This window comes from Ambystoma mexicanum, chromosome 13 (assembly GCF_040938575.1).
Source record: "Ambystoma mexicanum isolate Mex_15411 chromosome 13, UKY_AmexF1_1, whole genome shotgun sequence".
NCBI lineage: Eukaryota > Metazoa > Chordata > Amphibia > Caudata > Ambystomatidae > Ambystoma > Ambystoma mexicanum.
In genome coordinates this window covers 694199287-694271375 of record NC_090938.1, presented here as the reverse complement: position 1 = coordinate 694271375, position 72089 = coordinate 694199287, and positions in this window count along the sequence as shown.

The following is a 72089-nucleotide window of genomic DNA, read 5'->3' as shown; positions in this document are numbered from 1 at the left end:
GACTTGTCTAGAAACCTCATCTGGGGAGAACAGGGGAAAGGCAGAGAAGGAGGGGGAGACGTGGCCGAAGACGGGCGGGAGGAAGAGCAGGGAGTAGAGGGAGGAAGAGAGAGAGAGAGAGGGGACAGGGTGTCCTCAGTTTTAGAGATGAAATGAGAAGCCAGAACCATGCAGAGGGCCTGGAGGGGACGTGAGAGGTAGAGACTGCAGTAGGATTGGCCAGTTCCTTGCAGATTTTAAAGAGTTCATCCGAGTTATTACATACCGCAGAGACGGAGGCTTGGATGTGAGCTCTCTACCTGGTGCGGACAAAGAGTCAGTATTGCCGTTGGAGCAGGTGGCGGGCCAGTTTGTCAGAGGATGTACCAGAAGCACGCCATTTCCTCTCAGCCACCCTGCACCTGCGTTTGAGGGTGACGAGGTCTGAGTCGTACCACGAGTTGCACTTGGCTTTGGGCTTCAAGTGGATCCTCATGATGGGGGCAAGAACAGCTATCGCATGCCTCCTGATCTAAAGAAGACCAGGATTTTTTCTCCGTCTTTATAGTTCAGGATCTTTGCGATCATCGGTCTCCGGGCTGCTCCAGGTGGAGGCCTTCAGGCAAGGGATCTTGTGTGCTCGTTCAGTTGTGAACTCCTGCGTCCGGTTCCTTTGGTCTATTTCTTACAGTAACTTGTTTTCTATGTAATTTGATGAGTTCGCTCCTTCTCCATCCGGAAGGCCCACAATCCTAATATTGTTCCTTCGAGCTCTCTCCTCCGCATCTTCCACTCTCCCTTCCAAGTTCTTTATTTGCTGTTGCATTATTGATGTTGTTTCCATGGTGGCTTGGAGCCTGGTTTTATTCGAGTCTACTTGTTTCTCCAGTGACTCCGTCCTATCCGAGAGCACCCGTACATCCTGGTGCAAGAGGTTGACATCCAGGCTTATTTTGTCCATTTTGTATTCTAAAGAGGACTTCAGGTCTGCGATGGCTGCCAAGACCGGCTGATCATTCACTGCTTGTTCCATATTGTCAGACTGCAGGCGTGCGTCAGTGGAGGTTTGTATCTTGACGCCCCCTGTCTTGGCAAAATTATCCAGCATAGGCTGCTTGGACTTCTGCCTTACTACTTTGGATGGCATGTGCAGGGCCTTCAGGAGCCCCTGGGTCTGCGCGAGGAACTATGTAGCTTTGCTCCTGATGGTATGTCTGTAGGCCCCCACTCTTGGATATGCAGTAGGCAAACTACTGTGGGTCTTGTGGCACTGGACCCCTTAGTTCCTTTTATCTGGTGTGCTGACTGGTGCTTATTGACAACATCAACCTGCCCACCCCTCGTTCCTTGCCTCAATCCGGCTGGTCGCCTCAATTGGCGTGCCTACTTGCTGCCTGGGCTACTTGGGCATATGTGGTTCTCTTCCCAGTCCCCACACCCCACATAATGACTCCTCTGAGCACACAGTGACTTGAAATGTTTGTATGGGTGGGCGCCGTGCTGCCATGCCGTCCTGCGCTGTGACCGGCTGTGCTCCAGGGGGCACTTTCCATCCAAATGTCCCAGGGGCAGAGCGTGGTGCCTTAGTTGTGGGGCATGGGGAACTTGCACACTGCAATTGGCTTTTCAACCAGAACTGAGACACTTATATATGCTTCCGCATACCTTTGCTAGATCCACATGTTCTATTCTATGCCTCCAATGACCAACATCGGGCAACTCACATACTCAGATAAATCTGTATTTTTTCATGTATTCATGTTTATAATGTATGTATTTTATATAATATTTTTTGTATTGTATTCATGTATATAATGTATGTATTTTATCTACGTCTGTATGTAACCCTTGCACAAGTAACATGTATATAATGTATGTATACATATAACTCTGTATGTAACCCCTGCATAAGTAGCACCCTGATGCCTCCGGGCCGGATGGTGCGCGTTATAAATAAACAAAATACAAATACCTAGATTTAATTTAGTATAATCTGGTGGTAGCAGCTTCACAGTTAAGGCTTCTCAAACCTGGAACTCACTCCCTCTTGCACTGAGAGTAGAATAAACCTACTTCAGCTTCAGGCGCAAAACTGCAAATTGGCTGAAAACTAAGGATACTTAATCGCATTAGCCCCTACTTTTGCATACAGTATTCATATCCTAGATACTAACCTCACCACTTTAACACTATTTTCTGTATATGTATGTTCCTTGCATTTTGTACTCTCTACTTGTAACCTAAGCCTAAAGTTTTCTTGTACCTCATGCGCCCAGTTACCTTTGGGTTTGGTGCACCATACAAATAAATAAATAAAATAAATAAATCAGGCACTCTATTGTGGTCTTGTGACCTCCATGCGCACTGCTGCGCCACTCACAGTCAGTATGTACGTCTCGGCCCTGTTCCGAGTTAAATATGAGTTCTGAATTAAGTGGCAGGGAGGGGGAGTGGGGCCGCACCAACCTGTCTTGGCTTTTCTTCCTCTCTTAATTCTGTGTTTTGCGTTCCGAACACGAGCGTCTATTAATCCGGCTCCATTTCTCTTTGCTTGGTGCAGGACGGAGAGCCGCTCCTCACTAACTCGGCATGCCCTGGACACCTGTTTCTCTTGCATCAACCCCCTTGTGGGGCTCTTTTGGGCAAGGGGAGCCTTGCCGGTTCCTCCGCTCTGTGGATGTAGGCTCCGCTTCCTGCAGCATCTATCTCCTGGCCACTAGTCCAAGGACCGGCGCGTGTTCCCCCCTCTGCTCTGCCTCCCGTTGGGGACGAGATCTTGCAGTTGATCGCACCGCACGTTCATGGGTCCTGCCAAAACGCAGATGCTGGCCTGGGCAGTACTGCTCCCGCGTCTTGCAGCCCTTCAACCCGCTTTAGTACACAGCCTGTTGTTGCTCACCAGCTGGCGGCCATCTTCATTACTGGCACGGTTCCCGTGCCCCGTTTCCAGCGCATAACTCCTCAGATCGCGCTGTTCCACTCTCGCAATGGCAGCGGGGTACCGCTTTACAGTGATCCGCTTGCATCTTGCTTCTGTTTTGGACGTCCGCACCCACGATAATATACCTCTACGGCCCGGATCAGTACGGATCTGTGCGGGAGCCGTTAGGAATCCGTCCTCACTGCATGGCAGTTGGCCACGCCCACATTTTTTTTCTGTATATTTTGGCACGGTCTCACCCAGTTACTCAACACTTTGCAAGTGCTATTACATCACAATTCATTAATGATGACAAAGTATTGTCTGGCGGTTGCAAAATCACTCTTAATAGCTGAAAACGTTGCCAATCAATGTGTACCTGTATGGAGATTAAACCCAATTCATGGTGAATTGCCACTAATGGTGTACTCAGAGGGAGACCCAACACACTCTCCCCAATTCTTAATTCTGATTTTACCCAATCCCAACCTTCCTCCATTGTCTACGCGTCATGTATCAACCTTGGTATAATGTTCTAGGTATACATGGTGACCACTGAAGCCAAAGAAAAGCACCCATAGCGTTTGTCAAGTAATCGCAATTGAGGTGCAGCACTTGCCATATTGACTTTGTTATAGGCTAGACATGCTTGTTGGGAATCTTTATTACCAAATTTAACGCCCAGATATTTAAACGGTTTGGGGTTGTTTGTTTGTCTGATAATTGATCACAGTGAACTGTCAGAAAAAGAAACTGCCCTCATGCAATCAATTAGAGGAACAAAATGCAACCTAAATGCGCCTGCTCCAACCCACGCCCCTATCCCCTCCCCTACTTACCTGCTTGCTCGCCGCCAGGTCCCCCTCACACCTGTGTCAGATCCGTCCCTCTAACGCAGGTCCGATCCAATGCCGCAGGGTCCTTTTTTCTTTTTTCTGTCTTTTTTTTCATTTATTTTTTCGGTCCCACTCCTCCCATGTTTAGGAAGCGGGGGACACCCATGCAACCCACCAAGGTTTATACATACCAAACATGTGGAGCAGGGGACAACCTCCCAACCTCTGCTCCACATGTTCGTATGCATTAGCCTAATTGTTTGTTTTTAATCGTTCGAATGGTACTGGCCGAATTAGGTCAAATGTACCATTTGATCAATTAAAAACAAACAAGTAGGCTAATTCCATGTATAATGCTGCACAACACCCAATTTCTGATTAGCGTGTGGATGAAATGCGAGAAAAGGCAGACTTGTGAATAAACTTTAAAGTTAAAGACAATTGTGGAATCAGCGATACTGGTAATGGAGTGGTCTGGCGAAAGGAAGTAGCCCACTCGAAAGTCTCAGTGAAAGGTGCATTGCTTGTAAGGATAAAACAAATGAAGTGACACAGCCAAGTAAGCAAAATGTTCTCCTAAAGAAGGGGAGAGTGGAAGTTGAAATCTTGAACTTTTAGTCAAAGTGGTCCTACGGAGGTCTGTAAAGAAAGCCACGCAAATTCGAAAGTCTTTGTATTTGCATTTTATTGAATTTATATAGCACTTTAATCCAAAGTGCTTTACATGAGAACAAGAAGAAATACAACAAGCATAAAATGGTAATTGAATCACAACTTGAAAACAGTATAAGGAACAATTTACATTATTGCTAAGGTGAGGAGGGAGTGGAGAGGAACAAAGGAATAAGAGGGAGTGGGAGGGATGAGCGGAGATGTTAGCGGAAGTAAGAAGGGAGGCAAGAGGGTGTGAGGAAGAAGAGAGGGAAGAATAAGACTAAGTAAGAGCAGGAGGTAGGATAAAAGGGGAGTAGAGAGGAAGGAGAGGGTATAGAGGTAAGGGAGTAAGAGGTGAGGCATGGGCAGCGGGAGCAGTAGGAGAGGAAGTGAGAGGTGTTGGGGGAATGGAAAAGATAAGATTTTAGAGAAGAGCAAAAGGAAGGGTAGGAGGGAGAAGAGTGGATGCGTAGGGGGAGGCGGTTCCAGTGGAACGGAGCAAGGAGTTGGAAAGAGCGGAAGCGGGAGGAGGCGCAGGGAGGTGTAGGAGGAGAGAGTAGGAAAAGATCAGCGAAGAGAACGAGAGGGGGAATAGAGAGTAAGAAGGGAGGAAAGGTAGGGGGGCAAGACTATGGAGGGATTTGAAGACAAGACGGAGGAACTTGAATTTAAGCTGGGAGTGAAAAGAAAGCCAGCCTAGGGAGGTGAGAGAAGAGGAGATGGAGTCAAAAGGTGAGAGAAGGAAGAGGGAGCGGATGGCGGAATGGTAGATAGATTTCAGTGGGGAGAGGTGAGAGGAGGGGAGTCCGAAGAAAAGGGAGGAACAGTAGAAAAGTCTGGAGAAAATGAGACAGGTGATTAAGAGTTTAGTAGAATGAAAGGTTAGGAGGGGTCGAATTTTACGAATGTTGTAAAGGTGAAAGCGACAAGATTTGGCAGTGATAGAAATGTGGTGAGATAGGGAGAGGTAAGGGTCAATATGAAGACCAAGGTTACGGCATGGGGAGAGAAGGAGGGTTGGGAGGGGGAAAAGAGAATGAAAGGGGGATGGGAGGGAGAAGGAAGAGTGTTGGCAAGGAAGAAAAGGAGTTCAGTTTTGACGCCCGATAGTGGTCTGAGCCCGGCTGAGGGAGATCCAAAGTGAGATAAACCTGGGCAAGGGAGCCCCTTTGAAAGTGTGGTTGATTTTTATACTAAAGAGGTCTGAGCCCGACAGAGGGGGACCTACGTGAACTTTGTGTTGAAACATTATTTGGAGGTCTGAACGAGAGACTTTAACAATTTTGGAATTGTTTAGTATACTGAAAGTCCGAGCCAGACTGTGTCATCCTGCCTACAAGGACCGCCTTACTCCGTGTGGTCTCACATGGGGAGGAGAGCTGATTTAGCTACCTTTATTATTTGGAACACTGATTTTCCTTTGCATACATTTCCCTTTTATACACTTGTTTGTACAAGAAATAGGGCAGGCATTAGGTTTTGTTAGCACTGGCCATTTTGATTTGACTGACTCTACTAGGACTATTTTGTTTATAGTTTGATGGTCGAGACTACTCCCATCCTAGTTATAGGGCAAAGTAGCATTTTTTACAACTCCAGAATCTTCAATAAAGAAAGGTTTTTCAAATTGTACCCATTGTGTCAGTGTCATACTTGTGATACCATGCCAACCCTACATTAGTCGATAACCAATTGAATGATTTCCTCCTTAACTTGTTTTTCAGGGGATTCATAACCAAGACTTTAGACTTGGGTATGTTAACTTCAAGATCTAAGCCTGTGAAAAAAAGGTTAATAGCCTACATGGAGTGTTAAAGTACAATTGGCGTATAGTCCACTAACACCAAATCCTCTGCGTATAAGAGATAATCAAGCTTGTACCTTCCCAATCTCTTGAGGGATCGCCCCCACATTCTTAAGGCAATCCCCTATTTTAGAAATGTACACATTAAAAATAAACTGGGCCACTACACATAGCTGGCGCAGACCTTGCTTCCTAAAAACCCAATTGGATAGGTTTCCCTGCTGATCCAGCTTGATCTGAAGCGTTGTATCCAAATGGAGTTCATGACGCATGGCCGACGAAAAGGAAGGGCAACCCTGTAGTTGCAGAATTTCCCAGGATTTAGCTCTGACAGTCAAAAGCCTTACTTATATCCAAGAAGGCAAAATATAGATGTTGATTGGCCCCCCTAGCCTGATTGGTCAAAAGGCACAGAACAAGACAATTTAGGGAGAACTTGGCTCCTTTTTTAAAGCCAGATTGTTTATTATCTAAACATTTAGATTGCTTTATCCAGGTATTAAGATTAAGGCCTCGCAAAATTAATGTAGAAAAGATTTTGTAGGACGCATCCAGGAGCAAAATCGGATGATAGACGGATCAACCAATCGGCCAATTTAAAAATCACCACCACTGTTGCATCCATCCATGAACTCGGAAAAGTAAGATGGCTCAAGATATTGTTATACAAATCAAGCAGGACCCAGGACCTTTGCACAGAGCAATGGATCTGATTTAAACGTCATATCAGAAAGACCATCAGGGCCAAGGCCATTTGAGGTTTTTGCTTTTAATATTGCACAGCGGATATCTAATAAGTCGCTATCAAGGCTGTACCAAGAAGGTGTCTCGCTGTACATTTGAGTGACTAACCAATCCTCATCAAAGTTCTTAGAGGTATGGTAAAGGGTCCTAAAATGTTCCTCCCACCCAAAACCACTCGCAGCCACTGAAGCCGTTCGGCCCGCTTTCGTATCGTCTTAATATTCCTCGAGACACTCGCTGTTTAGATCCCCCAGCAATATAAACCCCACACCCAGCTCTGGTATGTATTTCTCCAAAATATCCGAAATATTCTTTAGAAAATATCCCAGGGTAATCATTGCATGGCTAAAATACAATTTTAAAAGGATGCATTTGCTCAACGTACTCCCCTTAGGATCACACCACTTAAGTCTAACACCCAAGATATTACTACTTGGTATAATCCAGATTTGTAAATACAATGCCACTTGAACGACGCACAGCACATACCAGCCCCCCATAAGGGCGCCCTCTGGCACCCCAGCATTCTGGGATGACAGATCGAAAACCTGTCCAAAACCATAATATCAGTGATCCATGTCTCTTGTAAACAAATGATATCCATAGTTGACCAAACATCATACACTGAAGCCAAATATTATAACCCTGTGTATTCCATAAAACCAGGGCTCTTTGTTCATATCAACTTTTAATGCAGTGCACTCAAAACATGAGCCCAGTCATAAGAGACTGTTGATTCCCTGATGTACAATTTTTACCCTCAATCTGCATAATGCAGCCAAGCTCATGCACTGCCAGGATCATGCCTCCCCAGACACTCCTCTCAGCTTTGCCCATTAGTCCTTTTTCATCCACCGAGGCCGTATGTGACAGTTTACGTTTAGAGGGTAAGGTTGGTGTATGGAGGAAAGTGCAGTATGGAGTTAGTACAGAAATCACTACAGTGTGCAACTTTATCTTACTCGTATGCACCATATGTTAGGGAGATTTATAATTTTTATGCTTCATCCCCTCTCCTAATGAGACCCCCAGCACTTGTTGCTGGACTTCTGGACCTTTTTCTTTCTATCCTGAATTAGTGGAGTCTTTTTCCACTCATTCTTATTTGCTCCGACTTTTGGAACTCTGTTCTCTGTGTTTTACCTTTACTATGGAGTCTGCTTTCCTCCATACCTCTTTAAAGGCATCTGTGTTTAACTTTTGCAGCACACAGCACCTTATGGGCAGTGTTGTTGGGAACCCTTTTGTAAAAGTAGATGTATCCTGCATTATAATGGCCTAAGCACATACACATTGAACCGCGCCATCGCGGTTCCCGAAAATGCTATCTTGGCTGCTTTGCTCTTATTTTTGAGTTTTAATTCTGAACGTGGTGAAGACTCACAAAGTCACCGCCTCGGAAGTTTCCCTAAAACATACCCCACACAGGAATGCTAAAATGACTGAGCATGCTGAACTCTGCAACAGAGAACCTTGAAACACGGCACGATCATAGCTAATCTGTAAATTAGGTGCCTTTCTGTCTTCCTTGACTGTCTTGTTTTTGGCAGCTAATTGTGAACGTGCAATCCAGATAATTAAATCGAAGCACGATTCACTGCATATTCTGTTTCTAAGATGAACAAACTACTGAGTAGACATACAGACTGACCTTTTAGCTTAGCACAAACATAGATAGTAGCACAAGGAATGTTACCTTGTACTGAAGAACACAATATCCTCCTACATCCTTTCTGCTTTGTTTTCCAGACAGTAAATAGTCTGCAGGGTGACATGGAGTGTTCGACCACATGTTACCCTGGTGAATTCCCCTCGTTCATGGGTCTTTAGGTCACAAGTCATTATCACATGTTGAGCTAGCCCGTATTCGTCATGGTATTGCAAAATTGCATAAAAAACCCTCATGTCCACAAGTTTGGGCTAATTTTTCCTATGCTTGTAATCCTTGCATTTGTAAAAGTCGGTCCGCACTCGAGTGTGAATAAACTGTTTATACCTTTGTTCCTCGTGACTGGTGTGTCTTCATTGTTTTACAGTATCCTCCAATTTTCGGACTAACACTTTGGGTTCTCCTTTGGGATTCTTTCTTTACCCTCAAGTAACTACAGTACTTGAGGATCCCTCCTAAAACCTTATACTATGCTAGATTAGCACGCACCACCTTATGTGGAGTGCTAAGGGGATACCTCGCATCCCCCCTTTTCTCTGCTCCTGTGACTTTTTAGTCACATAGACAACTCTATAGTTATGGCTGGTGGCAGTGGACGTGTTCTACCAACTATTGTGCTATTTTCTTTACCACAGACTTTACTCACAGGCCAGGCCCGGTGGTGCATAATACGGTAACCTATGTTCTAACATGGTGGCTCCTTTATTTTTTCGCCATTTTTATTGTGGTTGTTTTTTGTTAGCCGTGTGTGTGTGTCTGTGTGTCTGTGTGTCTGTCTCCGTGGATCCTTTCACAGGATCCCTTGGATGGTCTGGGTAGGCAGGAAGTGGGGGAGGAGATTTTCACTCCCCTGCCCTTTGCCTAAATGGATCAGTGCCCAATAGGGGGCTGGCTGTCCTGATCGGACGGACAGCCACCCACCCCTTTCTGTAAAATGCTGAGAGAAATTGCTGAAACTGAATAAATGGTGAGGTTCCTGAGGTGAAATGCAAGTCGACCACTGGAACTGAAGTAACCGAAGAAGATGACGACCAGAGACGCCTGCAGACCCTTTGCATCACAGTGAAGCGAGCACTGCTGTCCTGACCCTGATTTCTACTTGACAGGGGAGCTCCAAAGAGGACGGCTCCTTCCCTTTGACTGGTGGGACCAACCAGCCCTGAGATGAACTACAATCTGGGCCATCTCCCGATGTGCTGTGCTTCTCCAGAGCTGCAGACCGTAAATACCAGGAGACCTCCAACCCATTTGCAGTGCATCATCTTTGACCGGTCAAATCCATCCAAGTCTTTGCTGAGTTTCAGGTGAACCTCCAGAGACACGATTTGACTCATCCAAGCCCCCTCAGCAGAGTGCAGGAATCAAAGAAGATTGACCGGGTGAATAATGTCCTTTGTTGGTGCTGAGAAAAAGGCTCTAAAACTGCAGACTGACCAAAGAAGCTGAAGATATCTGTGCCAAGGGTACTCTCTTGAGACTGATGCTGAGACTGCACCAGAAGAGACCGTTCTCTCGTCGCCAGACCAAGGAATCTGGAGACTGGTTCAGTTGCTACTACAGAGAGGAGAATCTTGCTACAAACATTTTTTCTAATCTAAGGTACTGTGGGGGTGAAAAGGTATTGCTTGCCTTTAACCAACAAGTCGCTCCATAGTGTTGGAGTGCAGGAAGAGGTGTCCAGGGTGTCCACTCTTACCTCTGACCCAAGCTGCTGGCTTGTGTCCCTTTTGAGAGTCCTGTAACAGGGTCTCCATTGTTAACTATTCTAGCATCTTGTCCTAGAGCTGAAAGTATCCACAGGAACTTTTGCTGTTCTGCTGCTTGCCCTCTCCGAACTGACTTTTACATAGAGCTAGAGATCAGACTTTAAAAACTTTAGTTTGCCAAGAAAACGCCCCTAGAACCTTAAGCTCTGCTACTGTATGACTAACCAACCTTTTTCCTTCCTAAAAGACTTTGTGATTTTGCTAACAAAATACAATTGCCGTATATCTTTGTCTTGACGCGAGTGCGCGGCCATACCGATAATACGGTACAGCGGTCATTAGTATCAAACTCTGTAACAATTGTAGAGCAAGCAATTACCAACTAAGCAGTGGCATTTGGAAAGTATTTATAAGTAATCCTATGTGTGTTGGTTAAGTGATCTAAGTATTTTAAGACCTTCCTTGTGTAAATATAATAAATATATTTTAATATAACTTTATTGGTGTGTTTCTTTGGACTACTGTCCTAACTAGGTTCAGTGTACTTACCTGCAGCTCACATCTTCCTCCTATGATAAGCCTGCCTGCTTTGCCACTCCACCAAGGTTCCTTGAGTAGTACAAGTTTATCCTAAGAGTTGGGGACCTGTATACCATAGGGATAGTTTTATGAAGTGTTACCTCAAGTGGACTTTAGGAAAACTCCCCTAACACCGTTCTCTTCCCGCCATACTATTGGGTGATTCACAAGTAGAGGCGATGGATAATTTAGCTGAAAATGTTCTTTAGCATAGCCTGACCAAATGAATCCTCAGTAACCAGTCCTGAAACTGCCATACAAGTAATGCTTGCAAAAGGCAGGTAGGGAGGTCCAAGTAACATGCTACTGGAAAGTCACTGAGGCTGCATTTGCATGCTCTGTGCGAACGTGAAGGCCCTTGGGTGAGAAATGTAATTTTACCAAATAGCTTTCTACAGTGCAGGGAATGATACAACGCACTGTTGTGGCCGAAGGTGTCTGCCTTCAGATGGTCTGCCAAAGGTAACAAACAGATTTGGTGAAAAACAAAAATCCTACATTGTATCAACTTAGACCTTAAGGGCTCCACGTACCTGCAAGGAGTTCAGAGTTCTCTCTCCCTTCACTCCTCATCAAACATCTAAAAGTATGAAACAATATTTCTGGTTTAACTGAAAGTGCAAGGAAATCTTTGACAAAAGGAGGGTGTGTCCCTCTGAAAATCCATAACAGGTTTGTCTGCAAGTAAACGATTTTCTGGGCGGGAATGTGGATGATTGTTTGGAATTCACTGAGAACCCTAACAATTTCCATGTTGCCTGTGTCCCATCTTTTGTTACGTGATGGGACTGCTCTGATGGAGCTCAAATTAACCACTCGTCTAAGTAGGGGTAGACCTTTCCTTCTTAGATGAGCACCCACCGGTGCCAGGCATTTTGTGAATATCCTTGGGGCAGACTTGAGGCCAGAGAGGAGAACTTTGAACTAATAATGTTGACCTCCCGCCAAAAACAGAAATATTCTGAGGTTGTGGTGCATTGGATATGAAGGTAGGCCTCTTCCAGGTGAAGGGAGTGAGAAAATGGCTGCCCTGAAGCTCTGCTAGACCATTCTGCAGTGTGAGCAATTGAAAGAATTGAGACCTGAAAAACGTTTTTCCAAACTTGTGACCCATAATGAGTCTACGGCCCCCCGCCTCACCCCTTTTGACATTTTTGTATCTGGATTTCACACCTTGGTTGTTCTGTAGGTGTGGCGGGTTCTGATCCTCCTTTCAGCATGAGCATTCCAACTTCCTGGAGAATATTGAGGTGGCCTTCTCATGTGCACCAGTGGAGTTATTGGTGGTGTATGCAGAAATTCTACCATGTGGCTGAATCTGATCCAATGTTAATTTTACCCATTGTGGAATATAATCCGACAAGTGTCCTCCATGCCCCCAGTGGGCTGCTGAAATGCAGGGGTGGCTGGAGAAGAGTGTCATGATTGCTTGGGTGTCTGTCTTTTGGACTGACGGGAGCACCTTCACCTGTGACTTGGATGGTATGCGTAAGAACATGCTTTGTAATGGCCTCCCTTTGTGTTTGTCGACCGTCTGTATGAGTGGGAATGATTTGTCCAGCTGATCTTGAATATTGCCCTCTAGAGCGAAACGAGTGTTATGGATGTCGTTATTGCAGATGGCTCAAAGAACAGACCGTCTTTATCCGTTTTTACAGCCAAAACTGTGCCACCCACTTTTTTTGCTGAATAGATCTTCCCCGTCGAACGCCATAGCTACCACTTTTTCCACCGCATCTTGCCTAAGGTTGGTTGCTTTGACCTACCCCTGCTTTCAGAGTACGGCATGATTTTCCAACAGGCAAAAAACAGCATCAGCAATGTCTACCACCACTGATGTGGAATGGTCTAATGCAAAGTCCCCTTCATGCTGCAAAAGTCTCCAATGTAGGGGGCCATCTTATACCATATCGCGTGGTCATGGCCTGCATGGATGGCCAGGGAGTTTGCAGCCGTTACCATAGTTCCTGCTGTGGTGATCTTACTTTTTCCAAAGGCATCCACCTGTTTCCCTTCCTTGTACAGATGGAGTACATGTTTACGAGGGGTTTTCCCACCTATTTCTGGCCACTGCTGTCGCAAACATTCTGTATCAATCTTATGCTTCAGTATGCACTCAAAGGCACTTTAGAAGGGTCAATAAGAGTAGACGAGACATAAGGCTTCAACAATAGCACTCCCTGCTTCGGTCGCCTGCTGGAATGCCGTGAATGACTTTTTATTCTTAATTGGCTTTCATTTGTCTTGTTCAATGACAAGTGGCACGTGGATGCCTTCGACGAGTGGCTTGTTGATGGTGGTTGCTGGACCGTGTTTCAGAGGGTGGCTCGATAGACCAGGCTTCTCAATGGCATGAAGAGAACTTTGGTGGTCGGGAGGGGTGGAGGAAACCTTTGAAGCGCAGGCCAGGCAATAAACAGTGTCCTTCTCTCCCTGGACAGTTCATTGCTTGAAATGTCTCAAGATCAGCCAGATGCAGAGGTTCCCACAGGAGCTGAATTCAAAGCCACTGTCTGCTTATCCAGTCAAGCTACCAGGCATATGTGACTTCCATGAAGAGTCTTGATAGAAAAAAAATGGCAAATCTCACAAGCTTGCTCTGGGTTAAGATAATATAGGCCCTACTCATGCTTGTCCTCCACAAAAATGTTTTGAAGAGACACTTTTTCGTTTTGTTTCCTGCCATGTGAGGTTTTGGATGTTAAACCCATAGAAGATCTACCATGATGGGTGGATAGTTGTGACACTCCCCATTTCCCACGGAGCACCCAGAGAGCACTCAGTGGATGGAATGGTCCTATAAGCCTCCATTATTACAGTTGTTTACCTATTTTGATGCAGAAATGTCTTCTTCAGAGTTCTAGAAGTACAGTTTTGGAAAATGTCAACCTAAAGTAAAACTTCTAAGAGAACTCTCAATCACTCAACGTGTGGTAAAGAATCTGGATGTGGCCTCCAGAGGGGGAAACAAAGGGGAGCTTCAACCTATCGGCCAAGAACCAAATGGCCCAAAATGAAGTTAACAGACTACTAAAGTAAATTCATGTTTTTGTTTATGTACATATAAACTGGCCTGTTGGAAGGAAATATTCAATGTCATGTGAAAACATGGAAAGCTCCAATGTGTGGAGAAGGGCAAGCAAACAGCCAAAGCCTTGCGCATGGGCATTACGGTTTGCGTCCAGCACCACACTGCGAACAGAGTGGAGCGGCGTAGAAAACTTCCCTCAAGGCCAATCAGTGATGGGTAAAAAAGGAAGTTTGGAATGTTGGAGCTTGTTCGTTGGGACAGAGGATCTCGTATCACAGCAAAAGATGCTTTGGGTGAAGGCAGCTATTGTAAATGTTGACAAGTACCGTTGTTTATTTTTATCACTGTTGGAATCACAGTTAAAGCAACAATGAACAGATGGGCGAGTTTTTGTTCCTAGATCTCTGGGAACATATGAAAAATCAGAGTCAGATAACAACAAAACCGGCCCATCCATTGTTCAAGAAATCTGCCCAAACTTAACTGGCCATAGTGTCTACATTCAAGAGTATACCGCCTTGGCCTTTTGTGGGAACGTGGGCCGAGGGAAGGCTATACTCTTAAGAGGGGTGTGGATGAGAATCAGTAGTGACCGAAAACGCAAAGTATCACAGCTCAAAATAAAGGGAGTGTCCATTCAAGGTTCTATCAAATATATATACTTTAATTAAACACGCCATCTGCAAGAAAACTGAATAGAAAAACTGTTCAAAAACCCAACCTCGTGGAAAGAACAGATAATATGCCGAAAATAGAGATTTCATTACTCTGTCTGAGAATACACCAGTGGAAAGGCAATTTCAATTACCACATTGTTCTTTGTAAAAGGATATGTCTGGGGGGTGGGAGGGGAAGCAACACAAGTGAACTAACCAGTCTCTAGGGTCCAAAATAGACCAAGGGGGCAGTTTTGTGCCAATAGTACCTTCTTGGCAATTTCATTATGGTAAACCAGGCTATTCAGTGCTGTTCATGCGGTTCAAGGCTGTTCAAGTGTGGCTGTAGCAGTGTCGTAGGTGGGAAGTGGTTTTGAGTACAGGTGGAACAGAGCTTGTTGTGGTTCAGAGGCAATGCATTGGGACGAGTGGATCATGAGGGCCACCAGAGTCTGCTCGATGGTCAGTTCGAGGAGGCTGGCGTTGGTGCGCTTAGCAGGATCGATTTGATGAAGCGCTTAAGGGAGCAGTGGATCATGAGGAGTACCAGGGTCAGCTCGACTGTCGCGAAGACTGGGAAGACGCTGGCGACTGGATGTGTAGGTTCGGTTTCAACAGTTTGATGCAGTGTCCGAAGATCAGAGCTTGAGGATTCACCAGGCTCGGTTCGACTGATGATGACAGCTTGCAGTTCGAACTGAGGCAATGACAAGCTCAGCACGGTGTGTCGGCACAACAGGTTTGAACGTGCAGTTTGAATTTCGAAGAGCTTGGTGAGTGATAAAGACAGGTCTGGAGGGTCCTGCTAGTTTGAGATGTGGTGAACCAATTCGGTTTGATGCAATGAAACACAGAACTCTTGGCTGGCTTGTTGTGAATCCTACTCTGGGTTATTAGGGACAAGTTTAGTCCTTATCCTCTGGCTCCTAGCAAGGAAGGCTTGTGCACACCATTAGGAGTGCTTCTCCATTTGAGGTCCTGGCAGCAGTGTGACTGGCAAAGATGCAGGTTTTGTTTCAGCAGCAGGTTCACTCCCAATGTGCCCAGGGGATGGTTAGGGAACAGAGCTCGCTTCTGCCTTGGCCACTCAGTCTTCACCTCACTGGTGGAGGTCTCTGGAAAGTCAACTCTCCCAACAGAGGTCCATTACAATTCTTCTTAGGTGTTTGTTCCAAAGTGAATCTTAGACATGGTGGAAGACCCATTCTTTTAATGTCTAATGCCCCCAGGTGATTTGACTAAAGCTAGCCTGCTTTAGGGGTCCAATCCCTGTCTTTAAAACCAGTGGACTTTGCCTTCTGACATCACACCCAAAGTGCTTTGTACTACAGGAAGTGGGTGGGGAATGTAGAGGCAGAGAGAAACAAGATGGCAGAACCTTTCTCCAGTTGTCAAGAGCTCCCTCTGTCCACACTTACCCCACCCCTTCCCTTCTCAATAGAATCGAAGAACGTTAGATGTGTAGCACCCTGATGTGAGGCAACTCCTCTGTGAAGGATGTGCTCCTTTGATTCCTGTTCCCAGGCCAGATTCCTGTGGAGTGGTTATCATCTGGGGAGGGTGTTAGCGGCCCTCACAAAAGGAACAAAGTGAGGCAATGCCACAAGGCTGAAGTCTTGCTAGCGGTAGCAGTGGCAGCCTTGTCTGGGGAGAATACACAATCATTTCACGGCTGGGCTCACTGGCATGACACATAGGCGATATTAAACTGTTTTAGCTGTAATAATTATGTGAGTTTCCATCTATCATACCATAACTCAGATATGGCTTATATTTAAAGATGTATCTGCCAACAGAATACTAACTCATAATTATAGGGTGTTGGTACAGAGATGCAAGTCTTAAATACCACCCCCTGCACTGCAGTTACTTGGCTGTCACTGCAGCTGTCACAGGGGCATCTGTGCCCTCTGAAACTGCTATGTGCCACTGAAGAGCAGGCACTGCAGATCAGGCTACTAATGCTGCGGGCACAAGTGTACACTATGCTTTTGGCATGGGGCTGATTATCAAAGGGCAATCTGATTGGCAGATTACCCTTTCAGAGATGGAATTCTACACTCTTGACAGATGGCAATTCCTCACGCCCCAAGCCAAAAAGGTTGAGGCTTACTTTTCTAAGGGTCTGGCTCATCCTCCTGGCGAAAATTCCTACTAAGGCCATCTGCATTGGTGGGCTGCGACCCAGGCTTGTGTTGGATGTCCATGTCCAATCCCTGTAGGGATATAGCCCAATGTAATATTTTGGGATTCTCTCCCTGCATTGCCATATGCCCCCATAGGGGCCTGTGGTCTGGACAATGAAGGGAGACCAAAAGATGTAGGGTTTCAAGGTTGTTCTACCCCCCTCAAGGTACAGCTGTGCTAACACTGCACCAATTCCAAATTCACAGGCGTCTGTATTATGAATTCTTGCCCATAATAATGGATTGCGAGAATTGGGGCCTTACACGGGTCATCCTTGAAGCTCTGGAAGGGTGCCTGACAGCCAGGGTCCAAAAGGAAAATTTCAAATTGACAAATAAGAAATAATACAAACACTGGAATGTAGCAAATATACATGAGATGGTATACATTAGGAAATAGGATGAAAATATTAATGTTGGTCATCGAAATGCTCCCACGAAACACCACTGAATTATGACCAGCAGGAATACAGACTTGCTGGAACTCATCACCCGTGATAAATAGGGAAACGCTGTAGGCAGCATAACCAACTTGGTTCTGCAGAATCCGAAACACTTCGGTCGAGAGCGGGCTACACGTTTATAATGGTACACACGACAGACTCGTACGGAAATGGAGGGTGCCCCTATACACTGTAAGAGGTGACGGGCACTACGGATGATAGAAAGTGCATAACAATGTTGCATAGGTAGTAGACACAGTGCTGTAACATGAGTAGGATGGAAAAAGGTAAAAACTATAGATATGGTATTTGGAATAAGAACAACAGCACAGAACATTTGGTGTATAAAACTGCATGAATTCAAATGGATTGAAGGATTTAACAAGTACACACTTCATAAGCATATGGCGTATACCGTTAACGAGGCATAGTCATCAACGGAGTAAAAAGTCACAAAAATATATGACTTTTCTCAAATGCCGCTCTACATGGGGTAACTGTAGACCTTTGGTTTTAGGTTAAATCATGAAATGAGAAGAGGAAACAACCATGAGAACTGACATATGATAAATGTAACCTCATGCAGATGAAGTAAGTATTTAAAATGAAATGCAAACGTAATCGAGATGAAAATCCCAAATAAAAATGTCCTATTAGTAGTCTTTTCTAATGTCCTTAGATATGAGAGGAATGAGAAGGAAAGTAAAAAACTCCAACAGGATGGTGCCCATTCGCCCAATGAACTGGGAAAGAAAGAAAAGAAAGGTACGAAGGTTTCATACACAAAAATGATATATTATGTATAACACATTAGAATTGTACAGAAACTCTGTGTGGCTAATAAGAACCCTTAGAAATATACTCAGATAGACATTTTACTATTTATATTAACACCCTTGTGGGAGAGCCAGCTAATTGGGAGGCATGGAATGCTGGCTGAAACTGCTTATCTAAGCCTGAGTTCCAAGCTACCTGATGGCTGGTTCCCCAGTCCGCCATCTTTCACCCCACCAACCCACCAATGATTTTTTCCCACACATCCCAATCCCCACTTACCTGATTGCTCCCGCAGCTTCAGTCTTTGCTCTGTTTGGCTGCCATGGAAATGCAAAAGGGGCTCCACATGGAGACCCGCCTTCCTATTTCACGGCGGCCATGTTTGTATAGTAATTTCTTTCCATGAACAGGATGCCACGAGGTGACCCATTCACAGAAGGAAAATACTTTCCAGTTCGCCCTGTCCTAGCTTATGGAACAGGCTGGAATGGGTGTTAACGTCCCAGGGCCCTCGTTAAACTCCCTCGCTTCACACAGGCTTTAAGTCGGACACTAGGCTGTTAACACCCGTTCCAGCCCTTGGAACGGGTGCTTAACTCTTAAATATAGACATTTCCACATCTTTTTTATAGGTCCCACGACACAGTAACACACTTATGGGAGACATCCAATTGATAGTGTCCTGATGAAGGCTGATAAACTAAGGAAAGGAGCTCGTGACTAAAAGCTCAAAGAGAGGCCGAAACAGTGTTGACAATGTTTCCCACAATAATAGCCCCAGATAAGTGGCTAACTATCGTATAGACTGTGCAAAAACCAATTGAATTTAATCGATGAAGGAAGACAAGTAAACTAAAGAAATCCCTAAAAATACTTGCTAACAGTTGGATCCAAGAGAGACCATTATTGTCTTGTTTCCTGCGTTATTGTGCCATGTGTGTGATTTTGATTGAAGCAATATCTCAAAGAAACTGTATATGTGTCACTTTGGTGACGCATCATTGTCAATACTGTGAGTTGTTTTAGCTGTATTAGTGTCTTTACAAGTGTTAAAAGATTAGTTTGGGTCATGTTCACATTTGTTGTTGAGTATATTTCTTGAATAGGTATTTTTAATTAGCAAGATTAATAAAACATTGGTTTTACACTACATGGTGAGAGTCAATAACAGTAACTAGAAAATGTGTCTATCCGAACTGTTCCACAGTAAACTCGGTCATAGAGGCCTTCTGGTCATCCCGGTGCTTCATGAGCACCTGGATAGCCTTCAGGTTCTGGGTGCTCTGTTCCCTGTACTTAGTCATCCGTGGCCAGAGACCAAGGACATAGTCTACTATGTCATGGGAAGGAGTTCAGGGACTGGCCTCCCATCATTCCTGCACCAGACTTAGCAGACCCGTGACACTGTGCCCAAACAGGTGCTCGAAGGGACTGAACCGAACTCCGCTTTGGGGGACATCCCCCTAGCAGAACTGCAGACATGGCAGGAGAATATCCCACTTTCTCCTCAGGTTCTCTTCCAATCCATCAATCATGCCATTCGGGGTCTTTTTAAATCAATCAACTAGCCCGTTTGTTTGTGGGTGAAAGGCTGTGGAGAACTTGTAGGTAACTTCGAATGGCCATCAGATGTGCAGATATGAAGTTCAATCCCCTGCTGGAATTACTTCTTTAGAGAGTTTTTATGGTGTCCTGAGCAATTCTTTCTTGGGGTCTGTGTCTTTCTTGACTGGTGCATGGGTTGCCAGGGCCTTGTGTCCATCTTCCAACCTAGACTGTGCTACCAGGTGCCACCACTGGTAGCACAAATCTATTTCTTGCAAAGACTATTCTCGCAGAATGTGGGGTCATACGTGTCTAGACTGTCTTTGTATGCTGAACAGTGCAGGTGAAAGTGTCTCTAATGTTCTACTCCTAATTCACATTGTTGACCGATTCTATCTTCCCTGAGCTGCTCGGCTGATCTGTGTCAGCCAGTCGCTATTTACAGATTGTAGTCACTCAGTCTGTGAGCGTTTGCCTGTGCTTTTAGTGTTTTCACAAAAATTAGGCAAGCTGCAAATTAAAAGTTTTGCCCTAATGGCATTCTCGCTTGTTGTGCTGTCCTACCTCTGCTCTACAGTACATTGTGGGCATGTTAGAAGTCATCTACCAATTTCTCCTCCTGTCTTTTATTTCCTATGCTTTCAAACTATGAAGCAATGCTGTAGTAATTCGGTAATATACTGATCAAGGGATTGTTTCAAGAGTTTTGCTATTTGGTCTTACAGTGCTTGGTAGTGCAGAGAGTTTGGTTGGGATCAGGGTTGAAAGCCCGAGATGAAAATGTTTGAGGGAGAAAAGACTGAAGATAATTTTTCCGAAATAACCTTCCGTCTTTTCTCCCCTGAACATTTCTGACTTGGCCGCCACCCACACACCCCTACTTACCTTGCTGCCGACGTGCTGTGTCCCTGCAACGCCTGTTCCCTTTCACTTCCATGATCGGGGACCGGCACCGCAGAGTCCTTTTGGTTTTTTTGGGGGGGGTTCAGGATCAGCTGCGGCAGACACCCTCGCAACCTCCACTCACAATATAGTCCCCATCACCGTATAGGGGGATTTGGTCGAGCTTTTCGGCTGTTCGGTATTTTCGAACGCCCGAAATTCGGCCAAATCTCCTATTCAGACTTTTGAACCTGGTCTTTTTGGCCGATTTTGTTTGAGTTGATACTCTTGATATGGCTTCAGAATTTAAAAATGTGCTTTGGGATATTGAGCAGCAGGCAGACGCTCCCTGGTTCTGCTTTGCACTCATGGTTTGGACAGTAAAGTACCTGCCTACAGAGCTGGAGGTGAACAGTTTACTTTAGAGATTTGTCTCACTCTGCATGTTTTAGTATTTTTTTATTTTAGTAGTGTTAGACCCCCATATCTCGCTCCCGTAAAGTATGATAGGGTTATTGGTGCTGTCAAAAAGCTTTGGCATTCATTTTCCATGTGAATTGAAGTATGAAAGTTGCTTCTTGATGGCCTAGAATGCATGGCAGGCTTTTATTATTTGAAGTGTTTTTATTGCCATTGTATAACTTGCAAATGCTCTTATGTTGATACATAGGTAGGTGTAATGTAACATGCTGGACATCTGTGCCATTAAGGAATAGTGTGAACGTCTTGCTGTGCTTTGCTTTATTCAGGAATACCACGCTGTTGGTCTTTTTTTAGGTGTACCTCTAGGGTCGAGGGCTTGCAGTGTTCTTCGAGGTGTTTTAAGGTTTTATTGGGGTCTTTCCTTAGTGGATGCCAATATGGTCAGATCAATGATTAAATGTTTTTATTTTATCGCCGTCGAACATTATACATAAGTATTTAAAACAGTACAAACAAAATAAATTTAACATAAAATCTGGCAAACTTAATATGTCAACTATATACATACAATGGTATTAGCGAAAAGTACGAAGAAAGAGAGAAAGAAAGAAAGAAAGGGAGGAGGAGAACAACAAATAAATTAATATTAATGTGGTCATATCACTTTCAGATAGCTGGCATTTTATTTCTGAGCCATTCCGCCTCAGACCTGGGTTCCCTCTAGTAACATAGGGCGGCCAGTGACCTAGAGATTGGACAGGGCTGGGCTGGGGTTGCATCCTCGTCTTACTGCTCATTCCTATCTTAAGGACCCAGTGTGCACGTTGTGAATCGTCACTCTGTAGCTGATTGAGTTGTGAATGGATTTCATTGTCCCAAGTCTATCCCCCTGTTCCGACCAGCAGTTATTTATGGTTTACTCCTGGGTGCCAGTTCCAATCAATTTCTTTTGGAAAATCTATAAAGCATGCACATTTTACCCCCCTGTTTTTGTGCTTCACATAGTTGCTGATCGGGGACTGCAAGGCGATGGGGGTGGTCTGTGGTTCGTCGTTTGGGTAGAGATGCTCTTTGTAAAATGTCACCGTTGATTAGGATGTTCAGTATTTTCTGGTTCATGAGGCTAAAAAGTAGATTGCACAGGTTACTGTTTACATGCATTCCCCTGCAGTTGCTTGGGTCCAGGGTTTCACCATCTTTATGAATAGGAGTGATGAGCCCTTCGGATCAAATGCCTGGGAAAGGATCTGCGTGAAAAGACCGAATTAAAAAGTCCCAAAAGCCCGACTTATTATTACTTTTTTTTAAATTTCCCATTTGTTTGCATAAATATATGTGGGGGGAGACCCCACACACCCCCCCACCTTACCCCTATACATTTGTATTAACTTTAACCCCCCCCTTCCAAATATATATATGCAAACAAATAGGGGTCGGACTTTTGGGACTCTGACTTTTTGCCCTTGGTCATTTTGGACGAAACCCAGGGAAACACTTGTATTGTAGAATGATATTGACTAGTATCACTAGTGCTTTTTGATCTTGATATGAGCTATGCTTGAGGAAATGATTTAGTATTTCATCTGGGCTTCAGGATGTCCTTGCTTTGAGTTTTTGATTGCTTGATTGTTATAGGTTTGCCTATGGGGTTTTGCTGGTCTTTAAGAATTTATTCCAAGTGATTCAGCTTTGTCGAGATATTTTTCTGGCCTTCTGGGGGGGGTTTCAGTGGGGATGACTTTGTGTAGGTTTGTAAAGTAGTCTGGTCCTATTTGTCAGTTGTTAATAGCTATATCATATTTCTTATTTTTTTTTAAGCTTTACCCACAGTTCCCAGGAGTTGCTGTCAATTGCAGCCTTCATCGGTGCCAGTTTGCTTGCCATGTATTCAATGTTTGTCTTCCTTATTGTTGTTTTAGATTCCTTGAGTTCAGCGTTCACTGCATCCTGGTGGTTAGACAGGTTTTGGTTTTCGTTTTTTACAGTTCTTTCCAAATCATGTATCTGGTTGGTCATTTTGTTTCACATGTTTTTGGGGGGGTTGTAACTTTTTGTGTGGGTTGTAACTTCAGTGTGTCTGTTGCTGCCCTGATGACTATTTTCTTCATGTACCTACCAGCTTGCATTGTGTGGGCTCCTGACTGATTGTGGGTTTTATTCAGGAAGATGCTGGTCATATGTCTCAGTTCTTTGGAATGGCCAGCAGAGATTTATCTTTACTCTTCTAACCAGAAATATTTTAGCGGCGGGGGCTGTAAAGTTTCTTTGGTGGGGGTGTTCTATTTGGGCTATGCTCATGTACAAACCCAGTCGGCAGAGGTTTGATGGAGGTGATTGCTCATTGACAATCCAGTTTTTCCTGCACATTGAAGATTGTTGAGCCTCATTCGGAATGAGCGAGAACAAGGTCCCGGCTACTGGTGAAGAAGATTATTAGACAACCCGTGTCTATGGTATTGGTCACGTAATTTGGATACGTTGGGAACCTTTTATATAATTGGAATACACTGTGGTTGTTCCAGGATGTATCCTCTAAGATTGGAGTTGGACCGCCAAGTTTGACAGTGTGCACCTTGTTGGATGTGATGACCATTGTGGATGGAACTAAGGAGTACTATCCTTCTACAGCCTAAGAGAATTATACCCTTGCGATACGTGTTACAGATTTTGGAGTACCATTATTGAAATTAAGAATTGGAATCTTGAGTGGAAAAAGAATGTCACGTCAAAGCACAAGATACATGATTGCCCCTGAGGAATGTCCAGTTATCACATAACATTCAGGACAGAAACTTATATAAATCGGGCTATGATGGGTACAGTGTTGAGCAGCAACAATTAATTTGGCTCTGTGCCTTTTCCGGTTCTAATTATTGTTTCCTGGTTTTTTAACAAAAACTTTTTATGCGTTCTGTATATTGTATTGTAACATGTGCATATGCTTTTTATGTGTTTTAGATTTTTGTGTCAGGATTTTGTTTCTTTGAGTATTTAACAATAAAATGTTATGTGAAACAGTTTGAGGACATACAGCTGATATATTTTTTGGTATATATGGTGATGTATATGTACATACTGTGTCTGTGGGTATAAATGTGAATGTTGGTTATTGATTAATACCCTTCCTTTGTTTGAGATTGAATAATTATTGACAATGAAGCCATTTATAACCAGAACTCCTCTTTTCTGACTTTCTCTTTCCCTGCTCGTTCTTTCTCTCTTCTCTTTGATATTCCTCTTCTTGGTTTACCTCCAGCTCCCATTTTCACTCTCTCAATATCCTCCTTCTGCCCCTATCTCGGTGGGTTGTTCGACCCCGCCCCCCTCATTTCTTCCTCTTATTTTTTTCTTAGTGGTCTGTCATGCACTCCTGCTCCTTTCCATCGGTTTGGATATTTCACCTTCTCCTCTCCTACTTCTCTCAGATCGATGTGATTACTGCGACCCCCCCCACCCAAATGTTGAATTATTTATTTTGACCCCCCTTTTCTCCCCATACATATGTAGGTGGAGACCTCCCGCAGCACCCCCTAATATTCATTATATACTATGCCCATCCACCCACGTATATATGGGGTGATGAGGATTTTTTTTTAAAAGTCAAAATTGTGGGGGTTGTAGTAAAAATGGTGCAGTAATTGTACAATCCCCTTCTCTCTTTAGATAGCCCAGCGCCCCCACCTTTTCCTAGATAGTTCACCTCCTTCTCGCCTTCTTTTTTCTTCATTGCCTTTTCTCCCCTCCCTTCTCTTTACACATTTCACCTCCTCTTTCCTCTCCCTCAGCTAAATCCCCTTCCATCTATCTCTTCAGTTGTTACACCTCCTGCTTTCCTCCTCCAGGTGCTGTCTATCCTTAGCTCGCTCACCCTTTCCAATCGCTCCCTCCCTGCTGTGCCTTCCACTACAATATCCATTGCACTCTCCTAATCCTATGCACCTCCTTTTCAACCTATCTCCCACATTTCTACTCTGAATAGCCCTCCCTTCATATAGTCCCTTGGGCTGGATTGGGGTTCGCAATTGGGAGGTGAGCTTCGGTTATGTTCTACTTGTAATTTGTCCTGTTTGAGAAGTGGCGGCTCACTCCAGGTGCTGTTGTTTGTCTGGCCACTTACTCCAGGTGCTGTTGTTTGTCTGGCCACTCACTCCAAGTGCTGTTGTTTGTCTTCCAGGCCACACCTCACCCGCGCCAGGTGATCTTAAGCCTTTCCATTATCTTGGAGTCAGACATCCCTTCGGTCACGGCTACTTGACTCCTGGATGGTGACTGCCAGGTCTGCTGATGCTGAATTTCCTGGTTTGTGTGTGTTCCCGGCAAATGATTCACAGGCCCTTTGTGTTGTTGCAAGGCAGAGCGCCAGAGAATCCCCCACATGCTGCCTCCGGGAACAGCACTATGGGGTGGATCGCCGCCCCTAGTTCCCATCCTACTTCCATTTCCCATACTCTAGCCTCTCAGATATGGCTTTGTCCCAGCTCACACGATAAAAGCCAAGGAGGCCTGTGTAGCTTTCCGGGAGCACCTGCCTTAGGCTTTCCGTAAGCACTATGAATTGGCTTCTTGTTATACCGCTGCTTCCCAATCTGAGTGTTTACTAGATGTGCCTCCACCGACCTCACTCCAGTTCATGCTTGGAAATCTTCCAGTGCTGAGGGCAGAAGGAGCAAATGGGTGTGTTCAAGTAGGGAAGCGTGTCTCACCTTCCACCTGATCAGTCGCATGATGCATCGGCTGTCCCCTGATGCTGTCCTAACTGAGCTATGCAGGTCTGAAATGTATGAAGTGGGAAGCAACGGAAGACTGTACAGAGGGGAAGAACCCAGGGGATTATACATCGGGAAGGGTACAGTGGTAGTAGAGTCATTGGCGTGTCTAAGGTAAAAGGGGGTGTGCTGGCCTCTGGAAAGGTTGAGTTTCTCATGTTGTTTTGGTTGTGATGGCCTTGTAGGGGATGTAGGCTGTCCTTAAGATGACTGTACATGAGGATGTGCTCACATTTTCTTAGTCCTGTAATGGTGCATGTTGCAGCGTACTCAGCGGCTCCCACAGAGGCCAAGTTGGCGTCTGGGACTCCTGCAAGTAGGATGTTGCACTATCCAGGCGGGAGATGACTTTAAGGCCTAAATGGACAGAGCACCATGTGCACGAAAGAACCAAAGTGCCATAAAAGAGAGTTCCAGAATCTTCTGTAATGCGGAGAGTATTCAAAGTACGTTAATCTAAGGAGGGCGCTCATGCTAAAAATCTGCTTTTACACGTAAGTGTTGCTTATCATTAAGAACCCAGCATTGGCCATGAAAATTACAAAGAATGGAGATTGTTATTTTTTATTGGTATTTATACTGCGTTTCACCCCAAAGTTAAAAACATGTTACAACAGGCATAGCTCTTAACTCACACGCATTTGGCGGGTGTCACCAGCCTTGTAAAGGGCCAACTCACCCGCCAAGCCTCCTGCACACCCATTCATTCCAATGGGCGTCTCACCCGCCAAAAACAAAATCGGGTGATTTCAACTGCCTTTGCGTCGCAAATCGTTGAGAGCTATGCAACAGGTTAAAAACGAATCCTCAAAGGTGGGCATTGAGGAAATGCAAAATAAACCAGTTCAACAGAGAGAAGATAGAGTTTAAGATTAGAATGGAAAAGTGGATTAGAGGAAATGGAGTGGAAGTATGTTCCAGTGGAGCGGGGCCAGCCAGGCAAAAGAGCGGAAATTTGATTGAGCACAAGGAGGCTGAGAAACAGTAAGAAGAAATTGTGATTGGGAGCGAAGACGACGAGGAGGGGGAATGGAAAGACACAAGAGAAGTCAAATAGGATGGGGAGAGATTGTAGAGAGACTTAAAACGTAACAGAGGAAGTTGAATTTTAAGGCGAGAATGGAAAGGAAGCCAATGCGAAGAAGAAAGAGCGGGAGCAATAGTCGCGAGAGGACAGTAAACAAATAGACAAGTTATGGATTGATTTAAGAGGAGTTAAGTGGGAGACAGGAAGACCAAAAAGAACAGAAGAACACTAGAAGAGGCGAGAAAAGATTAGTGAGGATAGCAATTGTTTAGAAGCATGAAAAGGAAGAAAGGGACGAGCCTTATGAATATTAAAGAGATGTGAGCGACAGGAGCAAGATATAGTGGAAATGTGAGGTGCAAAGGTGAGTTAGGAGTCCAGTTAGACTCCGAGATCAAGAGGCATAGGAGAGATTGATAACAGACGGAGGAAAAGAAATAGAAACAGGTAGAAGTGGAGGAGGAACTGCAGAAGTAGGAAAAAAGAGCTCCTCCGTTTTAGAGGAACATTTTAGGAGAAAATGATCAGTCATTCATGATTGAATGGCCAATAAGCAAGTGGTTATTTTCTCGTGGATCGGAGATGAAAAAGTCAAGAAAGATGGAAAAAGTTGGGTGTCGTCTGCGTAAACATGGTGGAAAAGCCCAAAAGAAGAGATACTGGAAGCAAGAGGACAAGTGTAGAGAGAAAAGAAGAGGGCCGAGGACAGATCCCTACGGGACACCCTGGTGAAGAGGCAAAGTAGAAGAAAGATGATGAGATTTGAACCATTTGAGGACAGACCCAGAAAAACCAAGAGAGGAAAGAATGGAAAGCAGAAGAGAGTGGTCCACAGTGTCAAATGCTGCTGACAAGTCCAGAAGTATTAAGAGCGAGGAACGCTTAGCGTAGCGATCAGACAGCAGGGAGTTGTATACAGAAAGGAGAGCAGTTTCAGTGGAGTGGTAGGGGCAAAAACCTGGATTGGAAACAGGGGAGCAAAGAGTTGGAAATGGTGAAACTAGAGACTTTTGAATAAACAGTGTGCTCCAAGATATTCCAAAAATAAGGGAGAAGAGATATTGGGCAAAAGTTTGAAGGAAAATTAGAAGGTTTTTTTGAAGAAAGGGAGGATGGTTGCATATTTTAAAAGACAAAGGAAATGTAGAGGTGACTGTAAGAATAGGAGAGGAGGAAGGGGATTACAGGGGTCAGCAAAGTAGAACTATCAGTATCCACAAGTGGGAGAAGCAAGATAGAGATGCAGAAGGAATGGAAGAACAAGAGAAGGCAGTAGTAATGGCAGAGCGAAGGAGCGTGACTTCAGAAGAAAAATAAGAAGCAAGGTCAATAGCCGAGAGAGAAGAGAAGAGAGAGCGGGGTCAGGGTATGGTGGCGAGAGTACACGTTAAGTTTGAAAAAGACGTCGGTGTGGGAGGAATAAAGATCAGTGTTGAAAGAAAGTTTACCGGAAAGAAGAGCGCATCAAAAGCAACATGAAGAGCGGAAAGTGTAGAGAGATCATGGATCTTGCACCAGCTGCCCTCGGCCTGACGCAGCATACACCTTTGGGACCTTTGGGACCGAAACTGCAGAGGCTTATTATCGGGGCTATTGGAAAACCACAGGGTGACCTGAGATGACTGAAATCCCTGAAACCTATAACCTAGCCCTGCAAGTTCCCAAATGTGTACGGGCATGGTCTATAGAAGTCTTGCACATCTCCTTTCTTACTACCGCATCCTCCTAACCACTCCCGTAAACATCTAGAGGCGGACTCTGCAAGTTTTGGCTCTCCAGGTGTCTTGGACTACTATCCACATGATCCTTTGCTGGTTAGGGCTAATGAGAGCTGAAGTCCAAACATCTGGAGGGCCACACAGAGAGTAACCAAGACAGAGTGCATTGTCTAATTCTGAAGCCCTCCCACTTTACTTGTTTGTGTGAAGTATGTGCGCAAAGACCAATGCTGGAGCTCGGAGTCAATTTCTGAAAACCTGCGTCGCAGTATCACCCAGTTTTGTGACGCTTCTCCTGAAGTTCTGCGGTCAGTCTTGGAGTCCAGATGTTGTGGCTCTGCAGGCATTTCTGAAGACTCCTTCATGAGAAGGAGTCCCAGATCTCGCCTGTGCTAATGTGACCACTAATACAGCCCATGGCTAGTGTTTGGTTTCTGGTTTTGGAGGCCACATCCCCAGAGGGGGAAACCCGGCTAGCACTGAAAAGATGAGCGTCCAAAAGTCCTAAAGAGAGTGGGAGGCTCCAGAGTAAGAGGATACAGTGTGGGGCTAATAGTGTTGGAGTGACAAGTAAGAGATTAAGAGGAAGCTCAGCAGGAGACTGCTGAAGGAGGGTCAAGAGGAGGGGGACCAGGTGAGTCTACTTTAGGGTTGGCATGACTAAGAGATCACCATTTTTGGCTAGGTGGTGGAGGCTCGCGGTGAAACCATATAGGGCTTGGTAATGGAGGTCACAACAAAGATAGGACTCTTTTTCGTTCTACTTTCTTTCATTGCCATTTGTTCTCATTGATACTTATTCAATAGGATTGTAATTTTATGTTGGTATCGCTTCGTATTGGAACTGTTAACTTCTTGCGAGCTCTAAAACTTGAGGATACAAACACGAACTCGAATAATGAAACTATATCTGACTGTTGAATCATTTACTGTTAGAAGCTGGGTGTTAATGTCTTTTTATTGCTAATGGTCTCGACTGATCAGAACGTTTTATCCTGCTTTCTTCTTTTATTTTTAGTAAGATGCTTTTGTTAGTAAGTTCTTTCTTTTAATTATCTGAGTTGAGACAATTTTGTGCTCTTAAATATGTTGTAATTGTGAGAATGTAATTATTTTTGCTTTTTGAGATGTGATAAATGAAATTGTAAAAGTTGATTATTTCAGCTAAAAACAATTTTTAAAAAAAACACTTTTCTGCTTTGCTAAAGTCACCCTGAGTGGGACGGGTATGCCCAGATGTGGGTTCCGAGACTGCCGGCCCTAGAGACCCAAGCTACTCCTCACTGATGAGGCCCAACAACGCTGAAACATGTTTGGGGGTGCTTGTGGTCTCGTGCAGAAGGGATGTGACCTAGCTGTTCAGGCTGGATGGCCACTTTTGGGGTAAGACCAAGTTTGATTTGCATATGGTTTTTCCCCTTCTGTAATGGCTTGGCAGGCTGAAAAACGATGGTCTGGAGGGTTTCCCAGAGCTGTGCCCATTGTTATGATTAATTCAAAACCTTCCAGCCATCACCTTTCTGTTTTGCTCAATGTTTCTAGCCAATGTTGTTGAATTTCATGATATGTGTAATATAAAACAAATAAAACATTGAAATCTGAACAAAGATAGGACTCACAGGATCTGGAACGGTGCCAGGGTCTTCGAACTTTTCAGTTGAAATGGGCCTCAAGCCTCTGGGTAGGAGAGCTTCTACCTCTATGTTGACAGTCTTATCACTAAGCAAAATACTTCTTTAATTCAGGACATTAAATGTGCACTTTGCAGTGCACACGTTACAGGCTGCCTTCGCTGGCACCTACAACGTTCTTGTCGCCTTATTACTGCAGATAGAATACATTAGCATCCTGCTGACAAAGGGAGTTTAATAGCTGCTCTGTGCACATTTACAGGGTAATTCATAGAATTTCGCAGAAAAGTGTCGCAAGCGGCTGGCGCAGAGTGTCCGCGTGCGATTGACTGCGCCAGGCACGTGCGCTAAAACCGATTTCCGCGCACAGCGTATTCATGGATTTTAGGCTCCCAAACCAGCCGTGGCGCAGAGTATCGCAGCGACCCTGCAGCAGCGCCAGTAACGCCCCCAAGAACGCCCTCGCGCAAGGAAAAGCCATCAAAATCGCTAAATCATCGCAAAGGGCTGCGCTAACCCTGGACCAGTTTACAGGGCTGCCAAACAAGGAACGCAAAGCGGGTAACGTGCATATCAGGGGTACGCGTGAAGTTATACACGCGATTGGCCAGGGTACGTGTATTACAGGGGTACGCGGGAAGTTTAACACGCGATTAGCCAGGGTACGTGTATTACAGGGGTACGCGGGAAGTTTAACACGCGATTAGCCAGGGTACGTGTATTACAGGGGTACGCGGGAAGTTTAACACGCGATTGGCCAGGGTACGTGTATTACAGGGGTACGCGGGAAGTTTAACACGCGATTCGGCTGGGTACGTGTATTACAGGGATGCGATTTGGCCAGGTACGTGTATTACAGGGGTGCGCAGGAATTATCACACGCGATTTGGCTGGGTACGTGTATTACAGGGGTGCGTGGGAATCATCACACGCGATTTGGCTGGGTACGTGTATTACAGGGGTGCGTGGGAAGTCACACGCGATTAGGCTGGGTGGGTCCTCACAGGTGTTCCCTGTACACCCTCCACGGCCCCTGCAGGCAGCCTACAAAACAGGGGACTACCCTGCACACCTGCTCATGTCCCCCTGCACCCCCACCCCCCAGCAGTGCAGGGGCAGCCTCCACCAGGCCCCCACCCATGCCTCCCACCACCCCCAACCCCCAGCAGTGCAGGGGCAGCCTCCACCAGGCCCCCACCCATGTCTCCCACCACCCCCACCCCCCGCCACCAGGGGCACTCTCCACCAGGCCCCCACCCATGTCTCCCACCACCCCCAACCCCCAGCAGTGCACGGGCAGCCTCCACCAGGCCCCCACCCATGTCTCCCACCACCCCCACCCCCCGCCACCAGGGGCAGCCTCCACCAGGCCCCCACCCATGTCTCCCACCACCCCCAACCCCCAGCAGTGCAGGGGCAGCCTCCACCAGGCCCCCACCCATGTCTCCCACCACCCCCACCCCCCCCGCCACCAGGGGCACTCTCCACCAAGCCCCCACCCATGTCTCCCACCACCCCCACCAGTGCAGGGGCACCCTCCACCAGGCCCCCACCCATGTCTCCCAACACCCCCACCCACCAGCACTGTGGGGCACGTGGCCAGCAGGCAGTCAGGCAGCAGCAGATGGCAGGTGGGAGCGTGCTCAGGGCTCTGGGGGGCAGTAATTTGGCCTCCTGGCCAGGAGCGTGGTCTCTCGTGTGTGAACGCGTGGACAGCCTGATAGGGAGTGAAATCCCACACGTCAGCAAAGGCCCTTAGCGCGTAAACCCGTCAACAGCATATGCGCGCCTATAGTCACCTGCACGTGCAGGAAATTGTTGCGTGACACGTCCCAGTGTCAAAGCGTGTGATTGGTGAAAATGGATCTACACGCAGAAGTGACAAAGCGTGTGATTGGTGAAAATGGATCTACACGCAGAAGTGACAAAGCGTGTGATTGGTGAAAATGGATCTACACGCAGAAGTGACAAAGCGTGTGATTGGTGAAAATGGATCTACACGCAGGAGTGACAAAGCGTGTGATTGGTGAACGTACACGCCGCGTAAGTGACGCTGTACGTGTGGGCCTGTATATAAGGTACATGTAGAACACCATTTCCTTGTACGTGCTTTTCGTGGAGAGCGAGTGGGTGAATTCTGTACTTCTTGTCGTTTCACACGCGATTTACTTCACGGCGTTTCCAGTTCGTATTCCCTGTTACCTCTGACAGCTTTTTCTCTTTTTTCTCTTTTACTGGTTTACCTGGGCCTGTTCCCTCAAACAGTGTCCCCTTCTACTGTTGTCCTGTCTTCTCAGACAGCGTACACATCTTCTTTTGGCGGGGGTTTAGCCAGCCAAACGCGCTCATTTTTCACGCTCTTTTACCTGGCAGACGGTGAGTCACGCACGTATCCAACTTCTGTGCTTGCCCCGTTTATAGCCTACCCCTTCAGAGGTCATTCTAGGCTGCGTGTGACACGCATACGTTCATTCTTGTGTTACTGGGTGCCACAGCGTAGTGCAGGTTTTTCTTTCTGCACACGTGGTCTAGGAGGGGTTGCGTGCACGTCATCTCCCTATTTTGGGCCTCCTGTGCGTTGCGTGACCCGTCATCTTTCCCCAGGGGTTACAATCAGCCGTGCTAGAGCACTAGGGTACAATTACCATCTGGTACCCAACCCCTTTGACCCCCAATTGCCCAGGACAATTGTCTACAGCCACTCCCATACGCACATTAATATCAGTGCCATGGCTGGGAGGCGAGGATTCCGTAAGGGTGGCAAAGGTGGAAGAGCCACAAGTGGTGGCCGTGGTGGATCCGGTAGGGGACGTGGTCGTAACTTGCAGGGTGAGCCTGTCCCCCCATGTGTGGAGGACCAGTCAAGGGCACCCATCATCCCCCCCCCTCCCCCCCCTCCCCCCCTCCCGTTGAGGCTGAAGTGGCTGACACCATCCATGCTCAGCCCCTGTTGGACCAGCCCATTGTGGCACCAGACCTGGCTGACTCCATGGCTGACTTCCAGGTCAGCAGGGCTACGACACGTGCGCTGGTGCATGTTGATGCCATCATGCCACGTGGATCTGGGGCAGCAAGGTCATCTGCTGCACCAAGGAGGCAGGGCGGAGAGGCTGCAGGGGCAGCTGCGGCTCCATCCACCCCAGCCCTCACACACCCAGCCAGGACAGTGTCGGTCCTAGTCCATGCTGCTGACATTCCCCCTGACACCATCACACTAGAGCCAATGCCTGCACCAACTCCCATGCTGAGTGTGCAATCCCACACTCCTGATACAGAGTCCACCAGGGCTCCTGCCCCTAGTGTCCAGAGCGGCGCAGGACACTCAGGATCACCACCACCTTCCAAGCGGAAGAGGAAGAGTGCTCGTCCGGCACAGGCTGATGGCCCAGACACGGCTACACAGTCCGGCCCGTCCAGGAAGCCCAGCTTCACGGATGACGAACTGAATGCACTTGTCGAGTATGTGTCCGGACATGACAACGAGATGGTCATTGTTGCAGGATCCAAGACCACACCTGCACAACGCCAGGCACACTGGCAGACCGTTGCGGACATCGTAAGTGCCCTTGGAATCGTGAGGCGCACAGCCAATGATTGCTATAAGCGCTGGAATGACCTAAAGCGCAGGGCAAAGAGTAAGCTGGCCTCAAGTCATGCCGCAACTCTAGTGACTGGATGTGGGTCTCCAGTAGTAGACATGGAACTCACTCCACATGAGTCAGTCGCTGGGACCTACGTCACGGAGGAACAGATCCAAGGCGTGGGAGATCTGGCTGATTACGAGGCATTGTCCGGTGAGTGCACATGCATGTGTGTGTCATCCATGTGCATGGTGTGTGTGTGAGGGCTTCTGTTTGGGTGCCAGGTGAGAGTGTGTGCGCCTGAGTCGTATGGGTCAGCCATGTGCTTCATGCAATCCTTCCTGCGCAGCTGCATTTGGCCATAGCAGTATCCCTTCTGCCAACAGTAGACATCTAGCACAACTGCACGCCAGTTGCCCTTGAAGTGTCACCTTGACACAACATATTTGCTTCTTTTTCACTGGTCATTCAGTCAGTTTGTTTGCATTCCACCACTTTCACTAGGCATGTCGCTGTCCACTAGTCACATGTCTGACATGGGTATGGTAAAGTGGAGTGACTTTGTTACCTGGATATCATTTGTACACACATGTCCCTGTGCAATTTGACCATTTCAGACTGGCAGCTCCAGGTGAAAAATCTGACCTGTTAGAATTAGAAAAGCTATTACATGCGGGAACTGGACTGAATGAATAGGTGCTGCCCTCCTCTCCATCTTCACTCAATAGCAATGGTACATGCCATCTGTGTGATGGCATGTGTGTTTCACCTGCCAATCACAGGCCAATGTGTGATGCCACTGCCAGGCAGCATGCAGAAAATTTGTTCATCTTCCATCTTGGTGTCATCAGTGTGTGCCATTTGCCTGCACTTCATACGCAGTGAGGGTGCATGCATGGGAGGGTTTTAGTCATGTGGGACATGTGTCAATCAAGTACTGGTTCTCTTGCTTCTCAGCCCTCAATGTGTGCCATGGTGCTAATGCCTGTTTCCATTTCTTTGTTTTCATGTCTTTGCAGGGGAAGACGCACCTGATACTGCTGGGGTTGTGGAGATGGTGCAGACCCAGGAGGTGTCCCAGGGCCGACCAACCACCAGTGAGGGACGTGGTGTGGTGGTGGGGGAGAACCCACAAGTGCTGCAGGTCGTGCTCTCAAGGGGTGTCTCTGGCTGCACCTCCCCCGAGCTGTACTCAGGTGTTGATTCGGATGAGACCTACGTGCCGTCGCAGGTGAGTGTTCCAGGGAGGGATTCTGTTCTGTCTCACCCACCTGCACCAGGGTCAGTACCCTCCATGGGGATGTCAGTGTTGGCAGCTACGCCTTCGGTGGTTACGGATGCAGGGTCATACTCCGCGACATCTGATCCTGTTCCTGGGCCAGCAGATCAGAGGGGGAATGCAGTCCTGCAGCCTCAGGCAGTGCCGGCACAGCAAGGCGCAGTTCGCCTTGCCCCAGACAGGTGTGGTGCCCGCCGACGTGGTGGCCGTACGCCACCCGGCAATACCGCATGGGAGCAATCCATTTACGGTATGGCTACCCAACAGGCTGCATCATCCGAGATGATGGCTCAGGCCATGGATAGGGTGGCCACTTCCATTGTCCCCCCAGAAAGGCTGATGGAGCGACTAGAGCAGGCAACCGACTCCATCTGCCAGTCACACAGGGAGGACATGTTGGGGTCCAACAGGGACAGGCGGGCGGCACTGGCGACTCTGCAGGAGGCCATCTCCATTGAGTCCCAGGGCCACAGGGAAGCCCTGAGGCAGGAGCTCCTACACCTCAGGACGACTCTTGTTGAGCTTGAGGCTTCAACACACCAAAGGACAGAACAGCAGCTGGAGCGTCTCACCCGTACGCTCTCAGCTGAGATGCAGGCAACGAGGGCGGAGGTCCGGGCATCCCGTGAGTTGTTGCATGGGGACCTCCGCACACTCATCCTCCAGAACCAGACCTACCACACCCGCATGCTTGCAGCCATGGAGGAGCAGACTAGGGCCTTGCGTGGGCTGCCTCCCATAGTGCAACCACCTCCGGATGCAGCTGCACAGGGTGATAATAGCGACAGCAGTGATACTCCCACAATAGGGTAGCCGTGTAGGCCATGAGCCCATGGAGGTGTTTTATCTTCCCAGGATCCACGCAGGTGGGTTCTGGTGTGCATCCTGTCCTCGGACCTCCTGGGTGGCATCCCCAACCCCCCCCGGGCCCATCAATGGCCATTTTTGATTGTTTCTTATTTTTATTTTGATTTCTTTTATTCCCAATTTTTTTGGGACGATCTGTTGGCTTCGATGTGTTGGCTTCAATGTGTTGGCTTCGATGTGTTGGCTTCGATCTGTTGGCTTCGATCTGTTGGCTTCGATCTGTTGGCTTCCGTGGTTCCTGTGGGCATACGCTGCATTGTGGCTGGGCACATGCAGGCTTGTAATGTATTTGGTTCAGATGCTTGGGTTTGAGTCACACACACCCCTCCTGCTTCCCGTTTCCATGGGCTTGCAAAGGGTGTGCCCAAGTGACAGTGAATTACACAGTGACGTTGGACTCCCATGAGCTGTGTGGCCAGTCTGTAGTCAATACTGTGTATACATTCATAGTGCATATTGCTGTTGTGTTGTACACTGCATGTTGCATTGATGTGTAACTCTTCTTCTGTGTCTACCTCCCAATTTGCAGGTCCCTTCCTCAAGTCCACACAAGGACCTCTAGTCTGGAGATGGGGACCATGTTGGCAGCAGTGCACCTACAACTCTACATGGCGCCAACACTGCACAGTTGGTAGTGGTGGGAGTGCAGGCATTTCCAGGTGGTGAGACTACTAATATGTAACATTTGTGATGTCATGTTAATGGTACTACGTGCTCAAGTATGTTGTTGGTCCGGCATTGCTGTGAGCATTTCAGGTGTTGCAGGTTTCTAATAGTGCCACTGTACATAGTGAGAGTGATGTCATGTTGTGGGGATTACTTTGTTTACCTGCAATTAGCATGACATGGCACGGTGTGTCGTGTGGCAGTGCTGGGGTTGGGTTGGCTGACATGGCACTGTCCTCTTGTTGCATTTTGCAAGTGGGTATTCATTTTAGCTGCTTCAATGTGTAACTTCACAAAACTGCATTGGTGGTGTCTGTGTGGGTAGGGATGCACACATTGTGACACTTCCAGGTGAACAATCTCAGGCTGACATGGAATTCCTGGTTCATTCTCCAGACATTCAGGATCAGTGTCAGGTTGAGTCATCATTGATTGTCAGATGGAATGTGCCAGGGCAGTGTGCACTCCACAGGGGTGTGATTTCTATGTGAAGTAATTAGCCACTAGCTGTGTACGGGCTGCCTCCCCCCGTGCCCTTTCCCCTCCCATGCGCAGCGGCTGTGCATGTGGTTGGGGATGTGGGGCCACCACCATGTCCACGGCCAGGCCCCGGCGTGTTGCAACGTTGTGCAGGACACATGCTGCCACTATGATCCTGCACACTACTGGGGGAGCGTATAACAGCTGCCCGCCAGAACGGTCAAGGGAGCGAAAGCGTGACTTTAGCACTCCGAATGTGCGCTCCACTATGCCCCTGGTTGTAATGTGGGCTGTGTTAAATCTTACCTGGGGTGGCGTGGTGGGGTTCCGAATTGGCGTCATCATGTGGGGGCTGAGAGGGTAGGCACTGTCCCCCGTGGAGGTGGGGATTGGTATCATTGGTGAGGTTGTGACCTTGCTCAGTATCCAACATGCATGCATGTGCAGTGGCATACATACTCACCAAGCAGCCATGTATCGCCATGCCGCCCAGCTTCTAGGTCCCGGCTTAGGGTGGACATTCGGTAAATGAAGCTGTCGTGGGTGGAGCCGGGATAGTTGGCATATACTGAGGTGATGATTCCCTTGGCATTACATGCTACCTGCACGTTGATGGAATGCCAGTGCTTGCGGTTCCTATAGATGTGCTCAGATGCCCTGGGGGGACGTAGAGCCACATGGGTGCAGTCGATGGCACCTAGCACTTTGGGGAATCGTGCCACTGCGTAAAAATCCAGGGCGGCAGCATGCCTTTCTGCAGGTGTTCTGGGCAGGTATATGTGCCTGCGGACTGATGGGCGTGCAGTCATGATGTTCAAGACCTGGTGTAGGCAGCGTGACTGGGTGGCCTGTGACACCCCACCCACTATGGCACTTGTCCGCTGAAATGATCCAGTGGCTAAGAAGTGCAGTACATTGAGGACCTTCTCCAGGGGGCTGAATGCTTGGGAGCACAGGGTGGGTGATGTGAGGTCATCCTCCCACTCACTCACCAGGTCCAGTATGATGTGTGGTGGAAACCTGTACCTCCCATACACCTGGTCATCAGGCATCCCGAAAAGGCTGGTTCTGGGTGTGAATATTCTGGCCCTGACTATCCTCCTCCTCCTCCTTTGGTAGCCCACTGCCACTGCTGCTAGGAACGGTAGGTTCATCCTGGCGTCTGAGCTTGTTATTGTTAAAGGCCGCAATTTATGCTTTGCGCGTGTTCTAGGCGAGCGTGTGACCCGCGCACCCCTGGAATCCAGTTCCCAGTCCAATAGCGTGTGGAAATTCACACGCACCACGGGATACAGCGTGTGACCCGCGCACCCCTGGAATCCAGTTCCCAGTCCAATAGCGTGTGGAAATTCACACGCACCACGGGATACAGCGTGTGACCCGCGCACCCCTGGAATCCAGTTCCCAGTCCAATAGCGTGCGGAAATTCACACGCACCACGGGATACAGCGTGTGACCCGCGCACCCCTGGAATCCAGTTCCCAGTCCAATAGCGTGCGGAAATTCACACGCACCACGGGATACAGGTTCGCTGACGTACTTGCGTGTGTAAGTGGCTGCGCACCCATTAAATACACGTACATAGGCCAATCGCGTGTACGCGCACTTTTGTCCAATTACACGCGATGACACTCTGACGTGCAGTATCTCCACGTGTGCCCCGTCATCACGTGCTGAGTGGGGAACACCCGTGCGGGTCACGTCACAGACGCGCTTACGCGCTGAGGGACTCTGGTCCAATAGAATCGCGTATGCGTGCTGACGCGCTTACGCGCTAAGGGCCTTTCCTCGGATTTCACGCTGACGTGCAGGATATTCACGTGCCAAATCACTCCGTATCAAGCTGGCCACGCGAAAACACACGGAAGCCCACGCTCCTGCCCAGAAGGCCGAGTTACTGCCCCCCAGTGCCCCGAGCAGCCTCCCACGTGCCATCTGCTGCTGCCTGCCTGCCTGCCTGCCTGCTGCCACCGTGCCCTGCCATTTGGTGCCTGCACATCAGCCATCTGCAGGGGTCCAGTTGCTGTGTCCACCCCTGCTGGAACTGAAGACTCCCGACTGGGATTACATCGCTCCACAGCCCAGCCCCAGGACCCAGTTGCCCACCCACACCTGCCTCTGGGGTTGCCATGTCGGGCACTTCCACATCTGGCACCAGTGGCAACCCCAGGCCAGAGGGGCAGAGGGGCACCAGCTTCACTGTCACCGAAGTTGGTGTCCTGGTGGAGCATGTCCTGGGGCAGTATGATGCCCTCTTTGGATCGTCCCGCGCCAGCAAGGAAGGACGGCAGAGGATCTGGGCCGACTGTGTGGTTGCCATCAACGCGGAGGGGGTGGCAACCCGCGACGTCCTGAAGATCAAGAAGCGCTGGGAGGACTTGAGGTCCAGGACCCTTGTGAAGGCCCGGCGCCTCGTGGAGGGGGGCCGGGGCCGCATGAGTTCCATCCAGATGAGGGTCCTGGAACGCGTACGCCCAGCGCTCCACGCCCAGATCCTTGAGAGGGAGGCCCGTCTGGAGTTGAGCGGTAAGTGTCCATGCATTACTGTGTGAGACAGGGCATGTTGCGGTGTGCTGGTTCTATGATACTTGCCTGTATGTGTGCCATAGGCCATGTATGCATGTATGTGTGCAGGGACATCATGGTAATGCATGTGCGACCAGTGATGTGTGATGCACATGGTTGTTGCATGTGTTGAAATGCCACATGGGGAGCCCTATTCAGATTTTGAACATGAGAGCATGCCAGTCTCTGTACCTGGACATGGGTGGGGGTGAGGGATGGGTGCTGATGCCAGGTACATATATGGTAGCCATGTCTGTGTGCCTGACCTGCGTGTCTGTGACTTGTGCATGCCATGGATGCATGACACATGTGTGTGACAATGCAGAGATTCAGTAAAGCAGCCAAATTACCCTTGTATCCGCTGTGTTTGGTGTGTTTGGGGCCAGATGGATGTGACTGAGGTGAAGTGTGTGCATGTGATGGGCATGAGCCATGATGCATGTGAGTTACATATCATTGAATGTTTCAAGAGTCCATTGGACATGCATGGAAATGTCCATGGCATGCACCATGCCTGTTACTGTGTGTGTTTTGCCTGGACTGACCCATGTGTTGTGGAGGGGTTGCCAGTCAATTTGTCGAAAATAATTGGTCGACCAGACAAATGGTCGAATCAAATTGGTCGAAAACCATTTCGTCGAATTTTTTTTTTCTATTTTAACCCTTTTTTTTTTTTTTTGGGGGGGGGTCCCCCCCCCCAACCCCCTTTTTTTCTCTAAAAACCCATTTTTTAACAAAACGAAAACCCAAAAAATAAATATATGAATAAAAAAAAAAATTCGACGAAATGGTTTTCGACCAAATTGCGTCGACCAAATTGCAGTCGACCAGTTTTTTTTCGACGAGTTGACTGGACACCTTGTGGAGGGACATGATGGAAGTGTACTTTGACAGTGGTGCTCATCTGCTATTGCTTCCTGTCTAGGGGACCATTGTACAGTGCCCTGATGCTTGTGTTCTTTGTCTCCCTCTACGCAGCGGCTAGTGAAGAAGAGGGCGGAGACGGCGCTGTGGAGCAAGGCGGCGGGGATGCCCCCACGGCTGCAGCGGAAGGGGTGGGTGAGCCCCCACAGGGGCCTGCTACGGTGGGAGACGGTGAGGAGCCATCCAGGTTGGTGGTTTGCACAGAGGAGGAGGAGGCCGCCACTGGGGCACACATGGGGCCTGGTGGGGGCATCCCTGCTGGTGCAAGTGGTGCAGTCCAGGGCCAGGGGCAGGAGGCAGCACAGGTCACCGTGGAGGGGCCTGTGCATGTCGCTGTCCCTGACCCTGTGAGTGCACCACCATGCACCAGCAGGGATGCCCCGTCCCAGGCCTGTCCGCAGGTAGAGGGGATGTCCATGTCACCTGACTCCCCTCCACCTGCGGACGTGGGAACCCCTGGCCGTGCGGAGAAGGTCCTGATTGGGGTCGCGATGCGCACGGCTGTGATTCGTGATGCCGTGCGTGCTTCCCGGGAGGAGCACGCACGTCATCACGAAGTGCACCGTGCCGACGTGGCCCAATTGGGATCGGCCATGTTCGGGGGTTTCCTGCATGTGTTGGCCAATGTGGCGGCCCTCTCCTCCTCTGTGCAGGCTATCCACCAGTCGTTCTCCTTGCCGTCTTCCAGCCCAGATGCCACCAGGGCCCCCTGTGGACCTGCCCCGACCAATGCAGCCAGCTTGGTGGGGATCCCATCCCTGCCACAGTCGGGAGTCAGAGATCCAGCAGGGGTGGACACCAGAGCAACTGGACCCCAGCAGATGGAGGATGTGACGGCATCATCGGGCAGGGCACGTGCACGACGGCGTCGGTGGTTTCCATCAGCCTGGATGCCGTCGTGCTGGCACAGGTAGTTGCGTCGGAGGCAGCAGCAGGCTCAACGTGGGAGGCATCATGGCTCGGGGCCATCAACATCAGGGGTGCAGGCATCGGCCGGAGGGCAGGAGAACTCTGGAATGGGAGTGGCTTCCGTGTGGGAGAGGTTGTGCCAGCGGATAGGTGCGGAGCGGCAGCGGGCAGAGGAGGAACGGCTCACGATGGTCAGGGCGGAGGACTCCATGCGGAGGGCGCTGAGGCGGGCTGAGTGCCTCGAGGGTCTTCGCAGGGAGTTTGAGCTTGACACTGCGTTATCCCTGCGGGACCTCGGGGCCAGGGAACATGCCCGCCTCCAAGCCATTGACCAGGAGTTCGATGATGCCCTGGCCCATGACAACAACCAGTGAGCCGTCCGAATAGCCCGCTGCCTTTGTATATAGTTGTATAGTTAGGGTTAGGTTTCCTTTGTTTTTTTGATTTTTTTTTGGTTGCGATTGGACAATGCACCACTTTTTGTATATAGTTCACTTTTTAGTTAGTAGTCAGTTAGGTTTAATTTGGTAGGGCTCATGGACCCAGGATGATCTTCTTCATTGGCTTATTTTAATTTTTCAGATTATTTTCTTGGACATTCATCTTGTTTTGTTTGATTTGCTTTGTGTTTTTTCTTATTTCATTTCCATTCTACTTGCTGTTAAATACATATTATTTTTTTAATCTTCAATGTGTCGTATCATCTCATTGCTTTCAGGCATGTCATGTTGGGTGTTTTGTCATTCACTTGCAGCCATTGTGTGTGACAGACATGTGTTAAATTGCATTATTTAAATTGGGGGTGTAACATGTAATTGCCTTTGATATGTGGGTGGGTGTGATAGTTGGTTGGGCCTTTTGGCAGGGGAGGATGGGCATTACGGACATGATTGGGGAATGTTGGGACCCAGGTGCAGGGGGGCATGGATTGGACATGGGTGGGGGCCTGCTGGCAGGTGCCCCACAGTGCTGGGGGGGTGGGGGTGGTGGTAGACATGAGTGGGGGCCTGGTGGAGGCTGACCCTGGTGGCTGGGGGGTGGGGGTGGTGGTAGCCATGAGTGGGGGCCTGGTGGAGGGTGCCCCTGGTGGCTGGGGGGTGGGGGTGGTGGGAGACATGAGTTGGACATGGGTGGGGGCCTGCTGGCAGGTGCCCCACAGTGCTGGGGGGTGGGGGTGGTGGGAGACATGAGTGGGGGCCTGGTGGAGGCTGACCCTGGTGGCTGGGGGGTGGGGGTGGTGGGAGACATGAGTTGGACATGGGTGGGGGCCTGCTGGCAGGTGCCCCACAGTGCTGGGGGGTGGGGGTGGTGGGGGACATGAGTTGGACATGGGTGGGGGCCTGCTGGCAGGTGCCCCACAGTGCTGGGGGGTGGGGGTGGTGGGAGACATGAGTGGGGGCCTGGTGGAGGGTGACCCTGCACTGCTGGGGTGTGGGGGTGGTGGGTGACATGAGTGGGGGCCTGGTGGAGGGTGACCCTGCACTGCTGGGGTGTGGGGGTGGTGGGAGACATGAGTGGGGGCCTGGTGGAGGCTGACCCTGGTGGCTGGGGGGTGGGGGTGGTGGTAGACATGAGTGGGGGCCTGGTGGAGGGTGCCCCTGGTGGCTGGGGGGTGGGGGTGGTGGGAGACATGAGTGGGGGCCTGGTGGAGGGTGCCCCTGGTGGCTGGGGGGTGGGGGTGGTGGGAGACATGAGTGGGGGCCTGGTGGAGGCTGACCCTGGTGGCTGGGGGGTGGGGGTGGTGGGAGACATGAGTTGGACATGGGTGGGGGCCTGCTGGCAGGTGCCCCACAGTGCTGGGGGGTGGGGGGGGGGTGGGGGACATGAGTGGGGGCCTGGTGGAGGGTGACCCTGCACTGCTGGGGGGTGGGGGTGGTGGGAGACATGAGTGGGGGCCTGGTGGAGGCTGACCCTGGTGGCTGGGGGGTGGGGGTGGTGGTAGACCTGAGTGGGGGCCTGGTGGAGGGTGCCCCTGGTGGCTGGGGGGTGGGGGTGGTGGGATGACATGAGTGGGGGCCTGGTGGAGGGTGCCCCTGGTGGCTGGGGGGTGGGGGTGGTGGGAGACATGAGTGGGGGCCTGGTGGAGGCTGACCCTGGTGGCTGGGGGGTGGGGGTGGTGGGAGACATGAGTTGGACATGGGTGGGGGCCTGCTGGCAGGTGCCCCACAGTGCTGGGGGGGGGGGGGGGGGACATGAGTTGGACATGGGTGGGGGCCTGCTGGCAGGTGCCCCACAGTGCTGGGGGGTGGGGGTGGTGGGAGACATGAGTGGGGGCCTGGTGGAGGGTGACCCTGCACTGCTGGGGTGTGGGGGTGGTGGGTGACATGAGTGGGGGCCTGGTGGAGGGTGACCCTGCACTGCTGGGGTGTGGGGGTGGTGGGTGACATGAGTGGGGGCCTGGTGGAGGGTGCCCCTGGTGGCTGGGGGGTGGGGGTGGTGGTAGACATGAGTGGGGGCCTGGTGGAGGGTGACCCTGCACTGCTGGGGTGTGGGGGTGGTGGGTGACATGAGTGGGGGCCTGGTGGAGGGTGACCCTGCACTGCTGGGGTGTGGGGGTGGTGGGTGACATGAGTGGGGGCCTGGTGGAGGGTGCCCCTGGTGGCTGGGGTTTGGGGGTGGTGGGAGACATGAGTGGGGGCCTGGTGGAGGGTGACCCTGCACTGCTGGGGTGTGGGGGTGGTGGGAGACATGAGTGGGGGCCTGGTGGAGGCTGACCCTGGTGGCTGGGGGGTGGGGGTGGTGGTAGACATGAGTGGGGGCCTGGTGGAGGGTGCCCCTGGTGGCTGGGGGGTGGGGGTGGTGGTAGACATGAGTGGGGGCCTGGTGGAGGGTGCCCCTGGTGGCTGGGGGGTGGGGGTGGTGGGAGACATGAGTGGGGGCCTGGTGGAGGCTGACCCTGGTGGCTGGGGGGTGGGGGTGGTGGGAGACATGAGTTGGACATGGGTGGGGGCCTGCTGGCAGGTGCCCCACAGTGCTGGGGGGTGGAGGTGCAAGGGGACATGAGTTGGTGTTCATTAGTTCAAGGAGACATGTGCCTTTGCTGGGGGGCATGCCCATGGTGGGTGGGCTGCCTGCGGGACATGACCAGGGATGTAGGGTAGTCCCCTGTGGTGTGGGCTGCCTGCAGGGGCCGTGGAGGGTGTACAGGGTACACCTGGGAGGACCCACACTGTCAAATCACATGTGGAACTTCACGCGCACCCCTGATATACACGCGCCCAGGCTATTCGCGTGTGGAACTTCCCGCGCACCCCTGAAATACACGCGCCCAGGCTGTTCGCGTGTGGAACTTCCCGCGCACCCCTGAAATACACGCGCCCAGGCTGTTCGCGTGTGGAACTTCCCCCGCACCCCTGAAATACACGCGCCCAGGCTATTCGCGTGTGGAACTTCCCGCGCACCCCTGAAATACACGCGCCCAGGCTATTCGCGTGTGGAACTTCCCGCGCACCCCTGAAATACACGCGCCCCCAGGCTATTCGCGTGTGGAACTTCCCCCGCACCCCTGAAATACACGCGCCTAGGCTATTCGCGTGTGGAACTTCCCGCGCACCCCTGAAATACACGCGCCCAGGCTGTTCGCGTGTGGAACTTCCCGCGCACCCCTGAAATACACGCGCCCAGGCTGTTCGCGTGTGGAACTTCCCGCGCACCCCTGAAATACACGCGCCCAGGCTGTTCGCGTGTGGAACTTCCCCCGCACCCCTGAAATACACGCGCCCAGGCTATTCGCGTGTGGAACTTCCCGCGCACCCCTGAAATACACGCGCCCAGGCTATTCGCGTGTGGAACTTCCCGCGCACCCCTGAAATACACGCGCCCAGGCTGTTCGCGTGTGGAACTTCACGCGAACCCCTGATATACACGTAGCCCGCTCCCCCAGACCCGATCGCGTGTGAAACTTCACGCGAACCCCTGTGATGCACGTACCCTGCTGAAATCGCGTGTTGGACTTCCCGCGCACCCCGGTATACACGCACACGTATTTTTTGTCAGCGGGTGTCCGTGTTTGTGGGTACCCCTTTGCACGTCATTTTTCCTGGAGGGCCACAGTATGGGACATTCATCATGGCAGTATATAGGTGCGATTTGTTGGCGCACCTTTTGGCGCACATTTCTTACAGCCGCAGAGACGCTACCGCCTGCTTTCTTGTGGCGGTCGTGTTTGTGCCTGTGCGCTGGTTTGAGCGTGCGCTTTTTTCCCCTATTCTATTCCATGAATACGTGTTGTAGGCGAGCGTGTGGGCGTTCCGCGCACTTGTGCCCTGTACTTCCCCCGTGACGCCCACGTTTTGGCAAGTTGTTCCCCATTCCGAGTGTTACGCCCGTGTTCCACCTACTTTTGTTGCGTGCGCCGCGCTATGTGCGATTTTCGCTGTGGCCTGTGCGATTTTCGCAGTGACCTGGCGCACACTGTTAGATGGCCTGTGCGCCAACGTGCGCCGCGCACTTTTTATCGCACATCCGCTGGTTTTCTCGCGCACGGCCTTCCATGAATCGACGTGCGCTGCTTTTCGTGCGATTTTCGCAATTGCACTGCGATTTTCGCTATTCCACTGCGATTCGCACGTTTTTGCCCACTTGCGCCGCGCTAATTATTCCATGAATCGGCCTCCAAGTGTTCTGTGCACATTTTAACTCCTGGCTTGCTGCCTGATCCGTGATAACCGGCAGCTTTAAACCCCCTCCATGCATTCCTTTATCTTTTATAATCCATGCAATCCACAGGTCCCTTAGACTGGTGTTCCCAGCTGTTGGCAATGTGGCCTCAAACATCATTTTGTAATGGACCCTCCACGAGCCCCGCCACAGGTCAGGATGCAGGTGTGACAAGACTGAATGAAGATGTGGTGGTAATAGATGGGGCTAGTACCGAGTGAGGTGTAACTTCGGGGCTCAGGAGTAACGCCGAAAGGTAATTCTCTGATAGAAGGGACAGTGGTGAACCGGAACAGCCAGGAGTGGAACAAACAAAAAAAGACAGAACAAATACTACGGCACAAGTTAAGAAAAGGGGAAGGCTGGAGACCAAGTGCGTGTGGGACTAACAGCATGCAGGTCGTGTGCACAGTGGATTGGCCTGTGGGCCCCACCCGATAAGTGCTTGTTTCGAGCTGACCCTCCAGTGTGAACAACTGCCTTGCAGCAAACCCTCACTTGAACTGATGCTATCTGACGTTTGAACGTGTGTATCCCCCACCGCAGTGCCATACCATCAGGGGGTGCACATGTCATGGAGTGTATATAATGAGTTTATATCTCAGCTCAATGAAGGGCCTTCGAGATGCTGGTTGGTAGTGTGAAGAGCGTGTAATGTGTGCACGTGACAGTACGTGACCTCTGTGTGGACGAGGGCGCTTCCCTCTGAAAGGAATGCCGTCATTGGTGCCCAGGGCACGTGCTGTGGCCGGTGCCCCTGGAAATTTCCCCGAGGCCGCCCTCTCGGGTGGATTGTGCAAAGGGGTGGAGGGCTGGTGAGTAACAGGAAGCCGCGTGTCTCACTCACCTCTTGCCTTGGCTCCTTTCGCTTTGTGGTTTGGGCTAGGGTGAAGGTTGAAATCCGGGTGGTGACTCAACCCCTGGTGCACGTGATGGAGACTCCACAGCACTGTCCTGTGGGTTACCCATGGGCCAGGTGGGGAGGCTGGACGGGTGCAAGGAGTTTCACCACGCTAGACCAAAGCTCATGTTCGGCCACCCTAATACCAATCCATGTGCCCTGACTACAGAACCCACGCCTGCCACACGTGTCCTCACATACATGTCCGTCCTGCACACCACAATCACAAACTGCTATTTCGCCATCATGTTTTAGGCCGAACAAGACAAAATATAATTAATCTCTCTTACACAATCTATTACAGTTAGCAGGATAAGAAAGAGCTTGCAGATCAGAAAGAATTAGGCAAAATCTATGATACTGTGTGTAATTAGAAATAATGACCATCGGGCATACCCACCCCACACTCCTCTCACATGTCCCTGTGTGAGCCACTTTCTGGGGCAATCGGCCGCTTTAATGACATACAGTAGGCGCCATTTTAATGGCTGTTCGGAGGAGGCTAATACTTTACCGCTGGGTCTCCGGCAGTACCCCAGATATGGAGGTGAAAACACTGCTGGCTTTGCGTGCAGTTGCTCAGAGTATGGCCCAGCCTACGCAGGGGGCACTAGAGGGACAGCGTGCCCCCCCCTGGCTCCCTGTCCGACCGCCTCGCCTCTCCCGAAGGAGGCGGAAGGGGTGTGCCCCCCGGGCCGACAAAAACCGGCTCTGGGCCCCAGGGGTTGGGGATTGCTTAAGTGGCTGGAGCTGCAAAGAGTCTCCATTGACCATGTTTCAATTTCATAAGGTTTTGACGACAGCGCTGGCCAAGCGGGGCTACCATGGTATGGGTTGGCCCACCCGCAGCTTCAGAATAGGGGCATATACGACTGCGTTCCAGCTAGGGATGCCTGGGCCAGCAATACAGTTGGGGAGGTGGGATTCTGACATCTACAAGTTATACGTGAGGCCTGGCAGGGTTCCCCTGTCTCAAGCTTAGGTTCTGGGCAAAGAGGGGCATGGATTGCAGGAGGGCATGCAGGGGGTCCTGGACAACCTGTGATTCACCGCTCAAGGTGTTTTACTGTTAAGTATACACGTATCAATATAAAAAATGTATATTTTTAACACGGATCATTGCATTGACAGGTGGAGCTGTTGGGGCTGTTTGGCTCATGGGACATTAATTTGTGTCACGGGCGGAGAAGAGAGCGCTGCAATGGCAGAGGGGTGGCAGCATGGGTCTGAGGAACACGGAATTGGTCTGGCTGGTGTGAGAAACCCGAGGGTATTCTCACTGGAAGTCCCCGGGGATCCTTTGTTCAGGTGGCCAGGGGAGGGCCATCGCTTTTGGATCCCAACCCTGGGGGTGGATTATTGAGGGAGGATCACCAGGACAGAGGGTCTTTGGGGACTGGGGAAAGAATACCTGAGGGTGAGACATAGTATTCCCCCGCTCCTTGTCCCAATCCATCCTACCGCCCCTCTGCTTTCATGGGGGCATTGTCATCCAGATTCCCTCCTACCCCATGACTATCCCTCAAGAAATGGGAAACCGAAACCCCAAAAACACCAAGGGAAACTAGAATCGCCACCCCGGGACTACCATTACCACCACACTTCGAATAACAGAAATATGAATATACCAAACCCTTTTCTTATTAAGTTCCCACAGATCCCCACATCAAGTAGCGAGACATGGTATCTCTCCTTTCCCAACACCCCCACGCCTGGCATTCTCTCCGACCTTCATGGGCCACTGTGAGTCCTATCCCCTTCCCCCGTCCCCATTTCCGACTAATACTTGGGGAGGAAGGATAGCTAGCAGGCAACTTTCCTTTGTCTTGGAAGCAAGGCAACGCGGTGCAACACAGGTTTGAATCCCGATCCTGGGCTTAGAAACCACTTGCTGGTATGAAGAGTGTTATAAATGAATAATAACATTTTTAAAAATGTAAAAACGAGAGTAGTGAGGATTACCTGTGAGAAACATATTGAGAAACAAAGGAAAGACTGCCGCCAACTATCATTGGTTAGTCCCATAGAGTCCGGATCAGGCATTTAACACTGACCACTCACACCTGACTCCACTTGACTCTCTTTTCAGGACTAAAGGATAGGGATTTCCTTTAAATTTGAAAATTGAAGGTCAGGCAAACCCAACCCTGATCGCACACCTTCAACGGGGGTACTGTGAGTCCCTCTGCCGGACATAAGTCCCAGTTGCGAGAGCCTTACCCAGAGTCTTTAACTCACTATCTTTCACAGAGGAGAAATATCCAAAACATATCCGTCTTTGTCCTTCCCAGGGGAAGTCCAGCACCGAAATGCTAGGCAATTCTCCTCTGAACAAGAGTACCAAGAGCAACCCCATACACGTCTTTCGTTCTGGTTGGACCACATCAGTAGGGTGGAGCTGTGCCTCTCTAAGAATAGTGAGCAGCGGGTCCATGTCTGGATTCCCCTAGCAACTTGGGGTGAGACCCTAAATTACTTAAATTGTGCAAAAAAAAAGGGGGAAAAGATTATTGCAAGTGGCAGGAAAGTAAAAGACAGAAAAGTCCATTATTGTCCATAGAAAGAGGGGCATTGTGGGACTTGCAGTGAAGAGACACATTATATGAAGAAGCCTATGGCCTCTCAATCCCGCCTCCCGACCCTCCCCTGCGCCCTGATTGGCCCCCGGTCCCTCCTTGGGAAAGAACACACGGCCACAACATCCGTGGCCCCTTTGTGCTGCTGCGGTGAGTTTCTCCCCCCATTTGTGCCTGAGCATTTGGGAACGCAAGTGCATCCGCACTGGAAACCCCATTTTCCAGCCCCAGGCCCCGATTTCCACCCCGCAACCCTCGTTCCCTCCCGCTTCCTGGAGCCTCTCAATCCCGCCTCCCGACCCTCCCCTGCGCCCTGATTGGTCCCCACTGAAGATCGAGCACTCATTCACAGTCCCTCCTGGGCAGCCCTCTGCCCGGCAGCCCCTCGGCTAAGGACCCAAGGCAAAGGACGGCTCCTACAGTGACGACTCCAAGGCGTATCTGCAGGTATCCGCAGGAGAAGCAAGAAGACACCAACAAGTAAGTGTGGCAAGGGCGGAGACAGAAACAACTATTTATCGCCATACTACCCTACCACTCAATCTACTACTTTTCTGGTGTGTCCCCAATTAGCCGCTCATTGCAAGTCGCATTTGAAGTTGCGCCCAATAGCCTCTCTGAGAAAGTTGATTTTAGAAGTGTTCCCAATTGCATTTGAAGTTGCACCCAATAGCCTCTCTAAGAAAGTTGATTCTAGAAGTGTCCCCAATTGCATTTGAAGTTGCGCCCAACAGCATCTAAGAAAGTTGCGCCCTCTCTGACAGTTGATTTTAGAAGTGTTCCCAACTGCACTTAGAAGTTGCGCCCAATTAGTCTCTCTGAGAAAAGTTGATTTTAGAAGCGTCCCCAATTGCATTTGAAGTTGCCCCCAATAGCCTCTCTGACAAAGTTGATTTTAGAAGTGTCCCCAACTGCACTCAGAAGTTGCGCCCAATTAGTCTCTCTGAGAAAAGTTGATTTTAGAAGCGTCCCCAATTGCATTTGAAGTTGCTCCCAATAGCCGCTCTGAGAAAGTTGATTCTAGAAGTGCTCCAAACTGCATTTTGAAGTTGCGCCCAATAGCATCCCTAAGAAAGTTGCGCCCTCTCTGACAGTTGATTTTAGAAGTGTCCCCAATTGCATCTGACGTTGCACCCAATAGCCTCTCTGAGAAAGTTGATTTTAGACCTTGCACCCAATAGCCTCTCTGAAAAAGTTGATCTTTAGAAGTGTCCCCAATTGCATATGAAGTTGCGCCCAATAGCCTCTCTGAGAAAGTTGATTCTAGAAGTGTCCCCAATTGCATCTGACGTTGCACCCAATAGCCTCTCTGAGAAAGTCGATTTTAGACCTTGCACCCAATAGCCTCTCTGAAAAAGTTGATCTTAGAAGTGTCCCCAATTGTACTTAGAAGATGCGCCCAATTAGTCTCTCTGAGAAAAGTTGATTTTAGAAGCGTCCCCAATTGCATCTTAAGTTGCGCCCAATAGCCTCTCTGACAAAGTTGATTTTAGAAGTGTCCCCAGCTGCACTTAGAAGTTGCGCCCAATTAGTCTCTCTGAGAAAAGTTGATTTTAGAAGCGTCCCCAATTGCATTTGAAGTTGCTCCCAATAGCCGCTCTGAGAAAGTTGATTCTAGAAGTGCTCCAAACTGCATTTTGAAGTTGCGCCCAACAGCATCTCTAAGAAAAGTTGCGCCCTCTCTGACAAAGTTGATCTTAGAAGTATTCCCAATTGCATTTGAAGTTGCGCCCAACAGCATCTCTAAGAAAATTTGATTAAAGAAGTGTTCCCAACTGGACCTTATAGGTTACGCCCAACAGCCTCTCTGAGAAAAATTTGATTATAGAAGTGTTCCCATGGCATTTAGAAGCTGCGTCCAAAAGCCTCTCGGAGAAAAGTTGTTTTAGAACTGTTCCCAATTGCATTCAGAAGTTGCGCACATTAGCCTCTCCTGAAAAGTTTTGGAAGTTAGAAGTGTTTCTCAACTGCACCTAGAACCTCTAAACTACACTTAGAAGTTACGCCCAATAGCCTCTCCGAGGAAAGCTGACTTTAGAACTGTTCCCAATTGCGTCAAGAAGTGTACCCAAGTGCATTTAGAGGTTGTGACCAATAGCCTCTCTGAGAAAAGTTTGATTCTAGAAGTGTTCCAAACTGCATCTTGAAGTTGCGCCCAATAGCATCTCTAAGAAAGTTGCGCCCTCTCTGACAAAATTGATTTTAGAAGTATTCTAAATTGCATCTAAATTCCAATTGCATTTAGAAGTTGCGCCCAATAGACTCTCTGAGAAAGCCGACTTTAGAAGTACTCCCAACTGCACCTAGAAGTGTTCCCAGCTACATTTAGAAGCACCAATCATGAGCGCACCCACTCCACCTGAGCCTGCCAGAAACGACCGCAGGGGACCACCCCCACTCTCCGATCTACCTCCCCTCCCAACCCCTCCCTCCCGTACTACCCCACCCCCCTCCACACAAGCAGCCACTCCCCTGTCCAAACACCAAGCCAGAGGAGCACGATGGCGAAACACTCACCCTAAATCCACTCATCCCCTGAACTCCACCCCCGACCCGCCAGCATGGCCCACACCCGCTCCCCTCTCCATCAGACCTATCACACCCCACCCGGAAATCACCCACCCACCGCCCTGCCCTTATACCCCTGCCACCTTCCCCCCCAGACAGCACTCTTTCCCCTCCCTAAAAACTGCGCGCCGAGCCCTAGCACGAACCGAAGCTGCCTCCCTCTCCCCCTCTGAACCCCCTACCCTCTCCCACACACCTGTCGCAGCAAAGAAACTAAAGAGGAAACGCGCCTGGTCCCCCTCAATCATTCAGCACTCCTCACCTCCCCTGTCCCGACCCACCCCCTCTCACCCGCATTCTCCGCCTTCCCCCGTGGCCTCCCCCTTCCTGAAACCCCTCTCCCTCGATTTCTCATCAACTGCAACTGAAACTCCCCCCCGCCCACACCCCTTCCCCAAATCACCCAACCCAAATCCAATCATCTTATCACACCAAGTCACTCAGCCCCGCCAGGAACCTGCCAAGTTTTCAGCCCGCCCACTATTCCCTTCTAGCATCACCGACTTTAACCCCCCTCCTCAGCCCTCTCCGCCACCGCCACACCCCGGTCCAGCACCCACACCTAAATTGCCTGCCGATGTGAACTGTATCCTTTTTAACGCCCGTTCCGTAGCAAAAAACAGACACTGCATCTATGACCTCCTCACATCTGTCAAACCAGACCTAGTTTTCATAACCGAAACTTGGTTCTCCAATGACTTCAACCCAATCGCTAGTGAAGCCTTTCCCCCTGACTACTCCCTCATCCCACTGAACCGTCCATCCAGAGGAGGCGGGGTAGCATTCGTCTTCAAATCTCTCTTCCGCGCCTCGATCATCGACAACCAACCCTCCATCCCTTCCTGCGAATCTCTCCTCGTTAAACTTTCCCTCTCCCCATCGCTCTCTCACTGTTTCTTAATAATCTACAGGCCCCCTGGTTACGATAGACAATTCGCAAACAACCTTTGCGACTCAATCGCCACCATGCAACTAAACCACTCCAACCTCACCCTCCTTGGTGACTTCAACATATGGCTCGACATCCCCACCAACCCTATGACACACTCCCTGGTTGACGGTTTAGATGCAATTAATCTCCAACCCCACATAAACGGTCCTACCCATTACAAAGGACACACCCTCGATGCCATCTTTAGCTCCAACACCCTGATTCATTTAAAGCCCCCAACCCCAATCATCTGGTCAGATCACTTCATTCTCTCGTTCACCATCCACTCACCTGACCCCATTCCCGTACTTGCACCCGAACCTCCAATCTTACGCAAATGCTGGAAAAAATTAACGATCACCCCGGACTTAGCCGAGGCACTCCTCCAATCTCCACCACCGACCTGCCTTCCCGACAACAATTTAACCCCTGAGGCCTTTGACTCATGGCTCAACGCACCTCTTTTGCGACTCACCCCCCCATGCAAACCATCAACCCGCTGCGCCCCTTTCCCCAGATGGTTCACTCCCGAGCTGAAGACCACTAAACGACTTTACAAATGCCTAGAACGCAAATGGCAGAAAGAGAAAACCCACGAAAACAGGACCACCTTGGCCCGTCACCTCTATCAATATAAGTCCGAAATCCGGAAAGCAAAAAAAGCCCACTACAACACCCGAATCCTAAACTGCAAAAACCCAAGCAAAGAACTCCACAAAATCATCTCAGAATTCACCAACCCTGCTTGCAATACAACCAGCCCAACCGCCACACAATCGCTGTGCGACTCACTCTCCCTCCACTTTCACAACACGGCTATCGAAAGAACAAAAACTCTAAACACCAAGATGGCTCAACTTCAGCCACCGAGCAATCCTCCGCCCATACCGCCCAGCCCTGCAACCGTAACATCCACGCAACCAACGTTTGAATCCTTTAGTCCAATATCGCCAGAACAGTTTCTCAAACTGCTATCTGCCCACAAACCTTCTGGTTCACCACTGGACCCCTGCCCAGCCACAACCCTTAAAGAAATCTTTGCCTCAACCTGCGCAGGAGAATATGCAAGATCTATCATAAATTCCTCCCTCTCCTCCGGTACTTTCCCCGACGCATTCAAAACGGTACACGTCAAACCTCTAATTAAAAAACCATTGCTCGATCCACTCGAGCCCAAAAACTACCGCCCAATCTCAAACACTAGGTTCCTTGCCAAACTCATTGACCGAACCGCCTACTCCCAACTAAACTCCTTTGTCGAAACCAACAACCTCCTAGACCCAGCCCAATCAGGTTTCAGATCACGCCACGGAACTGAAACCACCCTAACCTCGATCTGGGATGACCTTAAAATGACAGCAGACTCCGCCGGATGCGCCGCACTAATCCTCCTCGACCTATCGGCCGCCTTTGACACGATCAATCACTCAATCCTCCTAGACCGACTCCACTCCATAGGAATCCGCGGAACCGCCCTTAAATGGATAGCTTCATTCCTCAAAGACAGGCACCAAATAACGACACTCTCCAGCTTTACCTCACAACCCCGACCTGTCGACACCGGAGTCCCTCAGGGAGCATGTCTATCCGCCCTCCTGTTCAATCTTTACCTGATCACCCTCCCACCAATAATTCGTGCACACAACATCCTGTGTTACAACTACGCCGACGACACTCAACTAATTCTAAAAATCCTGAACTCGAAACCCGACTCCCGACCCGACCTGGCATCCTGCCTCCTTAACATAGAACTCTGGATGACCCAAAGCCACCTCCTACTAAACCCCTCCAAAACAGAAATCATGATTTGCGGCAATCTAGATCTTCTTCCGCACCCAATACCCTGGCCTCCCGCCATGGGCAACTCACCGACACCCTCCAACACAGTGAAAAATCTTGGATGCACCCTAGACTCCGACCTAACACTCTCGCGCCAAGTCAACAATGTCTCAAAATCCTGCCACTACCACCTCAAAAATCTTAGGCGCATCCTTCCATATCTCTCATTCCCCAACAGAGTCTCCGCGGTCCAATCAATTGTCATATCAAGACTGGACTACGGTAACTCCCTATACCTCGGAATTCATGCCTACCAACTAAACAAACTCCAAAGAGCACAAAACGCGGCAGCCAAAATGCTACTCGCGCTCGGTCCAAGAGACCACGTATCCCCAGCCCTTAAGACATTGCACTGGCTTCCAGTAGCCCGTAGGGTAGCTTTCAAAACCTTATGCCTCTCCCATCGAGCACTACATAAAACCGGACCGCAATATCTTCAAGACAAGCTAATACCTTATCACCCCACTCGCACCCTAAGATCAAGCTCAGCCGGCCTCCTAGTAATCCCTAAGACAAACTCAACCAGGTTAGGCGGATCATCATTCTCAACGCTAGCCCCAACCCTATGGAACTCGCTCCCACCCCACATCCGCCTAACTGAAGACTTAACGGCCTTCCGCAAAGTACTGAAAACCTGGCTCTTCCCCTAAAACTACGCTGGGTAGACTGGAATGCACGCACAAGAAAGACAGGAGTGCACACTTCTGGAACACATGAGAGCATATGTGAGGCACACTGGAGAAGAATAAGTCAAGCAAGCATGAATGTGTAGTACAATCCCAAACGCCTGAAATGAACAAAATGAATAGAACGGACCTGCCCGCTCGGAACTGCGTGACATACATAATATGTTTTAGAATGCAGTGAACATTTTGAAAGAGTACTTATCATAACACACCTCACGCCTACTCTCTCCCTTACATCACCACTCAACTAGAACACAGAGATACTATGACACCATTCGGTATAACTGTTCTCATATCTACATCTCCCGCTCACTCCACAACACTCTATGTAAACACTGCTGGTCTCACACCCACCAGCCAGGCGTTCTCCTCAGGCCTAACGCAGCCACATTCGTCCTGGATAAAGCCAGCCAGAGCGAACACATACTGCTGATCTCTCAACCACCACACCTACCGCTAAGAAGCAGCTACCATCTGAATTCCGCACCAGCTGCACACATACCTGGTGCACACACGCACTTTTGACTCGCTCTTCTCTCTCTACTGACCCGAACTTCGGTTCCCGAGGGCGTTCAACCTACCAGCGCCTTCAGACCATACCAATGGTATATAAGGCGCTATATAAATGCAAAATAACATAACATAACATAACAAAGGGTTCTGGGACCCGTGTAACAGTCAAGGAAGAAATATTTGAAACACCAGCATTGCCTTGGCCAAAAGGAAGCCAGTAATATTTCAAGGAAAGATAGAAATAAGATGGCGTGAGCGACCCGGAAAGAAAGCAAGAAGCTAAAGAGTGCCTGGGGCAGGATCCTGTTTATAAACTTTGATGAAATGAGAAAGAGTGGAACGATCAGAGTGGTCACGCATAGAATGAAGTAACCTATGCGCATTTGAAAGTCTCTGACATGAAGATTTGGTGAAAAGGTATAAGGTGTGGAATTGTTGGGTAAGGGAACCGCTGTTGAATCAAGATTGAGAATGAAGAGTGAAATAATCTTGTGTTCAGGCCTTTAAAATTGAACTTTGTGAAATAGTGATTTAGAGCCAGAAGCATCTGAAAACTATTGGAACTATAAATTGTAGAACTACAAGGGCTGTGGAATCTGGAGAACAGGAAAGCCTGGAGAAGCCTGAAAAAAACGATATGAGAATCATTTAAGCCCATGGAACTTTGGTGATGCCGAGCAGTTCTAGCTTGGGCAGGGAGCAGTGGGGCAGCGCCAGTATCATTGGAGAAGAAAGCTGCAGAAGCTACTACAGTGCTATCCTGACATTTCTTTGCTACGCCCTTTCTTGTGTTGGCCATTTAGCTCGGGGGTGAGGTAGCTCACCATTGCAAAGGGATAGCCCTCACTTGTCTGCACATGTGCAGCCAAGCGGGGGAATTCCTTTGGCATCTCAAAGAACTGGAAGGAGTATACAACTGGGACAGCCTCTGATAGTCCGTGCAGGTGGTGCGCTACCCAAACCGCCATCTGATAGTACAGGTAGTCCGTCTGGGGAAAGTTCTTGAGCCATGCGGATTACAGCCAATGGGCCATCATCGGTGTCAGAAGTGAAAATGGGGCAGTGACTCTGCCTGCAGGCCTGGCCACTAGGAGGTGGAGTGGAGATGTTGCAGAATGGCTCCTTCAGCCCGGTTTCCGGAATAGGGGCTTTAGTGCTTTGACGAATGGTATTAGCCCAGTGTTTTTTTTTTTTAATGTACCATTTCCCACAAACGGCCCACAAAAGGCCCCATGGTACTAGCAGGTTTGTTTTGTAAAGTCATTAATTGCGTTTGGTGAACGTGGATCACATTGCTTATTTAACTTGCTAAACAAATATAGCGCTTGCAGATACAGTGCAAACTGTATTCACACACACAAAAAATAGCACATGCAGCAGAAGTACAAACTTCCCTGACATACAAGAGAGGTAGAGCACGGTTAACATGAGAGCTAGTCACCCCCACAAAGAATAGGTGTATCAAGGAAGTAACCATTGCAAGCTACTTGCGCACTCTGCACACCAGACAGGTACAGGATGGGTAGCAGCAGCGCCAACCTCTCCCGCTGGCACGCACAGCACCATTGCAAAGCTTCTAAAAGTATACGCTTTCCTCGCAAATGCAGCGTACGCGGTATCAACACAGACTTCCCTCACAAACAGAGCCATGGGCAGTTCAAGCTTTCCTCACGCATGCGCTTGGCCTAGTGGAAGCTTCCCTCAAAATCCATCCAGTACTGCATGAGTAGGGCCGGTGCAACATGTGAAGGGCCGCCCACTGCACGGTTCTTTAACAAGCGAAAACGCATACGGCATGGACCGGGCTAGTGCAAGCTTCCCGCTCAAACTGTACAGTATTGGCAGAGCAGCCTTCTGTCAGAAATAGTTGGGCATGGGCAAGTGGTTCCTCACAATGTAGCACAGCTTGGGCATGTTCATTGCAAGCTTCCTGCCCAAACAGGTACAGAATGGACCTGGCCAGTGCATGTGTACGTCACAAAACAGTACGGCTAAAGTATGTATAGCCAGTGCTTTAAGTGGGCCGGAACCTGCCGGGGTTGGGCTCCGGCAGTCTCCAAAAAGTGAGGCTGAGCCGGGACCCTCCGGTCCCACCACTTGACGGTGGGTCATTGTCCCGCCGCAGCCGCAATGGCGGGCGAACGCGCCAGTGAAAGTGGCATGGCGGGCGCCGCCCCTTAGTGGGGGCTGCCCAGCTGACCTCCTCCCCGCGATGTCAATAGGTCAGGGGGCGGGAAGGGGAGAGGAACACGTTAGCCCGCCCCCGGAAGCGCGCGAAAAGTGAGGGGCGGGGCGGGGAACCGAGGGAGAAGCCAACCCATAAAGGCACGGGCTGGCGAAAACACTACCACATTCTCCCTCGGTTTCCCGCCTCACCCGATCGTCGTTTCGTTTGGCTCATCGTCCGGTTCCCTAGGCTTCGTCGGCGGCGCGGTTCGTTACAGGCGGGGTCAAGGAGTTGGAGACGTGTCGTTTCGGGAGTTCCGGTCGCAGCGGGTTTCGGTTCCAGCCGGGAAAACTAAGGTATGTAGAACAGTGGCGGGGCTCGATGGTTAGGGGGCCGAGGTGAGCGTTTTGGCGGTCGCCGAACAGCGTGGGGGTGTAGTATGGTCATGGGGTGGGGGGTTGTCAGAGGAAAAGAGGTCGGTTAGTGGAGTAGCAGAAGACAGGCGGGTTCCGTGTGATTGCCCGGGGGGAAGTTTGGGGGAAGGGACGGGAGCTCGGATAGGACGCGCGGTCAACCAAGGTGCGTAGCGGAAAGGGGTGAAAGGGGTATCTCCATGGAGGTGTGGGCGGCGTGCACGACGAGCAAGATGGCGCCGAAACATACGAAGCTGCGAGGGGGAATCCCTAGAACAGGAAAAGCGAGTGCACGTTGCTTTGCTTCGAGTGTTCCCTACGCACGATTGGGTGAGGCGGAAAATAAATATTATTAGTGACACAAAAGGGGTATTGGAAACGGAGGGAGAATTCGATTTGGGTAGGCATCATGTTCTTGCCAGCTAGGACATAACAGGTTCCGTAACAAGGTGTTTTGGGGGTCACGGTGAACGGTCACCACATGTTTCAGGACGGGCAAAGGGAGTTTTTTCTAAAGTTGAGGGAATGCCTGGAGTTATGGATATCACGCCGGCTTGCTTGTATGCCATATGGGTGGGAGGTTCTCGGCACATCAGTGCAGTGGGGATTGGCCGGGACAGGTGGAGATGGACTCTGAGGCTCTGGGTTAAGGCGGGGTTGGCTAGTTGGGGTCCTGGGGGCCCTGGGGCACCAGGCGAGCTGCTGCAGTCAGGAAGGGACCGGGTGGGACGACTGGGGCCTGGACACGCGTCCAGGGGAGGTGGGAGCGGCTTCGGAAATGGCTGGATGTCCGAGTGGTGGCGGGGGAGGGGAGGCGATGACACACAGCGTGCAGCGCGCCCAACCCGCGAGGGTACAAGGCGTTCGGGGTCACGACTGCGTAGGATGCGGGTCTAGGGTTTGGGTCGGTTTACATTGGGTGGCCATCGCACAGAGTGGATTCGATCAGGGTCGCCAGGTCTGGTCGACGGATGCCTGATATTCTCGGGAGAAGGCCGCCGCGCCACATAGCAATGAAGTTTTTATTATTTACGGGCAATGTGGTGGATGGCTGTGCGTGAGCATGCCTGTTGATTCACGGTATTCTGCATGAGATGGCCGCCGCGCAGTGTTGTTCGAACGGGTAACTTGTGTGTATGCCCACCTTGCCACAATTGTTAGGAAGGGTGCGCACTATGGTTGTTTTGTTTGATGGCCGCCGCGTGAAAATGTATTTGCACAATACGGCGCGAAAACGCACATATCCAGGTTTTGCAAACAGTTCTTAAGGTTGTCGAGTGGTAGATACAGTATGTTAATGGCCACAGCGCCATGGGTGAGGTGGAATCATGGGCGGGGGGTGCAACGCCGCACAACGGTGTCGACGTAGGGGGGCCCGCAGTGAATGGGGGTGTGGTGTAATGACGGGTGCGTTGTTCCGGTTATAGTGATTTCACTATATGACATAATAAAGGATAGTGATAGTGTGCGGCGAGTCTGCTAGAGCACGGGTGATATCGGCAAGGAGGCTGAGGTCAGGAGGCGGGGGCAACAGGATCGGTGGGGGCCACGGGGTGATGTGGGGCACATGCCTAGGTGGGTAAGGGGTGATGCGCTCCAGCGTGGGGCAAGTATAGTAGCATGGTAGGGCATTACTCTATTGGTCAAGGGGGCTAGACACGGTCAGTGGGGGGCACGTTAAGGTATTCGCCAGATGGTGAATGTATGCACAAAACGCCAGAGGCTGCGGGTACAAGTAAGGCTGGGAGCTGCTAGGCGCCATGACCCCCCCCTCCCCCCCGGCCATTGGGCGGGCGGGCGGGCGGTCATTGCAGTTGCATGGGGCACCAAAAAGTTCCCGATTGTGGTAGAGGGTTCGGGTCGCGTGGTGGACGCGCGCTTGGCGGTTGAAAGGACGTTGCTGCGGCACAGGCCCTTAGCAAGGGAACAGGCCGGTGAAACCATTGGGGCGGGACGGCCTCGGGTAGGGGCGTGGGTGCGGTTGCAACCGTGCCGGGGTGAAGGTTTTAATAAAGTAACAATTAAAGAATGTCATGTTTAAAGGGTTCAAGGAGGCAACTGCAGCACTGCGTAGGTTTGCTCAATTGCTACATGGGGGAAATCGTTATTAAAGGCTGGAGGGTCTCACTTTAACAAACCAGGATGGGGGGGGCCTCTCGAGTGCCGGGGCACGGCATGGGCCAGCAGAGGGCGGGGGGGTTAACATTTAGACAGCGCAGGAACCGTACGAATGTGGGCTGGTTTAGAGGTCTCATGCAGGCAGTTGCTTTACTGCTTCGTGGGCGGGGAAGGCGCTTTCAGCCATTCGAATTTTAAGTGCTCCCCAAAGCGCGGGGTCTCTGAAATGGGGGCATGTGCAGCATGCAAGAGGAGTGGAGCCATAATGCAAATGGCCGTAGTGTTCGGGCGTCTGGGTCCGTTGTTTTCTTGGCGCGGTTCTAGCCAAGCACGGAGGGAAATGGCACTTCAGGTGGGGTTGTGGGGGATTCGATACTAAGGGGGCCGTGATGCTGCATTGGCAACGGCGCCAACCCGTAATGTTAAATTGCCGACACAATAACGAGAGCGGGTTGGTCACGGTTAGAATGTTTTAATTGCAAAGAGGGTGGGAAATTTTAACATCTGGAACCTCGCTGGGGAGAGGGGGTTGCAAGGTAAGGATTATTAAATGGTTGCATGTTTATAGGGATAGGGAAGGCGTTTAATTCGTTCTTTACACCAGATGGTGGCAATGGAGGCAGAGTGCGTGTTGGTCTCCTTTCCAAGTTTGTAACACCATTGGTTTGGGGCTTTGGTTGGTGGGCCCAGGCAGGGGCGAGAGGGTGGTAATTAATGAATGCTGCATATCTAGTGGGCAGAATGTGTACATTGCAAATGGCTTGGTGGGCTGGTGGCATCGCGTTTGGGGAAAGAAAAAAAAAATAATTGTTGGGCATGACATAACTCGTTCAAACACAAGTGGTGGTTGTGGGAGCGGTTATGGGTCGCCACATGTCGAAACCGTTTTATGGGTGTTTCTTCATGGTTTGGCTGTCGCGCCACATTGCTAAATTGCACGCTGTGTTGTAACAAGGTAATTCACACGATGGCCGCAATGTCACATCAAAGGGAAGGTTAGGTATTGCTCGAGCTGCGGGATTGGATTTTTGAAAGTTTGGGCCGCCGCGCCATGTCCCGCCAATGGGAGGGGACACGAAGGGCGGGATTGAGTGGGGAAAGCGTTGTTGGTGCGAGGTGTATGAGGGGGGTTTGGGCAGTTTGGTGGAACAGCAATGCAGGTGCAACCTAGGTAAAAGGAAATGTGGCATGCTCGTCGGGGTATTTATGGCCGCCGCGCCACGTGCACTATTTCAGGTATGTCGGTGTTTAGGTATAATTATGTTACAGCAGGGGTTTTAATTTGAGGAACGAGCCCTCAGGTGCTACATAGCCCCCCGGGCACAAAGTGAAAAAACGTGGCCATTATCCTAGAGTCTTTATCAAGCTTTGAAATGCTTAGTTTGGAGGTGGAGAACAGCAAGGGGGGGGGGGGCGTCGGGGAGACGGGCGGAAGGCAGTAGTTTGGCACCTCGGGACAGTAAAGTCAAGCAATACCGTCATCCAAAATGTCATTAAAAGAAGCACTCAGTTTGTACTCCACAGTGACTCAAAATTTGTCTCACATAGGTCGACATGTTGGTACACGCAAGCGCAGTCAATCCGGCCCTCGACGTCGTAGAGCTCGTGATATCGGCAGACGACCAGGCAATAGAAGAAGCAGCCGGATCATCAGCCTCTGTGCGCGGAATGGATGCACAATCTTGGGCTGAATATTTAGTCCTAGTAGAGGTCCTGTGGTGGCAGGCAGCTATGGCAAGGATGGGGGGCCCGGTGATTGCCAACACAAGCGCCACCCCGGGGAACAACCCGGAAGGGGGGAAAACTGTCCCGGAGGGCAAGGACTCCCCAAGTGGCGAAGGCACGGGCGACCACGAGAACCCGCCAGCGGGAGTTGGACTTGAGGGGGGGGCCCCCCCACGAAAGCGTACGGCAAAAACAAGTGGGGGCCCACACGTAAAGAAAACAAAAAGGGATCTGGAGGAAGAACTGGCGGCGTTGAAGGCACGGCTGGGTGCGACACCGGCAGGCCCCACGGGCATCCCAAACCCACAAACACCCACCCCAACCCCACAGCCACCTGCACCCCTGCCTAAGGCACAACCCACATTGAGCACCCCTCCGGACCGTGAGGCCAGGCCGGTACCGAGCGGTGCACCCATCGGCAGGGATGGGGGGTCGGAATTTATACAAAAAATTGTCAGGGCAGTGTTGGCGGCACAAAGGGCAAAGGCCCCACTGGCCCCAACAGCAAGCAGGGCACTTGGGTCGGTCACCACATGAGCAAGCAATGTCTGGCGGGGGAGGGAAGAAGGGGCAATAAGTGGCACTCCGGCTCCCGGTGCAACGACCAGCAATGGGGCAGACGGACGGGTGAATAAGGAACTTGGGCTGCAGCCCGGTAACGGCACCAGCCCCAAACTACCGGCGGCAACAGGGGGCAATTACTCAGCATGGCTCTTGACAGATTGGGTAAAACAGGAAATTTGGGAGGGCAAATTCATAGACATATTAACTCTCTTGGAACATGAAACGAAAGGCAACGACACCCTTCGTGGAACAGGGGGGAGGGAAATAGACAAAGCCAGGAAAAGAGTGAGGCCCGCAGAAACCCTTGAAAACTGGCTGGCTGCATTCACGATATTAGCCCAAACCCTCAATCAAAAGGACCCAGACTTGGGCCCGCACTTAATGGGATAAAGGGCATGCGTCATTCATGAATATAACCAACAGGGTGGAAATGAATGGTTCTTGAGGGACCAGCGTTTTAGTTTGCGAATGGAACACGATCCCAAACTTAGATGGAACCATAGGTCAGTCGAGGACTGGCTGGAGTCTTCCAGTGGGACAATTGAGCAAGCCGATGGGACCATAATTCTGGCGGGAGGTCTCACTAATCCCTGGGCAGAGACAGGGGAAGGGCTCTCGGCAGGGGGTACAGGGCTAAATAGGACTGTTTCGGCTCCCAAACCAGTGGCACTGAGGGAGGGGACGATGGAAATGACAGCATGGGGCAACAGCATAGGGCCTCAACCAGGCCGGGGAACCACAGGGCCAGTACAGCCGGCCACCACGGAAGCTATGACAAGGCCAGCGGGGGGAGGGCGACCAAACCCTGCCAACGGGAGGGCACCGCTATACTGCAGATTCTTTAATGAGGGGGCATGCAACTGGAGCACAACCTGCAAATTTAGACATGCTTGCTCCACGTGCAGGACCCATGGACATCCAGCCCGAATGTGCAGGGGACGGCCAGCGCCAATCGAGCAACCAAAAAAGGCACCATCAGGTCGGCTCTAACAGGGGGCATCTGGTGCAAGTAGACTTTTCGGACAATATATATTGTCATCATGTTCTAAATCAACACTGTTCACTAAAATAAACAATTTTTCCTTAAGGTGTCTCGATCTTTGGTACATCAAGGAGTTAAGGGACAAGGGCATTCGCGCCGGCGGGAGCAGACAGGAGAGGCAGCAATGGTAATGAAGGGTGCGTGGGGAAAGGGGGCAGGGAGAGGTCTGGGAATGGGGTTTGTGCAAGGGTTCCGCATCCCCTATAAGGGTCCCGTGGGAGCAAGAACAGCGAACAATTCCAAGTCAATTAACAAATGGGCTGATGTGGCCAGGGCAAAGATCAACAAAGAAATGGAATTAGGGAGGATAGCAGGCCCTTACCAGGGTCCCCCATTGAGTAACCTTATCATCTCACCATTGGGTATGGTACCAAAGAAGGAGCCTGGGAAGTTTTGCCTCATACATAATTTATCACACCCCAAAGGAGGGTCGGTGAACGATGGCTTGGACATGGAGGATTGTTCAGTAACATGCGCTTCATTTGACCAAGCCATAAGCCTAGCTAGAGCAGCGGGAAAAGGGGCACTCTTGGCGAAAGTTGACATAGAGGCAGCATTCAGGCTGCTACCAGTCCACCCGGACAGTTTCTTCCTCCTGAGTTTCCAGTTTGAGGGACATGTGCATGTTGATAAATGCATGCCGATGGGCTGCAGCATATCGTGCGCGTATTTCGAAGCACTCAGCTCCTTCCTCGAATGGGCACTTAATAAACTGGAGGGCAGGGGAGGAAAAACGCATTACCTGGATGATTTCCTGTTTGTGGGTAGGGGGGGGCACAAATATTTGCGCAGCACTCCTCGAAAATTTCATGAAGTTAACCAGGGATCTGGGAGTACCCCTGGTGGGGGACAAGACAGGGGTCCTTGCACTAAATTAACCTATCTGGGGATAGAAATAGACACGGTGGAGGGGGCATGCAGATTACCTACGGAAAAGATCAAGGAATTCATTGGGGATATCGACAGGGCATTGTCCGGGGACAAGGCAACCATAAAGAGCATTCAATCCTTGGTGGGTAAGTTCAATTTTGCCGCTAGGGTAATACCGGCTGGGAGAGTCTTTCCGAGACGTCTGGCAGCGGCAACAGGAAGGCATGAGAAAGGGTGGCACAAGATACGCCTCGGGGCAGGTTTGAGGGAGGACCTCAGAGTATGGCGCTCCTTTTTAAGAGAATTTAATGGGGTATGCCTGTGGCAGTCCCCGTGGACGGCGTGCGCACAGCTACAGTTGTTCACCGATGCGGCAGGTCGGGTGGGGTTTGGAGCCATATTAGGGCAGGAATGGTGCAGGGCCGACTGGCCTAAGGATTGGGCCAGGAAGGGGCTGTGCAGAAACATCACCATGCAGGAACTATTCCCGGTGGTGGCAGCAATACACATTTGGAAGCACGAACTGAGTAACAAGAGACTAGTGGTGTGGTCTGACAATATGGCAGTGGTGCAGGCGGTGAACACTCATTCGGCAAGATGCCCTGCCACGTTGTGTCTACTACGCCACATGATTCGCAAATGCCTTGAGATGAATGCAGCGGTTAAAGCGCGTCACGTACCTGGGGTGGATAACACAGCGGCCGATGCACTTTCTCGTTCACAGATGACGCGATTCAGGAAAGCGCACATCAAAGCACAGCCCATCATGACTCCATTTGACAAGGAACTATGGCAGCTAGTGCGTTGGGTCAAGGAATGAGGCAGCTCACTTCCCGAGCGTTGGCTGGGAGCACATGGACGCGATACAAGGCCAACTACGATACTTTCTTGGAGCACACTAAACATCTGGGGGAGGGGGGTAGCACGGAAGAGAGGGTGGACTGTTTTGTGCTCTGGGCCAAGGGGCCGGGCAAATCCAGATCATGGCTGACAGGGCACCTGAGCACAGTGGCATTTCATAGTCAGCAGGCAGGCCAGCATGACCCAACGAAGGGCTTTCTGGTAAGAGCTGCACTGAAAGGTTGGGACAGGGGCTAGGGGGCCACGGGACCAACCTCACCAACCTCAGTGAGGAGACCCATTGATTTTGAGCTATTACAGAAGGTCATGACGGCAACTACAGGGGTGTGCTACTCGCAATACGAAAGCACCATGTTTAAAGCATGCTTCGCATTGCCCTTTTTTGGGGCCCTACGGATTAGTGAGTTAGTGGCGAAAGCAAAGAATGACCAGAGCTTCAGAGCCCTACTATGGGGAGATGTATGCCATAAGGGGGGGGATATCGGTCACCATCAGGATATCTAAAACAGACCAGCAGGCCAAGGGATGCGAGCTAGTGTTGGCCAGACTGGGACAGGCAGCGTTTTGCCCAGTCGAAAATACGACAGCATATTTTGCGATCAGGGGGGGTGAGCCGGGGTATTTGTTCCGACACGAGGACAGATCTCCACTTACCCAGTTCCAATTCAGGAGAATCTTGGAGGTGGCCCTGGCAAGTTCTGGCATGGATCCAGGGCAATATTCGACCCACTCGTTCCGCATAGGTGCATCAACGACGGCAAGCAGGGAAGGCCTGGGGGAGGACAGGGTCAAAAAGATAGGGAGATGGATATCCGACAAATACAAACTATATGTGCGATAACCAGGCCAATGCGGCCCGGGGGGGGGGGGTAGGGTTCCAGGTTGCTCCAGGGGCACCAACTAGGCCGCATACCTAATATGACCACTCATGTCTCCACAGAAACCAAAGTATATGGTCGTGGGCCACTCCTACATGGCCAGGGCAGCTGCCAGAGCACGGACGGCGTTTTGGGACGGTAACCTGGGCCTCCGGAATACACAGATCAGTTGGATCGCCAAGGGAGGCTTAAAAAACACGTTCTTATGGGAGACATTGGAACAGACAGCTCAGCAACACCCTTCGCCAGACATTATCTTGTTACATATAGGGAGAAATGATCTTGTGACAAAAGGAAGGAAGGATTTGACAGAGCTATTAAGAACTTTACTAACCAGAATAGGGAGGACCTTCAGGGAGTGCGAGGTGATGTGGTCTGAGATAATTCCAAGGCAGGAATGGAGCTGGGCGGTACGCCACGGGGCCATAGAGGAGGGGAGGAGGAAAACCAACAGCCGTATGGGGGGTTTCCTAAAAAGTAGGGGGATGGTCTGGATTAGGCACCCCATCATTACCTTAAAGGTACCCGGTTATTTCGAGAAGGACAAAACGCACCTGTCGGAAGTAGGCACCGCAATAATGTCCTTAGAATGGAGGACGGCGCTAGAAAACGCGGGATGCACGTGGGGGTACAGATTGTGAGGGTGAGGGTGTGGGTGGAGGGGGGGATAAGAGGGGGGCCTTTTTCTCCTCTTGATACCCCCCCCACACCCCGCTTCCTCCACCCAACCCCCCATCGCCCACACATCCTCAAAGAGGGCAGGGGGGCATGCTAAAACAGAACAATTGCTAAAACTAAAGAGGGGAGTGCCCTGTGCAGGCTGGGGGGAACTCTCCTCCACCGGCAGCCAGCAGAGAGTCTTGGAGGTGTCACAGGTCAATCCCTTTAACGAAGCACTGGCAGACCCATAGGGGAATGATCAGCCAACAGATTAGATGTACGGCGCCCCAAGAGCAATAGGCTCGGGGGAGGCCCTGGGAAAAAGGGGAGGGATGTAGGGGACTTGGGAGCCAATTCCAAGCCCAAAATTGCGGGGTGGGGAGGTAACGAATAACAAACTCACAAACAAGGCCATCAAGGGAAGTCGGTTGGGGGGGACAAGAGGAGACTACGGGGGGGGGGGGTCAGGTAACGGTGACAAAATAACAGCAAGGGGAAGTCTTCACGAAGGAGGGGGGCATGAGGGGGAGGGAGGTGGGGATCCAAGAAAGGGCGGCAAGGCGAATAGAGGGAACAGGGGGGAGGAAGTCAGTACCAAGGAAAGGGAGGGGGGCAAGGACCAAAAGCTGGGGGCACAGGAGACTGGGTACGGAAGAAGAGGGCTGGGAAGCCTGCATCTGGGGGGAAAGGGAGCCAGGACATGGAGGGGCAGAAATGACAGGGAGGGGGGGCTTGGCGGGACTCAAAAAACGGTGGACCTGGGGAAGGGAGGAGCAAGTTTGGGAAAGGAAGGAAGAAGAAGGGATGGGGTACCCAGTAGAGACATTACGCAGGCAGGAGGGCACTGGGTCAGACTTCGCAGGGAGGCATTGGGGGAGAGGGAACTGGGAAGTTCTTAGGGGCTCGGCAAGACGGAAGTGAGACCTGGGTGGCAGCATAGCATAGATAGGATAGGGCTTCCAGTACAAGCGGCAATTGGGGGATGAAGGGGGGGGACAGAGTAGAGTAGAAAGGACTCAAAATAGACGGGCATCGCAAAGCGATGACCATCTAGGCAGGCAGAAAGGTGAAGGCCTGCACCGGAGGGCGGTGTCGGCCTTATCAACGGATGTGGGATATGTGTAACGTTGGGGCACTTATGGTGGTGCAGGTATAGGAACCTGAACACTAGCGAGGCATCGCGTGGCTGCCGGTTTTATCTAGACCCAGACCCAGGACACGGGTTAAGTGTCACGGTAGGAGGGGGGGGCAGGGCATTCCCAATAAAGACCTAGAGCAAAAGGAGGGGCTCATGGATAACACGGTCATGAGAATCTACAAACGGCCGGGGGTAGAGAGTGGTTATTAGCAAGGGCCGGGCTCAACCTGAGGCGTCCACCGGACGAGGACGGTAAGGCGGAGGGGGGGGAGAGGGCAAGGGATACCTAGGTAGCCGCACACTTAGTAGTATACCGGTGGCAGTGAATTACGGATCGCCTGTAAGATAACTCCAAGACTTTATGCAAATAAAGCCACTGAGGCATTTTAATCTTCCAACTTTACGAAGTGTCTGAGTTGTTTGTTTCAACATGTGATGTATGACATGTGCCGGGTGGCATGAGGGGAGGGAAGGGGGGGCAAGGGGCCAGGATATGGAGGAGGGGGGAGGACAAGGCACTGGGATGCCCACGCTATGGCGGGCGAACGCGCCAGTGAAAGTGGCATGGCGGGCGCCGCCCCTTAGTGGGGGCTGCCCAGCCGACCTCCTCCCCGCGATGCCAATAGGTCAGGGGCGGGAAGGGGAGAGGAACACGTTAGCCCGCCCCCGGAAGCGCGCGAAAAGTGAGGGGCGGGGAACCGAGGGAGAAGCCAACCCATATAAAGGCAGGGGCTGGCGAAAACACTACCACATTCTCCCTCGGTTTCCCGCCTCACCCGATCGTGGTTTCGTTTCCCACCCACCGTCCCAGAAAACAAAATGTTTATAATGAATTGTTTTTTGTTTTACAGGTCGCCCAGCGGAGTTGCATTGCGATCCCTTTAACGAAGCACTGGCAGACCCATACGGGAATGATCAGCCAACATATTAGATGTACGGCGCCCCAAGAGCAATAGGCTCAGGGGAGGCCCTGGGAAAAAGGGGAGGGATGTAGGGGACTTGGGAGCCAATTCCAAGCCCAAAATTGCGGGGTGGGGAGGTAACGAATAACAAACTCACAAACAAGGCCATCAAGGGAAGTCGGTTGGGGGGGGGGGAACAAGAGGAGACTACGGGGGGTCAGGTAACGGTGACAAAATAACAGCAAGGGGAAGTCTTCACGAAGGAGGGGGGCATGCGGGGGAGGGAGGTGGGGATCCAAGAAAGGGCGGCAAGGCGAATAGAGGGAACAGGGGGGAGGACGTCAGTACCAAGGAAAGGGAGGGGGGCAAGGACCAAAAGCTGGGGGGACAGGAGACGGGGTACAGAAGAACTGGGCTGGGAAGCCTGCATCTGGGGGGAAAGGGAGCCAGGACATGGAGGGGCAGAAATGACAGGGAGGGGGGGCTTGGCGGGACTCAAAAAACGGTGGACCTGGGGAAGGGAGGAGCAAGTTTGGGAAAGGAAGGAAGAAGAAGGGATAGGGTACCCGGTAGAGACATTACGCAGGCAGGGGGGCACTGGGTCAGACTTCGCAGGGAGGCCTTGGGGGAGAGGGAACTGGGAAGTTCTTAGGGGCTCGGCAAGACGGAAGGGAGACCTGGGGGGCAGCATAGCATAGATAGGATAGGGCTTCCAGTACAAGCGGCAATCGGGGGACGAAGGGGGGGACAGAGTAGAGTAGAAAGGACTCAAAATAGACGGGCATCGCAAAGCAATGACCATCTAGGCAGGCAGAAAGTTGTGGGCCTGCACCGGAGGGCGGTGTCGGCCTTATCAACGGATGTGGGATATGTGTAACGTTGGGGCACTTATGGTGGTGCCGGTATAGGAACCTGAACACTAGCGAGGCACCGCGTGGCTGCCGGTTTTATCTAGACCCACACCCAGGACACGGGTTAAGTGTCAGGGTAGGAGGGGCGGGCAGGGCATTCCCAATAAAGACCTAGAGCAAAAGGAGGGGCACATGGATAACACGGTCATGGGAATCTACAAACGGCCGGGGGTAGAGAGTGGTTATTAGCAAGGGCCGGGCTCAACCTGAGCCGTCCACCGGACGAGGACGGTAAGGCGGAGGGGGGGGCAAGGGATACCTAGGTAGCCGCACACTGAGTAGTATACCGGTGGCGGTGAATTACGGATCGCCTGTAAGATAACTCCAAGACATTATGCAAATAAAGCCGCTGAGGCATTTTAATCTTCCAACTTTACAAAGTGTCTGAGTTGTTTGTTTCAACATGTGATGTATGACATGTGCCGGGTGGCATGAGGGGAGGGAAGGGGGGGGCAAGGGGCCAGGATATGGAGGAGGGGGGAGGACAAGGCACTGGGATGCCCACGCTATGGGAGATGAGCCCGCCGTCATCATGTCAGGCAGCTGTGACTGACAGAAGTGCAGGGCCGTCACAGCTTCGCTCAAACTAGTTTGCACAAAGCTGTGGCTGCCCTAAACTTCTTTCAATCACAGCTCAGGAAACGCACAGCGTCCCCACCCACCATTAACACCCTTTCGTCTCCACTCCCTGTTGTGCCTTTTACGGCGCAGGGCTGAGAGAAACAGGCACAACAGGAGTGGAGACAAAAGGGTGTTCATGTTTGACCCATTAACCCCAGGACGGGACTCAAAAGATTGTGGTAATGTGTTTCTCTTAATCTGCACTCCCTAGTAACGGTCCATTGTCCAGAAGTTATGGTCCAAGCCAAGAAGGGCGGTAAGGGAGAAGTTCTTATTTTACCCAGTATAGTGACTGTATAGGCATCAGGCACTGATTAGGAATTATGCAGCGTAGTAGTGAGCTGCCACCGTAAGCCACATAAAAGAGCAGTGACAGGAAGCAGTGGGCATTTCCTGTCTCAGTGCCAGATTCAGAAAATAAATGGCTTGGGTGGTAACTGTGCCGAGGCTCTCTTACCCCCAACCCTCGGAACACAGGAGTAAAAGGAAGCAGCATTTGTGTTTTATAAAGCACAGGTTCACATGTCTGAGTGCTATGTGTTATAGCCAATGGATGGTAAGCGATTACCAGGACTGGTCAGCCCTCTGAGAAGGGCATTAGCTCCAGCTGTTGGCGGGGGGACGTGTATTTGGGCACATAAATACGCCACAGTGGAGTGGCGCAAGATGCAGGTGGAAGGCGGTGTTTGGTGGGTGGGAATGGTGAGGGATAGCTGTAAATCCTTAAAGAGCTAGCCCAAAAGTAGTCCAAAAGCCATCAGGGCATAGGAATGAAAAGCGACAAGTGGCAGTGCGAATGGGGCAAAACGTAGGCGTAGATGGACATGTGGCTGCATTTAAAAACAGAACCATTTGTAAACTTTTCTGTTTGTTGGGGTGGGGGGGATATGATGGCCCCTGGCAGTGCGCTTTCGTAGTCAACATCTTCCACCTGTCACCTTATCCTGTTGGCAGCACACCCAGATGCAGGCGCTGGGCTCTGCAACCATGTCCTGGCCGCATTGGGCAAGGGCAGTGGCATACAAACTGTTTTATGTCAAGCCCCCTGAGTAAAAAGGTTGTTGGTAGGCCCCCCTCCCCAAATGCAAGGACTGCTTGTATTTTATATTAAAAGCAGTCAACGTTCTCTCTTTTTAAAAAGCGTCACCATCAACAGTGCAATTAAATGACGTGCCCAGGACCACACGTGTTGGTTGTACCAGCAGCGTTGCAGTATGCGCTTAGTTATGTAGACAAGACCACCCCTGATCATTTTTACATGCTCTTCTTTAGGCCACGCCCATCAGGCAAGCCACGCCC